Raw genomic sequence first — 60,465 nt, 5'->3', positions numbered from 1 at the left:
TTCTTTAAGAGCTGTTATATAAGTATAGTTGATTGTTCTAGTACCCTCCATAGTCTTGATATTGGGACAGTGTCGTACGCTTTCCATAAGTCAACAAATGTTATATGTGTGTCCAAGTTTCTTGCCGATCTTTTTTCTATAACTTGTTTTAAACAGAACACGTTATCTGTACACGACCTTCCTGCTCTAAAACCATTCTGTTCTTCTTCCTCCTTTTCTATATAATCTTCTTCTATGAGATCACGTATAATTCTACCATATAACCTGCTCATTGTGCTCGTCACTGATATACCACGGTAGTTATTGCAGTCCAGCTTATTGCCTTTTTTATGGATCGCAGATATATAAGCTAGCTTCCAGTCTTCTGGAACGGGATGTCCGTTTAAGAAAATATTGGAAATTAATGCCAAGCTTATAAATAGTTTCTGCGTACCATTTTTCAACATTTCGGAGTATATTCCTTCTGGGCCGCTTGCTTTGCCTGATTTTAAGTTCTTGGCAGCCATTCTTATTGTTTCTTCCGATATTTCAACTACTTCTCCCTGTACGTCGATGTTTCTTGGTGAATCAATTAAGTACTCTTGTCTAGATTCCTGAAGGAGGCCTATATAATGTTCGTACCATTGTTCAGGTTTAATTAAGTGTATATTAGCCTTGTTTTTTCTTGGGTTCTTAACATTTGAAATAAATTTCCATATTTCTGAGCATTTTCTTCCACCTATGTAGTTATTAATTTGCTCACACTTTATATCCCATGCTTTGTTCTTAGCTCTGTTAACATGTCTCCTTAGTTGCCTTTTTGAATTCTTGTATTCTTCAAGATCGCGTTTTGTTTTAGTAGATAGCCATTTCAGATATTTTTGTTTTTTTTCTTGGAGTACATCATTGTAGGAACGATGAGAGTCCATCTCATCGTTCCACCAGTATTTCTTGTTGGTAGAGTATTCTTTTGTTCCTATTGCCTCTTTGGTAGGGGCAATTAGACTACTTTTAATGTTCCTTCTTTGATTTTAGAACATAATATAAATAAACATAACATACGTAAAAATTAAAAACAAATTAAAAATAATCATACAAAAATTTTAAAGCTTTTGGCTTTTACCTTATTAAGTAATTGTTATTAGGTAGTAATTGTTAATTTTGAAGTTTAACTTGATATAATGTCATTTTAACAGAACGTCAACGGTTTTTGTAGACGTATCTGTTTTAAAAAAAATTAAAGTTTTCTTGAATAGTTGCATTTAAATATTTTAAATAGTTTTTTTCTTTGTTCTTTGTATTTTTTTTGCTTCCGATATAATACTTTCCGAAACGTTACACGTATTCGAATTCGTAAAAAATAACCAAGACAGAAGCATCAGCCGGACGCCGGACCAGAATCAGCTGTTAAAAATCGAAAATCCCTGCCAATATGCTTTAATGTGCAAGTCAACCAAACAGTTCTCAATTTGGACCATGTACCGAAATTACCGTTCTGAAATCGTAACTCCCAAGGTAGGTTGGTACGCAAATAGGATCGTCCGATAACCGTCAAATCTCGGTTGGAACACATTTGAATTACTGCGCACGAGCGTGATCGTTCGGTGACGGTTCTGCTGCGGGTTGGAACTAACCTTATTTCAATCATTCTTGATCGCTCCGTATATGGATAACATTTTTTTAAGATCCCAATTAAACATTCAGTTACATATTAAAAAAAATTATATCTCAACCTGTATACAGCAATCATTGTATGGTTGTAAAAAAATCAAATTTTTGTTAGTCCAAATAATAAAAATATAATATTTTTATCTTAAATATAACACACTGTATATAATTAAATATATTTAATATAGAGGTAACCTAGAAAAATATTTCTGGCAATGTATAGAAAATTGCACTAGTTTTGTTAAGTATTTACATTATAATTGCGAGTTATTTAATTTTTTGTCCAGGTTATAAAAAGGCGGAAATTTTAGTTCTCAATTTTGTCTAAAAATTTTAATATTTAATTTGATTGTTATTTTGATTTTGTACGAATTTATTTCTATTTTAGATATACGGTTAGAGTTGGTTTTCCTAAAATTATATTTTGATTGCATAAATACTTCTTTTAAACATTACAAGTTTTTGGTTAAAATACATGTTATTTGATATAATAAAACTGTTAAGACCTATCTAGCATCTAATCTTATTGCTGAAATGGACGCTATAAAAATACTTTTATTATATTTATAGATTTTAATATACTTTATTTTGTATTTAGCATGATGAATAAGGTACTATTTTCTGCCAAAAAAGGGCTAAATTTTAGTAGGGTTTCATAAAAAAAAACAAGTTAAAATATGTACATAATAACTATGCCATCTTTTAAAGACATCACTGATGTTTATTTTCGTTATTTTTGATTACTCGTTACTAATCGTTACTCGACTACTAAGTAATCATTTCAAATATTCGTTACTTTGATTAATATGATTACTTTGTACTGATTTTGGTACTGCTGTCAATTTTGTCAACTGCTGTCAACCTTACTTCGGGTATCAATAAAGTAACGAGTAGTCGAGTAACGAATAGTTACTTTCTACTTTTTCAACACCTCTAATAATAATAGATTTGTTGGGGTCAAAATAAATTAATGTTAATCTACTATTAGCTATGTACTTCTTTTGTGTGTATTTGCAGAAGAAAAATAAATAATTTTTAATATAGTACTGTCTTTTTTAAGAACTAGCACAGCTATTATAGAAAATAAATAATTTAGCAATGCCATTCTGATACAATAAAACGTAGTTTTTGAAATTAGGTATGCTGCAGCCCAAAGAAATACCCTGTACGTAATGAAATTATTCACTGAATAAAATAAAAACTCGTATATAATATTTCTTGGTTATGAAAGAAAAATGTAGAGTATATAGTGTGCCTGAGTCAACATACCTTATTCCACTAATTTGGAACACAGGGAATATTAAAAAACTCTAGTAACTACTCCGATTCTAGTTATTCTAATAGCTACTACCTAGCGCTACGACTGATATCTTCCTCTACGCTACAACTATCGCTAATTTCACTGTCGTCCTCTTCGGCAATGTCTTCTAGCGCCCTCTTGCTACAATCTTCTATAACCACTACTGTTTCTTGTCTAAAAAAATCGTTCGCCTAAAATTAGGGGATGAAAGAAGACACCTAGTAACACACACAGAGGATAGAGTACATATATATTTTACCTGTACAATACTACAACATGATCTACAAAGAAGAAGTAATGCAGGCGCAAGAATTGATTTTATATGTAATTCTTAAAACACAGGGTGTCCCAATATTCCATGGACATAGAACTACTACGTATTTTTGGAATTAAATAATGTTGCGGACCCGTGTAAACCCGGTCTAAGCTGACTAATACACCTGACACCATTTGTTACGTTTTTCGTCGGTTCCGCGTGGATAGAAAGTCACAATTCATTTAAACACAATTTATTTACACTAAGTAACAAACAATAACGATTAAAATACTTAAAGAACTATATACAAACTATTTATAACTATTTATCTAGAAATAATTTATTTTAAATTTAGCGCGGTAACAGTATTCGTCTATTTATCTTTTTCCTCATACAGGCCCGACCTACGGTTCATCCGTCCAAGAATCCACATGGCAAACTCCAGCCAGCATCGTTATGGGACGGGAAGTGCGCCTACCTTGTGATCTAAAGTTTGGTTGCCGACCGGGAGAAGATGTCGCTGGATAAGATTATATCCATGGACTACGTAAAAGAATGGATGACATCCATCAGCGAGTCCGTCTAAATATTCAAAGCGCTAGTGACCGAATGAAGGAGCACTACGACATTCAAGCTGAGCCTGGAGGATACCAACCAGGGAATTTGGCGTGGCTATACAACTCGCAGACGACGTGGATTATCTCCGAAGCTACAATCCTCGTGGGAAGAGTCATACGAAGTCATGGATAGGATTAATGACGTCGTATACCGTATCAGGAAATTGCCAAAAGGAAAACCAAGGATCGTCCATTTCAATCGTTTGAGCCCCTACCAAGGCGAAATAGAAGATCGTGCTGGGACCGTGAGAATCTGTAGCTTTGATCCCCCTAATTCGGAGATGTCTTTTGACGACTTCATGGCCCGTTATAACAGCAGTGAGAAGGCTCGCTATGGCGTGACTGAAGAAGAACAACGGGACCTCTTTTCCGTGCCTCCTGATTATTCGCTTGCTCACTGTGTGGTCCGAGATTTGCGAATGTCCAGAGAAATAGCTGCGACGTTCAATGAAAAGTTTGGGCGTGTCGGAGAACTACGCCGACAGGATTCAGAGGTTGGAAGCGTCTTGAGGCTAACCGACGATGCGCATGGTCAAGCAAGACACATCTTCTACCTGGTCACCAAGAAATGGTCACCGAATAAGCCGACTTATCTCAACCTATGGAAGGCCCTAACTGAACTGAGAGAAGCCCTCCTAAACAACAACATTACACGATTAGCCATTCCGAAGCTGGACTCGATGTTTTGAGTTGGCGTACAATCCGGAACATGATTGAAGTCATGTTTAGATTTACGAGTATCGAGATCCTCGTTTGCTGCTACAACCCAAAGCTGAGATTGGGAGAGAAAACTGTAGACTGCCTATTTCTACCAGACTTCTCAATGTACCAGGGGCCAGCTTTGCAAATACCTTCATTCACCGTATACATCTCGGGACGAGCATGAATCTAAGAAGGGGGCAGTGCTGAGGGCCCGTGTGAACCCGGTCTAAGCTGACTAATAATACGCCTGGTGCCGTTCAAGAATGAATGGAAAAATCTCGGCGGCTACGGATTATTCGAGAACTCTTTAGCTGTGGGTATATAAGCCGACGGCTGGAGCCTGAGGAAAAATAAATAAATAGAAGAGTACAGTTGCTGTGCTAAATTTAAAATAAATTTCTTCTAGATAAATAGTTATAAATAGTTTGTATATAGTTCTTTAAGTCTTTTAATCGTTATTGTTTGTTAGTGTAAATAAATTGTGTTTAAATAAATTGTGGCTTTCTATCCACAGGGAACCGACGAAAAACGTAACAATAAGTTAAATTAGATACACTTGACTTATTGACAAAAGTGCTTTCTTTGTCCGCTATGTTTCAAATTTATTTTATTTTATTGTTGTATATTTATTTGTTATTACAAATTATTTTTTTTGTATGTTTAGTTATTTGGCACTAAAATAAATGAACCGGTGATATTAAAAATTATATATATAAAATTGTTTAAAAAAATAGTGAAACATATTTTTCTTCAAATTAAAAAAATTACAAAATGAGAATCGTAACACTCTATGTTATGATTATATATTTCAATATATGTTTATTTCTTGGATATGTTTAATATGGATCTATTAGAACACTGTCATTTAAAACATTTTGTCAATATTAAATAATAATGGTAGGTAAGCTATAATAGGTAATAAATAAACAAATTGAAATATAAAATCATACAATACGCCTGCATCACTTAAATTTTAATAGAGTATTTGATTCAGAGGAATCACTATTCACTACACGATATATTACTAGATTATCTAAAAAATATAAAGAAAACAAATTGTAACAGTATAATTATCAGCAAATTATTTTTAAGCATATTTTAGCTTTACTTTTTTAGTGTTTTTACTACATTACCAGTTTGTTTTCACCATGCATTTATATCTTCAGAATAACGTCGACTTGAACTAAATAGAACAAAATTATATCTTTTTGTATTAAAAAAATCAAAATAAATATAAATTACTCAAAGGAAATATTTTTATAATTAATAATTCTATGTAAAAATCTATTTATATGAATTAATCTAAAATAAATTTTAGCAAAGATACAAAAGAAAAGAAAAACAGAAATTATAAAAATAGAAAAAAAATAAGAGGAATAATAAAGAATAATTAAAAAAATATATTATTATATTTTTATTCTCCTAAACAAATATGCAAATTCATTAATAAAAGGCGGAGTAAAAAAGTGATCTATATAAGAATGCGTTTAAAATTAATTAATTTAATTAATATTTTAATATCAAAAAATAGTTGCTCTATGCACTGATCGGTACGAAAACAATTATTTAAAAATTTTCGTGTGTTTTAAAAATTCAATATATTTTGTTTTAATTGGCCGATTTTCATTATTTTTTAAGGAATATATTAGCAAAATTGCTTGACTTTTTATTCTCTTTTTAAATTAAAAATAAGTACTTATCTGTTTATTATACAAAAAGGGTACAGAGTGTCGCAGGTAAAAAAATATCAAAATTGTATTTTTTAAATAGAACACCCTGTATATTATCACATTTTTAGTTTCTAAGATTAAAATAAAGGTAAATTTGATTAAGGTTTACTGCAAGTTAATCTTACCTTTTTGAAATATTTACGATTTTGTAAAAATACAACAAAAAAAATTTAATACTTCAATTTTCTAGGCGTATTAAGTTTTTAAAACCAAATATTGAACTTAAATTTTTCTATTTAGTAAATTTTGTGTTGCAATATAAAAAATAATACTACCTTATTCAGAGTGTCTGTAAATTTTATATTAAAAAATTATTAGCTTTAAACAACAATAACTTGTTTAATTTAAATGGAACGCCTTGTATATTTTAGTGAATCAGATCCACAATTTAATTGTTTATCAATTAGTATTATACCATTTTTTACCTATCTCTCCAAGTTTTTGTATAATGTAGACCTCATTTATCATCATATACCCATGGAATATTGACATTTTAGATATTCATTAGAATTAAATATATTGAACTTTAAAATATATGAAAATTTTAAGATATCCGTTTTTTGTGCCGCTCCGTGTAGATATAATTATAAAAAAATCTGTATATTTATCTGTATATCAACTTAATTATTAAAATTATTATTAGTTTATTAAAGACTAAGAAAAAAAAATATTAGAGATTAAGAAGTAAAAAGTGAAAAAAGAAATGAAACAAAATGATCATGCAGGTATACATATACTCTACAAACATTCTACAGATAACACTTACATAAAACTTAAAAAATATATAATAGATATGTAACTCACCGCCTTAGAAGTGGACTTGGTAAAGAGGGGCTTCTTACGACATCCAAAAGTTGCAAAACTTCGGGCGAAGACACTGTTTGAACTATAGTGGCCCCTCTCAGTTCCCTTAATTCTACGCCTCTGAATAAATCGCATCTCACCAGTTCTTCCAATGTAGGTATTCTAAAATAATCAGTTCCTAAATTGTTATAGAGGGTGAGTCTTAAATAAGTGTAAATATTTTCAGGTCTGGTAGCTTTCGCGAAAAAAACAGATATTTTCTCTTTACCTTTTTTAAATAAGTCCAAAATAACCGAGATATTTTACTTTGAAAATTATAAAAAAAATGTTTTAAAGTTACTAAAAGTTAAAAAAAAAAATTCGAATAATTTTGATTTTTTTTTCGAGAAAAAAAATCTCATAAACTTAATGCATCATCAATATACATAATTCTGGGGTCGAAATATAGTACCCCTAAAAATATTTGCAATTATTTAAGACTTACCCTGTATAGTAATTTGTTATTTGAAACATGTATCAATTTTTAAAGTACATTACTGTGTACTTATTATAAAAAAAATAAACAGTAAAAAGTAAACGAAAAAGTAGAAGATGGTGCTCAACTTTTCTATTTTAAATCTTATATTAATCTCAACCTAAAGTTTATACAAATCTGTTTTGTAAGACATTTTGCATAAACTGCTTTTTTAATAATCAAACAAAGAGTTTAAGTTGCCCTTATGAGGATTTCAAATGTCTGGCACAATGACAAAAATAAAAGTTAGTGCTGTCACATGCTTTTGACAAGTAGTAAGACGAAAGTAAACAAGAAAGGAAAGAAGATTATAATAATTCAAGTGCTTCACTAAAAACAATGTTCTATTTTTAGTATTTTTGACCTTTATTTCTACTCTTTCTATTTATTTATTAATCGAAATATACTTTATAAAGATTTATGTTTCGAATTTATTTTATTGAATTGTTTAGATATTTGATATTAAAATAAATTAACCAATAATATTAAAATTATATAAGGGCATTCCTTAATAACTTTATAATATTTCTAAGAAAAAACTTTATGTGAATGCATGTCCTAAATATCTTAACTTTTATGATACAGGGTGCTAAAATTAAAATAAAGTTTTTACGTAATAAATCTGATATAAAAAAGTAAAAGTTTCAAACCAAATCTCATCTGAAAATGATTTAATTTTTTTCAGCAATAACCATGCGTTGGACAAAAAAAAAAGAAAATGAACATTGTTTAGAAATGAATGAAGGTTTTGTAAATAATGTTTATTTCAAGAGAAGTCAGTATCGTACCGTTTATTCTTTAAAATATTCATTATAAAACCCACCACGCACTCCACTGGCTGAAATAAATAAAATTGTTTGTACATCAAAAATGCTAAAAATGTTTGCTACATAGATGATGTGTCACGATTCATAAAGATATCTGTAATAACACCAGATATATTTTTAAAAAACGTTTTTTTTTAGAAAATTTAACCGCCCTGTATTCTGAAAAATTATGATGTTTAGGACATACATTTATATGAAGTTTTTTCTAAGAATAAGGAAAGAATGTCATTCAGGAAGAACCTGTATAATAATATTATTTAAAAAACAATTATATTTTTTTCAAGGTAAAATGAGCATCATAGCTCCTTATGTTATGATTATGTATTTTAACGTATCTTTGTTATTTGTAGATATTTACAAATAAAGTACCTTGTGATTATATTAAAACCTCTATAATTATGTAAAATAGTTTTTTTTTTTGTAACTATATAAAGTTGTTTGTTTCCATTACATTAAAAAATATTTCCTGTATAGAAAAAGTCACTGCGATATAATAGATTGCAGTGTGCTATTATGGTAACATAACAAAAGTCGATAGAGTACAATAATGACTTAATAAATTAGTCATTTTGCAATCTCATTCTGCACGCTGTTGTAGATGGTATTTAGACTGGTAATGTCAAACTTTATTTTTTATGGTAGCTTGATGTAGCGTCTCTGTTATGCTTTAATGCATAACAAATTTGTTTCGCTACTGCAAATTGTATTTTTTGAGAATGTTTTTTTTTTCTTGATATCTTCTCACAAATTGTAAATTACATATGCCAAATATAATAGAAATAAAAATCCCACCAATAATTTTTAGCTGACCATACCAATAGGTATGGTAGGCTATTAGGATCGGCAAAAAAAAGTTTTTTTAATTTCACTCAAAATGAGTTACTTGGGTCATAAATGACCCAAATACAAAATATTTTCATGGTGTCTGCCTGTTTGTCCGTCTGTCTGTCCATTAAGAATCTGGCCATTCATTTTTGGTAGGGGTGGGGGGTTGGTAAGGGGGTATGGGAGGGGGTTAAAATTTTTAAAAAATCGTAACTCCAAAATTACAGTAGCTAGCGAAACGCGGTTTTCAAATTAAGATTAGGAATAATATTTGCAACAAAATTGGTAATAACATCAAAATCAGTCAAAGTCGCAGTTTTCGAGATATTAACATATTTTAGTATGGGCGGTTATACGTGCCTCCCGGCGTCAATTTTTATAATTAGTCTTAATATTTGACAACTTATATGTCAATTTTTAGTAAATGAAATTTGGAGATTGATCTCGCCAAAAGCATCATTGAATGTCATTCCCCAGCCATTTTGACGTCGTTTTTTTCTCGGCCATACAGTTTCATATCATTTTTCATATGGTTTCTTTCTAATACACCTACTGACGAATAGGAACTTTGAAATGATACGATAATTCTCAAAAGTATACAGACATATCCAGCTGTAATTTAATAAGGTATGTTTTTGGTTTTTACCTTGGACTTTGAAATATAAACTGCAATGCGTCAGCCACTTTAGGAGCCCGTTCCAGTTCCAGCTGCAGATGTGCCTGACTGGGTGGCGAAGGCAGTTCATAGCCAGCGGACATCTCGAAGAGCAAATAGCCAAAAGCTAGAGTCTCCGGTGCGTAGGGCGCTTTTGGTAAGAGGCCTAAGAGGGAGTTTTCCAGGCCAGCCAGACGAGCTACGCCGTTCTGGATTATTACGTTTCCTAAAAATCACAGAAATATGGTTAATATTAACATTAACGATAAAATATAAAAAAATTAGTGTCAAAAGATGTTTTTGAAACACGTTGTGATATTTTTTCTACTTACCAGAATGAAGATGATACAAAGGTGGTAAATGTCTATTTCTTAAAAATAATAATGCTTCGATGATTTGTCTTCCTAGGCATTGAACCTAAAAATGAAATATATTATTACCTTTGAACAACGTTATTAAAAACAAAATAAAAATATAGATTGCATAAATATATATGTTACAGTGAAAGTAGGGAATCCAGTAAATATTAACCATCACTAGAAAATGCTCACAATTATGCATTGGAAAAATTTGTGGATTTTTATTAGTAATTGTTAACATTTACTAAAATTTATCAGTAAAAGTCATTCTGTTGTACAATAGCGACCAAGTTGGTGGAGTTTCGAATAAATACGTTATACGAGGGGTTGTTTTTTTACCTTAACTTTAAAACACCCTGTGCAATAATTTCGTGTGTAAGTTTTTCTAAAATATAATTTTACGATCAGAACCATGAGTATTTTGTTTTTTGGATCATGTCAATACATGCCTTGGTTAATTTTTCAGAGCGAAATGAACTTGCCACCAAAAATTTGCATTTTTTTCAATTACCTATCATTTTTTAAAGTTATTTTTCAATGTGATAGGGCGGCCTTGGTGATTATTGTGAACTATATACTACTATGAACTGTCCATCATGTTCGACGTTTGGCAAATGCTTGGCAGGAGGGTAAGAGGTCGCGAAGCAGTACCAGCTTTATTAAATGGACTTCGCTTGGTCCTTAAAGAAGAATGGGAAAATATAACGCAATATGATATATGCAGCCTCAATGACAGTATGAACGGACGTATACAGGCAGTTATAACAGCGAAGGACGGCAATACAAAGTATTAGGGTATTTTTGACAAATTTTTTTCTATTTGTATACTTGAGTATTACAGATGTTTTCTTTAATATCGTTAGTTCTGTTGTCGTTATTAATGTTTATTAAAACCCGGACTGTATCGTTAACGTCTTTTTTAAATTTAGTATAGAGTATCCAATGCAGTGTAATATGACGTTACGACAATAGTCACCAAAACCATCTCGTCATATTAAAAATTGCAAATTGATCGTTATCAGTTAATTTTGCTCTTAAAAATTAACCAGAGCATGTATTGACATGAATCAAAAAACAAAATGCGCAGGAGTCATGGCTCTGACCGTAAAATTATATTTTAGGAAAATTTACATACAAAATTATTACACAGGGTGTTTTGAAAGTTAGGGTAAAAAAAACAACTTCTCGATTAGCGAAGAATTATCCTCGAAATTATCTAATCCGAAGGGATTTACTAGACACTTGTTAACCGACAGCACTAAATCTACTCTAGAACCTAGTAACTTAATTTGAGGATTAAAAAAATTGAGTTAAAGCGAGAATAAGTTCGCGTGAGGAACTAAAAGTCTTGTATTTTACAACTAAAAACGCAATTTGAGTGAAAATCGATTCCGACTAATTGGTAGCTTGGAAATTGAGATTAGGTTTAAAAGTTTATTTTTAATTAACGGTTGATTGATATAGAGTTAAGCGTTCCTATAATTATAGCTGTCGTGAAGAAAATAATTGTGTAAGCACAAATATTGTCAGATAATCACACTAAAGCCAGATGATTAAACAATAAATGTATAGCAATCGCTTCTTTGAGTTTAAAGAACATAACATAAGTAAAAATTAAAAATAATTATAAAAGAAACTTTGAAGCTTTTTGGTTTTACCTTATTAAGTAATTGTTATCAGGTAGTAATTTTTAATTTTGAAGTTTCACTTGATAAATATAATGTCATTTTAACAGAACGTCAAAGGTTTTTGTAGATGTATATGTTTTAACAAAAACTAAAGTGTTCTCGAATTGTTGCATTTATATAGATATTTTAAATAGTTTTTTCTTTGTAATTTGTGTATTTTCCGAAACGTTAAGCATTTTTTTGTCCATTAGGCAAATTTGTTTATTAGTAAACCACTGCTGACAATTAGTTTTCGTTGGATTAACGCAGCAGTGTTTATAAAAAAAAATAATAATAGCTCCCGTATACAGGGTGTTCCCTTCAAAAAAACATGTGCCATCTCTCGTAGGGAGATTCCTCAAGTAAAATAAGATTTTTCATATCAACATAGGTCCGATTCTGCTTTGGTTCGTAGCTACAGGGTGTTAAAATCTTAATAATCTTTCGATTTATTATAATTTTCTTCTAAGTACTTTTAGTGATTCAAATGAAACTTTGAGGGTAAAAGTTACTATAAGTGCTACATATTTTAATGCCTAAAAGTATCGATAATCCATCAGGGACGTGCATATGGGTTTTCTCTGGAATATTTAAAAAAAAACATGTGCGCCACTGACTTTTTTTATATCAAAATTGGGTAGGCCGTTTAATGCCAGTTAAAAATTATCTCTGGATATTTTGTCGAATTCGGCCTCCTTGATGAGATAAACGTAATTTTATTAATCACAATTATTAATAAAATTTAAATAAAAAATATCTCATCAATGAGGCCGAAATCGACAAAATATGAAGATACAACTTTTAATCGACATTAAACTGCTTACACTATTTCGCTAACAAGAGAAAAAACGGTCAGTGGGGTACATGTTTTTTTTTAGAAAAATATTCCAGTGATAACCCATATGCACATATGCAAATTTTAACTCTTGGTGAATATGTCGACACTTTATTAGCTTTAAAATATGTCGCATTTATAGTAACTTTTACCCTCAAAATTTCATTCGAAACGCTAATAGTACCTACTTGGAAGAAAATTATATTAAATCGAAAAAATATTAAGATTTTAACACCCTGCAGCTACGAAACAAAGCAGAATCGGATCTACGTTGATATGAAAAATAAATATTATTTTTACGGGAGAAATCTCCCCACGAGAGAAGGCACATGTTTTATGAAACACCCTGTATAGATTATATTTACATTTATCACAGACAGATCAATTCGTCTATCCGACCCAGAATATAGAGATGCTGCAATAAAAAAAGCAAAAAATGCATTAAAAGAAAACCATCCACAAAAACTAATAAACAAAATATTCAAAGATAGACTCCAAAAATTCTTAAACACAAAAAACAATCAAAATCAAATAGAAAATAAGAAGATTAAAAAAGATACACGATATATTGCGCTCCCCTTCGTAAATGGGTTGTCTCAACAATTACAATGGTTACACAAAAAGTATAATATAACGATTTGTCATAAAGCACATAACTTGTTAGCTAATAATTTCTCTAAACTAAAATCTGTAACACCGTTAAACAAACGAAGCAATGTTATATATGAAATTCCATGTTCGAACTGCGCCCAAGTTTACATAGGACAAACTTCTCAATGGTTAGAAAATAGACTGCAGAGACTTTTCTGTAATATCTGTTGTATCGTCTTCTTGCACCGAATAAAATAACGCGGTTTTTATTTCGGATTCTTTTATTTCTGTGGCGTGTTCTGAAATACAACCGGTTATATCAGTTTTAATAATCTCGGACAAGCCCGAAAAATGTTTCCAATTTGCTTTAAACGTTTTTTGAATTTTCATATAAAAGTTTTAAATGCTCCGTATAATGAATCATATGAAATATCCCCTTAACGAAATGTGATATATCTCCTTATGAAATATCGGGACTATCCCCTTAACTTTTAAGCCTACCGAGCCTCCACGACTTCATGCGAAGGCAACCGGAGATTTCGCCTAAGCTCCGCCTTAATACGATACAACTTCGTCTTACGTCGCGTCGCTACCGCACAATGAGTTAGATAGAGACAGAAGACTGCCGTACGTCGTGCATCGACTCTGATAGTAGGCGATGTATAAATCGCCGAACAAAGGCACTCCAACGGTCAAAGTTATTTTGTTTTCTAACGCAGCGGCACAGTCAGCGATCGGTGTACGCCAGCGGCAGTGAATATGTTAATATACAAGACCACAAATATTAAAATAATATTGATTATTAAATCACACTTCCGTGTATTAACAGTATTTTTATAATAATGTAATGTAATAAATCGCTTAAATTCTGCAAAATCTTAGGTTAGGCGCCGCCTACCTTGCCTACCCTGACGAGCCGCCACTGCATTAAACTGCGTACACTATTTCGCTAACAAGAGAAAAAACGATCAGTGGCGTACATGCTTTTTTTTTTAGAAAAAATATTCCAGTGATAACCCATGTGCACGTCCAGTGAATATGTGGACACTTTTCTAGCTTTAAAATATGTCGTATTTATAGTAACTTTTACCCTCAAAATTTCATTCGAAACGCTAATAGCACCTAATAGTACCTACTTGGAAGAAAATTATAATAAATCGAAAAAATATTAAGATTTTAACACCCTGCAGCTACGAAAGAAAGCAGAATCGGATCTACGTTGATATGAAAAATAAATATTATTTTTCATATCAGTGAGAAATCTGCTCTGAGTGAGAAATCTGCCCTGAGTGAGAAAACTGCCCACGAGAGAAGGCACATGTTTTATGAAACACCCTGTATAGCGTTTAACGGGCCTTGGGAGTAGCAAGGTACAGCTTGCCATGCTAGAGCTGTTCGGTATACAACGAAGGTAATGTGGTTAGCACACACTATTCTTCAATTGTGAGTCAATAATATACAGGGTGTTCCATTTAAAAAAAAAATCATCCCGATCCACTCACACTTTTTTGAGCTACCCTATAGAAGTTAAAATATTTTTCTGAAATACATCCTAGTATATACTTTAAGTTTGCAGAACAAAATTCCCAATTTATTCTAGGAGCTACTACAGATGCCCGACGCACAACTGCCAGACATATATTACATTATATATATGTATACCATATATATTATACATATGCTGATTATTTTTACTGTTTTTGTAGCTATTATGTTTTATGACAAGACTATTGACTTTTCTCTATGAAATTCCTCAGTGCTTTTAGCTTTTATTTATTTGTATTTTTTTTTTGTTTCTATGAATTCTGAAACTACGCCTGTGCTGTTGACAAATTTTGAAAAAAAAAGAATTATATTGTTTGTGGTCAAATCAAACTGTATATGAACAAACGCTTTGTTTTTTCTTCCCCTAGGAGATGCAAGACCTTGTCGTTGGTGGGGAAGCTCCTGGTCAGGTGCTGGGGGGAATCCCCCCTAGCACTTGGCTTGGTCTAAGAATCTTGTCCCCATCACTCGCATTGGGGACGTCTACGGTCACTCATCGTCTTGTCCCTGACTGTCGTGGCCAGGGAATTGCACCAAGACATATAACGATACCGGGCGGGGCTACGGACAGCCTCAACCTTGGGGCATCGGGGGGCACCCCATTGTATTTTACCCCTTACTTCTACATGCGGGGCTCTGTAGAAGTGGACCGACTGTCCCTAGCGACTCATGGGAACACTATGAGATCTGGTAATAATAATAATAAAAACATCACCGGTGAAGCTGTGGGGAAACCCCCTAGCGACACTGGGAACAGTAACAATGAAAGTTCCAAGGGGTCAAACCCAAAGAGAACTACAGGAGAGGTGGCTGACACTTGCGTGAGACCATCCTCCGCAAGTGGCATACAAGCTACCACCTCCTCCAAGGGTCGGGAGCCTACCTCCTACATCTAAACCCAACAGGCGACACAAGCTACCGTTTCGTCTACCCGGCCTGGGTCGTAGCTCCTCGACTGTGAAGGACACGGGTCTCCGTAGGAAGTACTGGGACTGTATGATCAGTTATAACTCAAGAAAGGGGGACACAATAGATCTCTAAGGTCGCAGAGATTAACCCCCCTCCCACTTATTCTAAATTCTAAAACGCTTTGTTTATATTTTACTTGTACATATTAAGTTAAAACAAATCAATGTATTTGGTTAGTGTATCTTTTATGCATTTCTGTAGGACAACTTTTCAACATAATATTTTTTTTATTACTTTAGTAGCACACGAACAAGAAATACTCACCATTCTCAAGGGCAATCCTTCACCCCTGTTTACGTATTTTTCTCTGTAGTCGTCTTGCCACGTAGTGCCGTAAATGAAATCCTTCAAACTGCCCGTGGGATTTAAGGGACAGACGAGGGCAGCTCCTTCGTTCCAGAAATGGATGTCAAGGACGGGATGAATATATGGATGTTGTAAACCTCTGAAATAAAATGTTTTTAGTCTTAAGAAACTGACTCTCTGTTATTTAAATTACACAAACCTGTGTCAAAAATTAAAGATTTTATAAATTTGTGAACAAATTCAATGAATCGTGTTTTATACAGGGTTGTTCACCACATACGACACGCAGTATTGTAGCTAAACGATTAGATTTTTATAAATTGTAAGTTTTGGGTTCGTTGAAGGACTATTAGAGCTACAATTTAAAAATAGTTTTACAAGATACATAGTGTACCAAATAAGTAAAAAATATTATAGTTGTATTTTTTTAAATGGAACACCCTGTATATTATTCTATTTTTGGATTCTACGATTGAAATAAAGGTAAATTTGATTAAGGTTTATCGCACTTAAACCTTACCGTTTTTTAAATATTTTCAATTTTATGAAATTGCAGTAAAAATTTTAAGGCTTCTTCTCCAAGGGTATCAAAGTTTTTAATATTAAATATTTACTGACGATTATTTATTGATCAGATATTGTGTTGCAATAATAAAAAATTTACTACCTTATACAGAGTGTCCAAAAATGGATATTAAATAATTACTAGCTTTAAACGGCAATAACTTGTTTAATTTAAATAGAACACCCTATATATTTTAGGTGAATCAGATGCACAATATAATTGTCTATCAAATTGTATTATACCATTTTTACCCATCTCTTCAAGTTTTCGTAGAAAATGCATTTTCTTATAATTTAGACCTCATTTATCACTATACCCATTAGTGATGGGCAAAACTGTTATTTTTAGATAACAGTTGAAACTGTTATAGTTATTTATAAAAAACAGCTTAAAATAACAGCTTAAAAATAACAGGTTTCTTTATTTTATTGCTAAATATCTGAAAGAGTATGAAGCGGTCGCCGCCAGGCGTATTAACGCAGTTGCAAGTTGCTACAATGACATGCTCGGTGGTAGTATTTCCAGGGTGTCTAAAAATTTCTAAATATCGATTGTTATCTAAAATACCTCTCTAAAAACGGTCGTTGTTTACAAATAAGCGCTGTTTACAAATTGCGATATAAAAAAGCCAAAATTCCGCCACTCGTCTATACGTATACATTCCGATCTACCTACGCCTTGCCCCTCGATCGGCGTAGATCCTGAATTGCGTAGCAGTGTACAGGGTGCATCTCACTCGACGGGCAAGAAGCTCTTAGTTATAATTTTACCATTTGTGGTCAAAAAATAGCAATATAAGAAAATGTGTAGTATATTCTTCATAAGTAAACCAACTATACACTAGAGTTCGAATTAATTTTACACTTAAACTAGCGTGTACCCGCGACTTCGTTCGCGTCGAATTAATAATTTGTAATGGTGATGATAAAGCAAAGCAAGAATTTCTATTGACATACAAACTGGATAAAATTTTCTCACATTTGCCAAAAATAAGCTTTAAACGTCGAGCAGTTTAAGCAGAATCGTGGTTAATCAATTACTCAACTTTTTGGAACACCCTGTATTATTTTTTAAAAAATTTCAAAATATGTAAAAAAACAAAATAAATTATGCGTGTCCAAGCGTTTTCCCGAAAGACTAACCGTTTTTTAAATAACAAATATTGTAATATTTGAGGGGCGTTTTCACCCTCTTGGAATTTAAGATTCGAGAAACCCCTCCTTATCGAACCTCAACCCCACAGTCAATCCGTTTGCCAAAAATCAGCTTTAAACGTCAAGCAGTTTAAGCAGAATCGTGATTACTCAATGGTCACATTTTATGAAACACCCTGTATATATTTTTAAAAAATCTTAAAATATGTAAAACAACGAAATAAAATATACGTGTTTAAGAGTTTTTCCGGAAAACTCACCGGTTTTTAAATAAAAAATATTCTAATATTTGAGGGTGGTTTCACCCCCTTTGAATTCGAGTTTCGAAAAATCCCTTCTTATCGAACCTCTACACCCTAAAGTCAATCCGTTTTCCAAAAATCAGCTTTTTACGTCAAGGGCTTTAAGCAGGATCGTGATTAATCAATGACCAGATTTTTCAAAACACCCTGTATACATTTTTAAAAAATCTTAAAATATTATTCTGAAAATTTTTCAGAATAAATAAATACCTAAATATTGAAACTTAATAACGTACTGAAACATACAGCGCCATAATATCTCGACCTCCGCCCGTTATGCTCGTAACAGGTTGAAAAACAATATATCTAAAACAACTGATGCGTTATTCTCCAACCTGTTTCGAACTTCCATCGACAATCGACCGATGCAGCAGCCTTCCTTTCCCACTCCTGTTATCTCGACCGCCAGGCGTTATGCCCGCAACTGTTTCAAAAAACCTGCTTCTTTTATATCCTATTATTTTTAAGCTGTTATAAGCGCAATACGACCGTCGACGGGATCGACCGAAGCAGCTACGTTCGCCGTAGCGCATTCCCCACTCCGTTGTCCGTTGTCTCGCCGCCTGTATCGATGGTTGACGAAATAACAGGTTTTCCATCCATACTAGTTGTTTTTTGGAATTGCTTCGAGCAGCATAGAATTTCGGGGCGGTGCAGAGCGCCGACTTCGTTTTTCGTTTCACGAGCGGCCGATCTCTACGTGTCGTTATTTTATATCTGTTATTTTTTAGAAGTAGTAACGGTTGCGTTATGTTATTTCTAAATAATTGTTATAAAATAACAGATAGTTAAATAACAACCCATCACTAATACCCATGGAATATTGACATTTCAGATTTTTTTAAAGCAACATATATGTACAAAATGTATTGCAAGCCCATTGGTATACAAAAAAAAATATTTAAATCTTTTTGAAAGAGTATACCAATTAAATATACATATCCATTATTTCCGACCAAAAATTAGTTTTAGTTTAATTAATAGAATAAGGTATATTGATAAATGAGGTCTAAATTATAAGAAAATGCATTTTCTACAAAAACTTGAAGAGATAGGTAAAAAATGCTATAATACAATTTGATAGACAATTACATTGTGCATGTGATTCATGTAAAATATATAGGGTGTTCCATTTAAATTAAACAAGTTACTGCCGTTTAAAGCTAGTAATTATTTAATATAAATTTTTGAACACTCTGTATAAGGTATTAAATTTTTTATTATAGCAACACAATATCTGATCAATATATAATCTTCAGTAAATATTTAGTATTAAAAACTTTGATACCCTTGGAGAAATAAAGCCTTAAAATTTTTAGTGCAATTTCATAAAATTGAAAATATTTCAAAAACGGTAAGGTTAAAGTGTGATAAACCTTAGTCAAATTTACCTTTATTTCAATCGTAGAATCTAAAAATAGAATAATATACAGGGTGTTCCATTTAAAAAAATACAACTATAATATTTTTAACTTATTTGGGACACTTTGTATCTTGTAAAAATATTTTTAAATTGTAGCTCTAATAGTCCTTCAACGAACCCAGAACTTACAATTTGTAAAAATCTAATCGTTTAGCTACCATACTCCGTGTCGTATGTGGTGAACAACCCTGTATACAGGGTGGTCCGAACTGTATTTCGGAAACTTCAGCAGCATATTCTGCAGATAAAAATAATTTAAAAAAGTTCGTATAAATGTATGTCCTATAATGTCTAGTTTCGGAGATACAGGGTGTAAAAGTTTCATTTTTATTTCGATTTTTTCCAAATAATTTCTGAACTATTATGACATGTTGCTCGTAGCGATTTTTACCAAGAGACATTTTTACGTAAAAGATCACGGAAATGTACATTTTTTACTCAGTAGTTTTTTTATGCAGGTACGGACGAAAAATTATTACTCTTCAAAACACAAATTTCCGATGTCAAAAAACTCCCAGACATCAATTTTCATCCAAATATTGACGTTACTTCAGAAATTATTTGAAAAAAATCGAAATAAAAATGAAACTTCTACACCCTGTATCTCCGAAACTAAGCATTTTAAGACATGCATTTATACGAACTGTTTTACTTATTGTTATCTGCAGAATATGCTGCCGAAGTTTCCGGATACAGTTACGCAGTTTTTGATATACAGTTCGGAGCACCCTGTATATTTTTATATATTTTTTTATTACTTAGAAGTTGATACCAGGGATAATTTCATCGATTTTTAGTAATTCGTTGTTTGTAGTGAACTTGCAGCGAGAAGAAAGAGCCAAAAATTACGTTTCTAGATAAACACACACAATTAATTTTCTGCACTCCAGCATTTTAATTTTTTTGAATTTGATAATTATTTTTCTGATATTATATATGTGCGACATTTTGGGCTTAATAATCCATACTAGTTTTGAACTTTTTCTAGACGTTTTATTATTTTTTCCTTTAAAAGGAATATAATAAAGAAAAAATATTTAGAATTAAATAAGTTTAATATAATTTGTAACAGAAAGCACTAAAACTAGTAGTGGGAACTATCGAATGAATACTATCGAAACATTCGATAGTTGCAATTCATTCGAATAATTCGATAGCTAGTAAAAAAACATTCGTTGAAAACTATTCGAATAAAAATTATCGAATAGATGCGTCATCTGCCTTGAAATATTGTATTCTAGTAATTCGGCAGCAAAAACCATTCATTTATAAAATTCATTCATTTATGAAATTCATTTATTCGTCAGGATCGATTATAATAAAATATTAACTGGATTTTAGTTGTCGCCCGGCGACATAGGTTTCTTTCCGAGAAACCCGACAGCGGTCGGTGGCAATGCTATGAAAAAAGCCGGCATCTTTGATTTTTTGCGGAGTCATATAAAGATAAGGACACATTATTTTTTTATTGAGGTGCTAGTATTTACACAGAAAATACATTATGAAGGGCGCTGTTGCCATATATTGGTATTAGTTGATATTAAAGGATATTAGCAAAGAATATTATTGTTTGGCTTTAGTTAGTTAGGGATAGTATGTCATATATTTTGCATTTTTTTTATTAACATTCTGTTGTTACACTGCAATAATACTTGTTATTTTGGATGTAGGAAAATGATGTTTAATGTTTTTAAGCAAAGACTGGTTTAATAAAAAAAATAATAACAGTAATAATTTGTTATACCTATTAACAACAAAATTTAAAATAATTTAATATAAACATTTTTTTTACGTAGTAGCAAAATATAAACATCAAATTAGATGTCAAAATTATTTATATTAGATTCTATTTAAAAATAATATAGTCTTTAAATTTTTTGGCAACGTTGGTTTATTAAATAATAATAATTACAGAACTAATTTGTTATATTAACAACAAACTTTCAAATCATGAAATATAAACATTTATTAATTTTCTAAGCATGCAGTGTAATGGAAGGAAAATATAAATAAAAAATTAGAAATCAAAATTATTAATATTAGGTACTTTATATTACTATTTAAAAATAATATTTATTTTTACTGGCATTTACTTTAAAAATAAATGAAATATTTCTTCGCAAAAACTACATGTAAGAGAATTAGCATAAACAAAATACAAACATCGTTAACTTTTTTTTTTTAATTGGCACGTGTAAAACTTTCGTCTTTTCTTTCCAACTTTCGTAAAAGCGTCAATTTAATTTTCACACCCCATAGTTTGAGTTCGATAACCCCATTTACTTAACCACATTACTTAAATATGATTATTAAGTTCAACTAATTCATATTATTAAAACATCTAAAATACAAATATGTATTTTTAAAATTAATTCTAAGTTCATCTCATCTCTCTTAAAATTGCTACTTCTCAAAATTTCCCATTAAAAAATAGACCAGATAGGTATACCATATAAAATAAAATAATTGAAAGATCGGGCTACGGAAAATCACACAAATTTTCGGAAAAATTTTGACACCTGCACACGCACACAATCGTCAATTAAAAAAAAACTACTATTTTAGTATTTTAAATATTTTATAGCACAGTATTTATAAGGTGAAGTTATAAAAATTTGGAAGAACTAGTAATGCACTGACGTACACAAAAATCAAACGAATAGTAAATTTCATTTATCAAAAGCATTCGATAGTCGTGGCTCAACGATAACCATTTAGTTGCACGGCGAGGTTGTCACATATGCTTTAGTATACAAATGAATGAATGATTTTATTCGAATAAAACCATTCGATAGTTGAAATCATTCATTCAGTAACCATTCGATAGTCTAATTCATTCGATAGTTCCCATAGCTAACTAAAACTTAAAAAAGATTTCATTATTCCTAAAGAGACCTAATTTATAAATCCACAAGAAGAAAAAAGACTCAAAGTCTCGGTCTCTTCGGTTGATTTTGTTAACGTTTAAACATATCGGATCTAATTTGAACTGCAAAAAAATACATAAAAAAGCGATATTTAACCTTTTCCTGGAGATGATTGATATGAACATAATATGATGTACTAACGAAAAGGTAAAGAACTTAAAAGAATGTTCGTCTAAAGACTTCATATGGCGTGCCGTGATAAGAAATATTTTAATAAGAAATTTATGATCTAACAAAAAAAAACTTCAAAGTTTTTATATTTTTGGAATAAAAAGAATCACGGAATTACTTTAATATTTTCTTGGTAATGCATTTAAAATATATTATTTTATAAAATATATTTATTCATATTAATTTTATATGTTCTCAATATATGTACCAAATATTTAAACCAAAATGTAGGAAACATCTTAATTGTATTTGAAGGGTCCAGGGGAAAACATGATAAGCGCCATTTCACTAATTTTATAGGAGAGCACACGGCTGGTGGTTATCAAGTTCTTTCCGTATATTCTATATTTTTACTAGGCATATATCATAGGATTTAACAACTTATTGCCCTGCAGAGGTTATATATTTGTAAGCACCGGTGAAACCTACTATAATATTATAAAATCCTTAAATTAAGAAATTAACGCCTATCAAGTTATTCCCCTGGACCTTTCACTTATACATGTGAGATTTAGCCCTTTATAATTTAGGGAATGACTCTAGATATCATGTAACGGGAGATTGATAGGTTCAGAGAAATACTACGCTCGGTATAGTTAGTTGGTACGCAAATCTAGAACAGGCAATTGAGAATGTCGGGTCGCCTCTTAACAATCTTGAGTTCTACAAGGGTATAAAGGAGTTATTATTATAAAGAAAGAGATTTCATTATTACTAAAGAGACCTAATTTATAAATCCACAAGAAGAAAAAAGACTCAAAGTCTCGGTCTCATCATTAATTGAATTGTTTCGAACAATTGAATGTTGAAACCGAGACTATGAGTCTTTTTTCTTCTCTTGGAGGAAGTACTAAATCAAATTTTGTAAACTCCCCAATTTAGTCGATAACTGGTCCCATTTAAAAATTTATTTAGTGAGATAAAATATTGAATAATCAATTTTATTATAGAGAAACATGTAAAGCCATTAAATTACAAGCCATATAATAATATTTTTAAAAAAATTAATTTAAAACTAAAATAGCAAAATTTTTTATTTAACCCTCTGGCACGGCACTGGCCAAAAAGTTTTGGTGTCAACTGGTAATAATTTGGTTCCTGGTGTTATTGGTTCTTCTATTCTTTAGTCATTGTTACCGATGGATAGATTGTTATTGAAGTGAAAGTTCTTTACGCGCCATGAAAGTAAAAATTGAAGGCCATGACACACGAGCTCGCGAGAGGAAAAAAAGTGCTAACGCTCTAGGAGCATTGTAACTCGGGCCCTATGTGAGCTAAAGGACTGAAACTCGGAATGTAGGCATCTTCTCATGATATTTTTGACGATATTTCGTGCACTACGAAACCACATCATCAATGAGTCAAATCAAAAAATCGTCCAATTTAAATGGAATTTGGTACGTCTATAGATTGGACCAAAGCCAACTTGACCGTGTACGACACGTGTCACTGTGACAGTTAGTTTTGACATAAGAAACGTCAAATGTTGATGTCGTCCGATCGCGACCAAATTTGGTGGGTAGACTATGTGAGCGACGGTGCATACGGTCCCACCCTGCAAAGTTGGATACGAAGTTTCGTTTACATCTTCATCAGGGTGGGATTAAGGATTTGATATTGAAGAAAAATGTGGGTCGATTTCGGCATAATTGGGGACGGGCTACAGGATGACGTACTCGACGATTCGAACCGATGCCTCTAAATAGACGAAATAATCAGGTTTTTTTCTTAATTATGGGTTGATTGGAACCAAACTCGGCACGTGGATAGAGGTACCCGAATGGCACACGGACAGACAGACAGACGGAAGTATGTAGAAGTTTCACTTCAAATATGCGCACAAAGTGCACACACAATTTATTTCAATAATTATTCTTTTATTTGTATGAGAAGTGGTAGCTTTTATTAAGTGTTACCTAAAAAGTTCTAGGAAAACTTCTCTAATTTGCGGAGATGGAGTAATTGGACAGGTGGACGGCAATGGTAACAACGTAAGCAGTCTTTCAGCGCCAATGTTCAAATCGTGGACGGTAAACCTGAAAATGAACATTAATTTAGTGTTATATTCCGTGATGCTGCACTATGATTTCTAGAAGCTAATTTTTTGGCCAAAATACATATTTTAGACTCACTGTATATGGACTTTTTTTGTAAGTGGAATGCAAGCAGATATACAAATGAAGAAGACCACAAGCATATATTTTTGACTAGTTTTCATTTTTATTCCTTATCAGCATTTATATTCAGACGTTTTAGTGAAGTATTTGTGCCTATTCAGTTGTTTATTTTCGGAAGAGTTTTGGTGAATATTAAATGATATATTTCAGTGGGATATAAAAACGGATTCCCAAGTAGCATCTATCTGACTTCGAACTAAATCTGCCCTGAAGCGACGTTAGACTTTGTGCAAACTTAGGTCGGGTGCTGGTGATACGACCGGTGACTTCGCTTTCCTATTAAAAGCGACGTCGTTGGATCCGAGTCGGTAAATCCAACGATCTGTCGACGTACAAAATAACAACGTACCATTTTTATTAATTTCCCAAAGTCGTTCCCACATTGGCTTGCACGACGTACATATACTTGAACTATTTGTTGTCAATGTATGTACATGTTGTCAATGTATGCACATAATATGTTCAAGTATACATATACTTGAACTATATGTTGTCCGAATAGGATACGTCTCACTGACAATCCCTAAAGTAACGTCAAATTATATTTTGTTGTATTTTATGTTCATATTTATAACCTAATTTACGTATCTCTATTTACGTCCGTAAATACAACCCATTAAGTAGCATTTGCGGCCTAATGAACATCATGAACATAACCTAATAAAAAGTTTTTGTAAACAAACTTAATTTTTTTTATTATGCCTAAAAAAACACTAAAAAGGCATTTAGACATTCATCTACATTTTACAGAAAGAGGTCAGGGCTTTTGCAAAATAATAATAGTAGTATCTTGTACTAGTAATATCTTGCCTCCACCCACGAATATTTTTTATCCGGAAGAGATGCTGCATTACACTGGTGCATCTTAATTTCATTTTTAAGCTTAAGAAACCAGCAGACCCCATCCTCCTCCCACATGTGAGGTACTGGTTCCAATTCTTTTAAATTTTGTATATATACTATCTTAAAAAAGTGGCTGCCCATTTTTTTAAGGAGAAAACAAAAACTAAAATATAGTTGCACAAATCCACAAATCACTGATACGCAAAGTGAGGTTACGTGGCGTACGTTGTAATTATATACGTCATAATACGATTGCCGGTCGTCCGGTTTGATGACTTCGGTCGTGTGAGACGACTAATGTTGGAGACCCGGTCGGAATTGGTATATTAGTAGTTCATATTAAGTCGGACACAGAAATCCGCCATTCTTAACAAGTATCCGATTGTCAGCCATTTTAAAATCGTTTTTTGTTTTTAAAATTTATATTCACATTCCGATTTCTAGTAGAATAATATTGATAAGGTTGATTTTGGGGGGAACCACAGTACAGTTTTATGATTAAACCAGGTAGAAAATAAAAAAAAATATTTTGCGAGTTACTTTTTATAGATATTTTTATTTCATAAATCTACCTAATTTTGAAGGCGCTCGTTGTTTTCCGGCGTATTTTAATCAGATATATCAAAAAAGTGACTTCCGTTGACAAAACCTATGTCTGGATTAATGATTCAGAATTATTATAATATGAAATTAGGTAGGCACTTATAGTTATATTCAAGGAGTTATTATGAATCCATTTGTAATTAGGTAGTTTGGTTAGGTTTTTATGTATTCTTGGTAGCGAATATGAAACCAAAAGTAACGTAAGTACTTAGCGACGAATTTTAAGTAACTAAAATCCAACGTAATATGACGTTGGTAATTGGTAGAATTACATTCCCTGTTAGGTCAGATACCGACGTCGAGGCAACCCGAATCTGTATTCCCCATTTAGGCGCAAATAAAGGTCGTCAGGCGGTCGAACCGACGTTGGTACCCGACGTCGGGTTTATTGAACGCGACGTATACCCGACGTTAGATAACGTCCAAATGCTACTTGGGTTACTGTTATTTTTACACTTTATGGTACGTATTTTTAAGAAATCACTAACAATTGCACATAAGAATCAGCGTCTATTATTATTTAATTAATTAAAAATAATGAGTTTAAGACAGAACATAAACAAAAAGCTAAAAGTTTAGTTTGACTTATAAAAAATTCTCCATGTTTCTCCATGCTAGATGTTATTGTAAAATTTGAAACAATCCTTTCTGAACATATCAAAGAAAAAATTGGCTGCTACTAGCTGCAACTTTTTTTAAAATAATTTTTTTTCAGCTATGTATCGATTGAAAAAAATAGATCTTTTGGAAAAATGGCTACAAGCGGCCGATAAAGTTGAGAAAAACGGGTATGTTTCAAATTTTGTAAGACAGAAATTTCAGAATAATTGACAAGAACTATCAGGCACAATGGAAAAAAAGATAAATCGCCTTTGTATAAACTTTGAAAGAAGATGGCAGGCGGCTTCGCGGCTTAAATTTTTTTTTAAAACAAAATGAAGACTGGTTAAAGGAGGATTTTATCCTTGAGTTAAATGAACCCCTTCCATCCACATCATCTGCCGGCCGCCCACGATTACCTTTTTCAGAGCAATCTTCCATAACCCAGAAAAGAACGACTTCAAAAGTTTCCGAGGAACATAAGCAGGATGGGGCTTTACTAGTGCATGCTGCAAAATACTTTACTTCTTGTGCAGGCTGCTTTGTAAATTTAGTTATCCTGCCGATGTACTTAGCCTAATTCGTGTACCTGACCTTATCGAAAAGAAGTTAAATGAAGAATTCGTTTGAAGTAAAGCATGGAAAAGAAGAGGAATACGAAGAGGAAGAGCAAGGAGAAGAAGAAATGCAAAAAGAAGAAGAGCAAGAAGATATTTCTAAAGAAGATTGTTTTTTGGACAGCAGTAATTCGATTGATCAACTTTCTTTTTTGGAACTAGATACAGAAGATGCTTCATAGATAAAAGTTAATCACACGTTGAATGAGAAAAATAATAATTAAAAATAACTTCATTTTATTAGCCTTTTATTATTTTATCAAAAACACAAATTTACAGTCAATATTTTCTATTAAATGTAAGTTGTTTAATTTTGGCCAAAAAAGTAGCTTCTATAAACCATAGTGTGCTGCAGTGCTGTAAGTAGTTTCTTTTGAATTTTTGTTTTTAAAACTGCGAAAGATGCTATCGATTAAAGTCAGCTTACCAGTTCTTCTCAGCTCTATGACCAATTTCGCCCAGTTGAGCTCTGAGTTCGTATCGTTCGCTATCCTCCAGGTTTCTTTTTGACAGCAACAAAACGCCATTTCGTATGGTCGATTCAGGCCTGTATTTGTCATTGCCGGCGTCGGTTTTTACGGCACTGTACTCGAATTTTGGTTGGGTTGATTGTCTGAAACATAAAAATTACTCTTTTAAATACGTCTATTGGAACAGATATATCTAGTTAAAAATATTTTAACGAATTAAAAGCATTGATATTAATGATCTAAGGTTGAATATTATATTGATCCAGAGATTGGGAATACCAAAATGTATGACCTGCAGTACAGTAAAACTACAGTAAGCACAGGCCGAGGTACAGGCATAGAAATAGCCGGGGAGCTGGCGACATATTTAGAGAACATATTTTAGGCAAGTTAGAACAACAAATAAAATAAAGTTTAATAACTTGTGAACCCAGAATCCTAAGTCTGGCTGGGGGGTTGGGGGTATTTCGCTACTGCGCAACCCATAACATTTGCAAAAAAATAAATCCAAAAAACATTCTTTAGGCAACTTGACATTTGTTTATGTTTAAATTTTAGCATCTATTTAACCTAGAAATAAGTGTGCCAGACTTTTTTTTCGGGTTTAAAGTGTAACCAGACCATTCCAAATATGTTTAATTATTATACCTGGAAAACATACTTTAGGCATTCTAAAATTTTTACAGCGTGTTTATTAGATGATATTAAAAAATATGTGTTAATTGCCAGACGAATTCAATGGGATTTAATACTCGCCAGACGCGAATAAAGATTTTAAATGAGCGCGTCAAAAAAGTCTTATGAGTATCTATAAGCGCCAGAAAGATAGTTTATTGAGACCCGTCGGCAACCGATGTGGCTGACGTAACAGTATTTTGGAGTATGTAGGTACTTCAAATTTTCATAAAAACAATTTTTTTTCGGTTTCATTTTAATTATTTGCAGGCTTTTAATTCAGAGATTATTTTGTTGGAATTAAGTTACCATGTACAAATATGTATTTATAAATTAAATATTGACGTGCATAGTGTAAATAGTTTAGAATAATTACTGCAAATAAATATTGTAGTAACTACTAATTTCGCTACTGACTACTAAATCACAATGGATAAAAAAAAAAGTTGTTAGTTTGTAAAAAAGTTATTAGTGACAAAGTTATTGTTTTTGATGAAGGCAGACTACAAAAATGCAAAGAATTTTTAAAAGTGCGCCAACAACATGGTTTAAAATTTAAAGAAGTGATTTTACCGTGATAACGTAGTCCCGATAAAAGGGTACCATGTACAGTGCTAAAAAAATAAGTATTCTGGAATTTTATTAAAGTACCTACCATTGTTAATCTTTCTAAAAAGTAAGTAAAAGTGCTTTACTTTTATGTTTAGGCGTTAAAATGACTTTTTTATATTGTCAATCAGGTCGCAAAAATTAATAATAATATAATATGTCACAAAAGTATAATAATAATTATACTTTTGTGACGTTTGAAAAAAATATATATTTTATATTATGCTAATTTTTAAAGAATTATTCGTCTTTTTATTCTTTCAGATACAAAATACTTAAATTAAAAAGTCTTCTTATTGAAAGGATTTCAATCATACATTTTCATTAAAAAATGTTTCTTATTATTTATTCAATATTAGTTAGTTTTTTTTAAGTTTTTACGACTCCAAAATGCTGTTACGTCAGCCGCATCGGCTGCCGACCGGGTCTCAATAAACTATCTTTCTCGCACTTATAGATACTCATAAGACCTTCTTATCGCGCTCATTTAAAATCTTTATTCGCGTCTGGCAAGTATTAAATCCCATTGAATTTGTCTGGCAATTAACACATATTTTTTAATATCATCTAATAAACACGCTGTAAAAATTTTAGAGTGCCTAAAGTATGTTTTCCAGGTATAATATTTATTCATATTTGGAATGGTCGGGTTAGACTTTAAACCCGAAAAAAAGTCTGGCATACTTATTTCTAGGTTAAATAGATGCTAAAATTTAAGAGTAAACAAATTTCAAGTTGCCTGAAGAATGTTTTTTGGATTTATTTTTTTGCAAATGTTATGGGTTGCGCAGTAGCGAAATACCCCCAACCCCCCAGCCAGACTTAGGATTCTGGTTTCACTAGTTAATAAACTATACATTTTTAATTATCCTAGCTTGCCCAAAATATGTTCTCTAAATATGTCGTCAGCTCTTAGGCTAAAAGGTCTTCATCCAAAGACCTAATTCTAAAACCACAAAGGAACTGCTAATGCTCAGAAGGAATAAAATAAGGATTACAACAGTTCTCTTGACAGGATATATGGCTGTCAAGTGCTACCTGAGCAAGCTCAACCTATATCAAGGAAGTCTTTTCTGTAGACTCTGCGATAAAGATCCTGAAACAGCAGAGCACATAATTTGTCACTGCGAGGCTCTAGATCGCAAGCGACATTTTCTATTTGGGAAAACAATGCTAGAACCGGAGGAACTATGTTCCCATCTTATCAAAAGGTCCTGTACAAGCTAGTGTGGGGTACTAGTATAGGAGACTGGGTGCAGATATAGAAAGGAACCAAGCACAATGGGCCTTACAGGTCGGAGTTTTTCCGGCATAGAACGGCCGTTTAATAATAGAAAAAAGGTCATTGATGAAGACTGGTTTCTCTTCAAGCACATATGCGATCATTTATGTCAACAAAGCTCTAATTCGATCTAAACAAAGTAATCTACTTAGAGATACTTAGAAATTAAATAAATTTTATCGATTCTTAAATTTAAACCAGCTAAAATGTCCAAAAAATGCTGGGAAAATAAACACGTACTCTTCACATATTTCGCCAATCTAATAATACTTTATCTCTATCCGTTGTTATAACACCCCAGAGCCAAGTTTGAGCCATGTAGTTGCAATAAAACGTAAAGATTTAAAAAGTCACGTACGTACATAGACGTCCCACGGGTTTAAACAAACGTAGGTATTTTGGATATAAAATTGTAAAATAAATTATAGAGGTAATGTAATACATCTGTAGCGTTTCTTAGAGATTGTCCTTTTTCTAAATATCTTAACAAAATCTGCAAGTTTCTTTAAAGATAATTCTTGGTTTTGTTATACAGGGTGGTCCGAACTGTATTCCGGAAACTTTGGCAGTATATTCTGCAGTTAATAAGTTCGTATAAATATACGTCCTAAAATGCTTAGTTTTGGAGATACAGGGTGTAGAAGTTTTATTTTTATTTCGATTTTTTTTCAAATAATTTCTGTAGTAACGTCAATATTTGGATGAAAATTGGCGTCTGGGAGTTTTTTGACATGAGAAATTTGATTTTGATATCATAGGACATTTTCCATAGGACCCGAGTTAAGACGCTCCAAGATCGTTACCACTTTTCCTCTAGTGTATCATGGCCGTGTCACGGTTTTCAATTTTTACACCCATCGTCCGTAAAGAAATTTCAAAATAATTAATAATAATAGATAAATAAAAAAAAATAAAAATAGTAATTACCATTAATAAATAAGTCCTGGAATGTGAGGGGATAACAGTTAGCCAATCGAAGTGCCACTCAGTTAGCCTTCAATGGGTACTAGGTCCTGCCTACTGCCAAAAATTGTACCAGCATAAGCAAAGCCATTTTAAAGCCAGTTATCGTTGGGTATCTCTTAACGTTCGGATATACACTTGCGTGCATAGAAATCGCCCCAAGGCAAAATTTTAAAGTTAACTATATATTTTTTACAATCTATTTGTCAGATTAAGAAAAAATACATGCTGTTAGAAAGACAATTTCATATTCTTTGAAAAAATATTAGAGATATTAATTTGTATTTTGGTTTCTTTGAATTAAAATTATTAAATTAATGCATGAAACAAATTATCGTTTTTTATTACTAAGAGGTATGTTATTATTTATTCATTTATTTACGGACAATTAACTAAACTAAATTTTCAACAATGGGTATGACCCCCTCTTGCTCTGACAACATCTCTCATACGATTTGGCATAGATTCGATCAAATTTGATATTGTTTCTTGCGGGATGTTAAGCCCTCTTCCTCTACTGCAACAATGAGCTCTGGGATAGAAGTTGGGGCTCTTCGTCTAGTACGAATTCTTCGTTTTAGCTCATCCCATAAATGTTCTATCGGGTTTAAGTCTGGACTGCATGCTGGCCATTCCATAACCCGAAATCCGACTTCCCCGAAATGTAATCGTGTACGATTCTTGATGTGTGTGCCTTCGCATTGTCATGCATAAAAGTGAATTCGTTTCGAATGTAGTCGACGTAAGGTACCACATGAACTGCTAAAATCTCCTCAATATACCTAGCACCACTTAAACCTCCTCTCCCGTGCCGACGGTCGCCCCAACAGATGAAAACTGGGTCGGTTCGCGCAGTCATAGAAATTGCATCCCAGATCATGCAGGAACCACCTTCATTAAGCAATCCGCTCCTCAATGCAGCATTCTGCGAATCGCTCACCTGGCCTCCGGTACACTTTTCTTCTTTGGTCGCTACCATAGAGGCATATTCTGATCTCATCTGAGAATAAAACAGATTCCCATTGTTCTAGTGTCCAATTCAGATGTTCCAGTGCAAAGCGCAGGCGTGCTTGACGATGAGCTGGGGTAAGTTTTGGACCAATTGCGGGTGTTTTGGGGGTCATGTTACTTTCCTTCAATCTTGGCCTTACTGTCCACTGACTAATAGTCACTCCTCGTGTTTCACGGAGCTGTTGTTGCACCTGAATAGCATTTAGACGCCGATTTCTTAACATTGTTGACACAATAAAGCGGTCATCACGATCCGTTGTATATCTCTTTCCACCAGTTCCAGGTCGACTACGAAAGGATCTATCTCCTCATATCGTTCACACACTCTTCGAACCGCTCCGCATGTCATATGCAGTTGCCGAGCTACAGCTCTCTGTTTAAGTCCATTTTCGATTAAAGCGATTACTTGGGCGGCTTTTTCCGGTGATGTATGCATTAAATTGTAACACTAATCAAACAATGAATCACAACTAATCAAAGAATAAAAGAACAATGTGAAAAATTCGATTACAAAGTAAGTAATTGCAATATTTGACAAGTTTTTTATTCTTATTGTCACCACAACACAAATACCTTTTATTTGTTTACCCGTTGGTACGCATATAAACTATAAGTACCCTGAATAATTATAAATTATTACCTTATATTAAAGCGTGTTAAATTGTCTTTGAAACAGCTCATATTTTTTACTTGCCATGATAAATAGATTCTAAAAGACACAGTTAAAACCAAAAGTTCACAGTGGGCCGATTTCTATGCACGTAAGTTTATTTTCAGTTCCCGGTTGATTTTGTTAACGTTTAAACATATCGGATCTAATTTGAAAAAAAATACATAAAAAAGCGATATTTAATCTTTTCCTGGAGATGATTGATATGAATATAATATGATGTACGAACGAAAAGGTAAAGAACTTAAAAGAATGTTCGTCTAAAGACTTCATATGGCGTGCCGTGATAAGAAATATTTTAATTAGAAATTTATGATCTAACAAAAAAAAAACTTCAAAGTTTTTATATTTTTGGAATAAAAAGAATCAAGGAATTACTTTAATACTTTTTTGGTAACGTATTTAAAATATATTATTTTATAAAATATATTTGTTCACATTAATTTTATATGTTCTCAATATACGTACCAAATATTTAAATCAAAATGTAAGGAAACATCTTAATTGTATTTGAAGGGTCCAGGGGAAAACATGATAAGCGCCATTTCACTAATTTTATAGGAGAGCAAATGGCTGGTGGTTATCAACTTCTTTTCGTGTATTCTATATTTCTACTAGGCATATATCATAGGATTTAACAACTTATTGCCCTGCAGAGGTTATATATTTGTAAGCACCGGTGAAACCTACTATAATATTATAAAATCCTTAAATTAAGAAATTAACGCCTATCAAGTTATTCCCCTGGACCTTTCACTTATACATGTGAGATTTAGCCCTTTATACTTTAGGGAATGACTCTAGATATCATGTAACGGGAGATTGATAGGTTCAGAGAAATACTACGCTCGATATAGCTAGTTGGTACGCAAATCTAGAACAGGCAATTGAGAATGTCGGGTCGCTCTTAAGCAATCCTGAGTTCTACAAGGGTATAAAGGAGTTATTTATTATTATAAAGAAAATCCAGTATTTTATTTGAAAAATACGTACTACATTCTGATATCAGAAGTAGGATCGGTCTACTAACAAACTACCACAAAGTACCAACAATCTTTTGCATAATCTCACATTAAGAAAGCATACGATTTAATAAAAATGATTAAATGTTTTATTTTACTTTTTAACAAGTTTCTTTAATTCTAATATTTTAATATTTCTCAATATATTTTTTTTAGTTTTTCTGACAACAATATAAAGTTACTTTATAAAATTAAAGAATGTTTTATGGCCTTTATCTAAAAACTAATTTGTAGTTTGCATGAAGCTGATTACAAGCAAAAATATATTAATGCTATAACTTATAACAGATAGTCACGGATCAAATAGCTGAGTCATGTCTAAGAGAAATAAAAAAATAGTTAATAAATGCATGTTATCCAATAATCAAACGAGTAATATTTATTTAAAAAAAAATTATAGGTCTAAAATAAGCTTAAATATATTTTTTAAAATTAATTCTATTTATAATGTCACTAAGTTCATTGTTTTCTCTGATTCTCTTTTATTGAACACGCTTTGGAGTAACATACTCTGAAATAAAACACGCGAAATACTCATTAGATGTTCTTTTATTTAATTTTAAATTATTTGCTTTTACTAGTTTAATCGTTATGAATGAAAAACTACAGTGTATTAAATTTCTGGATGTATCACACACGCGGTAATTCTCGATTAGTATGCATTAGAAAAAAAAACTAGAATAACTATGTTGAAAATTTTATGCACATCATTGTGTTATGTTTATGCACATCATTGTCGTAGATTACGAGTACAATATTTGGCTTAAATTATCGAGAAAAATATTATCTAAACTATAAAAAAGTTGTTTTTTTTGTAAAATACGGTTTTCAAGAAATAGACCTGCCAAAGAGGTATAGATATTATAAAAAACATTTTTATTTTAAATACATTCCTTAATTTTCGCAGATTTAGGTTCCCTGAATAATTGACAATTTTTTTATTAATTATTATCACTGTTTTGAAAATAAAAATTGGGGGAAAAATGTGTCTGCCAAAAAAAAATAATGAACGATATACACGGTTGTCTGAACTGTACTCTGAATCAGAATTCAGATTATAAAAACAAGTAAAAAAAGTTCGTCTAAATGTCGTAAAAAAAGTTCGTATAAAGTATGTCCTAAAGGTGCGTACACACCGGCTCGACTGCGCCGCCCCGCGCTGCGTAAATCATTTTTTTAACATATACTTTTGTGCGCGCTAAAAAAATACACTTCAAAAGTACATGTTAAAAAAATGTTTCGCGCGGTGGGGCGCAGAGCAGAGCAGCCGGTGTGAACGCACCTTAACATGCTGCGTTTCGAAGATACAGGGTGTAAAAGTTTCATTTTTATTTCGATTTTCTCCATATAATTTCTGAAGTAACGTCAATATTTGGATAAAAATTGGTGTCTGGGAGTTTTTTGATACGAAAAATTTGTATGAACTTTTCGTCCGTACCTCTATAAAACTACTGACTAAAAAATATTATACATTTACGACGTTTTCTGCGTAAAAGGGTGTTTTCCAACATGTTTATTTTTTGTCAATAATGACGAGTATTGACTATTTCCATTCCAAATATCTTGAGAAAAGTTGCTCGTAGCGATTTTTATCAAGAGACATTTTTTACGTAAAATATCATGGAAATGTATATTTTTTCACTCAGTAGTTTTATACGGGTACGGACAAAAAAGTATTACTCTTCAGAACAATTAAACACATGCAGGTAGCGCCCCCTACAAAAAAGAGTCATATTGACATAAAAATCAAATTTCTTATGCCACAAAACTCGCAGACACCAATTTTCATCCAAATATATCGCCGTTACTTCAGAAGTTATTTGGAAAATATCGAAATAAAAATGATATTTCTACACCCTGTATCTCCGAAATGAAAAAAATCATTTTAGGACATACATTTATATGAACTTTTTTGCTTATAAAAATTACTTTGTAATTATATCTACAGAATATGTTGCCGAAGTTTCCGGAATACAGTTCGGACCACCCTGTACATTTTACCAATTCAACTGAATAAAATAGCAAAATAAAAACACTAAATCACCACAATACACCAAAACACTTTTACTTTTACACTGGACGCGCGTTTCGCTAACCATGTTAGCATCATCAGCAGATGATTATAAACTAAAGTACAATCTAAAAGTTGAGCGTTTATATACTCGCTCAGTGGGCACCGAGTGGGCGTGGCAAAATCTAGCCAACCGAGTCAGAGCCCACTGAGCGTAACAGTTAGATTTCCGCCACTAGAGTAGTAGGAACAAAAAACTTGAAGGAATTGACTCTTTCTAATTAATTTATCAACTCTGAAGGAGAATATCCATTACACTCAGCTACATTCCTAATGTAATCTCTTTCTATTTCATATCTTTCGTAAGATATGATACGAAAGATATGAAATAGAAAGAGATTACATTAGGAATGTAGCTGAGTGTAATGGATATTCTCCTTCACAGTTGATAAATTAATTAGAAAACGTAGGTATAGGTTAATGATTTCTGAAAATTCGACTTTTCAAGTGGAGAAAGATACGTCAAAATATTTTTCAATACCGTTTGATAGAGAGTTATCCCGTGGTCTAAAAGGAATTTTTAAGAATGTCAATTATAAACTTGTGTATAGTGCTAATAATAAATTAGAACAATTATTAGGTAATCCAAAAGATAAAACAGCTCCACTGGAAAGGTCGGTATTTATGAAATTTCTTGTAAAGATTGTAATCAGAAATATGTTGGGCAAACTAGAAGATCAATATTAACTAGATTTAAAGAACATTTAGCACAGATAAGATATGGTAGACCGGATAAATCTTGCGTTGCCGAACATATTGTTGATAAAGAACATTGTATAGATCTTAATAATTTGAAATTAATTAAACAAGTCTGAAATTACAGGCAATTAGATGCATATGAAAGCATCAGAATTAATAAATGTAAAGATAGTATGAACAGAGACAACGGTCCAATTCCTTCGAGTTCTTTGTTCCTACTAGTCTAGTAGCTGAAATCTAACTGTTACGCTCAGTGGGCTCTGACTCGGTTGGATAGATTTTGCCACGCCCAATCGGTGCCCACTGAGTGAGTATATTAACGCTCAACTTGTAGATCGTACTTTAGTTTATAATCATCTGCTGATGATGCTAACATGGTTAGAGAAACGCGCGTCCAGTGTAAAAGTAAACGTGTTTTGGTGTATTGTGGTGATTTAGTGTTTTTATTTTGCTGTGTAACACCAAAGGTTCCAACCCTCAACTGTAATGAATAAAATAGACCAAATAATACAGAATATTATTGCACTGGTATTTACTTAAGGATTTAATCAAGTAAATTGATTCTCGTTATCTCCATTCCCAACACCTAACTGGAAATAAAAACTCTCTCTCTCTCTCTCTCTCTCTCTAAATTGTTTTAGTTTTTTTTCTACTTTAATTTTACAATAAATTTAGGCCTTTGAACTTTTTTCTGAATGAACACTTTAATTGCTAAAAAGAATACAACAGCTGATGAATTAGTGTCATTATCAGTGAGAACTCAAACACCGAGGAGATTATATTGTTACGTTTTTCGTCGGTTCCGTGTGGATGGGTAGTAAGTCTAATTTATTTAAACACAATTTATTTTACACTAAGTAACAAAACAATAACGATAAAACTACTTAAATAACTATTTAACACTTATTTACTATTTATCTAAAAGGAATTTATTTTGAATTTAGCGCCGTAAAACTGTACGCGTAGACCGGTTGTTACCGTCCTCCTTTGCACAGGCCTCGGGTTATATACCCACAGCTAAACAGTTCTCGAATAGTCCATTAGATCATTAGGTGCATAGAGAAGGTTTAGAATGCTCTCGTATGTACGACTCTATTCCAGTGGAACTCGATTGTTCTCGAACGTTCTATGAATCATTACGGCGTCTATTCTTTAATGCGATATTAAGGTCATATGGGGGCGGGACATATTAGTCAGGTTAGGCTGAGTCCATACGGGTCCGCAACAATATGGAGATCATTATATGTTAACATGGGAGCAAAATCTCGAAAGGTTTGTTAGAGACGATATACCTCGAGATATTAAAGACAATTGTCATAAAAGTCACCACAGAAGTTTTTAAATCTATTTTAGATTGCTCACTCATGTCACACTATACACACACTGTTCCTTCATGGTTGTAGGTTGGATGATACGATGAGGATATCTCGTGAGTAAGAGTCGATTTAGATACTCGTTAATAAGTTTTGCTGGTGGATCACTTTTGTGGTTGTCTTGTCCAGCCCAGTACAGGTCATACAAAAGTTGCGGCGGCACTCCCCACTACAACGAAGTCTATATTTGTCCTTTTCCGAGATGGTTTTTTGGCACAAATCACACTTAAAATCTGCCATTTGGAAGTGTAAAGGAACAGCAAAATCGGAAAATATTAAATTAAACAAGACAGTATAGTTCAATAATAAAAACAGTGTCAATGTCAACGAAGCTAGGTCACGTTTAAAAAAAATATCTATATAAAAATAATTATATAAAATAAAGCAGAAACGCACGTTCAGCGAAAACTAGCGAACTGAATCGGGTCGGGTCAAGACCGAATAACTACACACGACAAATCCAAACAAAACAAAACAAAACAAACGTTCAATACCGGCGGTCCACAAACGAAACGAAAGCACGACCGTCTCGTATGACTGTTCGATCTGAACTGAGTTGGGGGTGAAAACTGGGTCGGTTCGCGCAGTCATAGAAATTGCATCCCAGATCATGCAGGAACCGTCCATAAGCAATCCGCTCCTCAATGCAGCATTCTGCGAATCGCTCACCTGGCCTCCGGTACACTTTTCTTCTTTGGTCGCTACCATAGAGGCCGAACATATTGTTGATAAAGAACATTATATAGATCTTAATAATTTAAAATTAATTAAACAAGTCTCAAATTACAGGCAATTAGATGCATATGAAAGCATCAGAATTAATAAATGTAAAGATAGTATAAACAGAGTCAACGGTCCAATTCCTTCAAGTTCTTTGTTCCTACTACTCTAGTGGTGGAAATCTAACTGTTACGCTCAGTGGGCTCTGACTCGGTTGGCTAGATTTTGCCACGCCCACTCGGTGCCCACTGAGCGAGTATATAAACGCTCAACTTTTAGATTGTACCTTAGTTTATAATCATCTGCTGATGATGCTAACATGGTTAGCGAAACGCGCGTCCAGTGTAAAAGTAAAAGTGTTTTGGTGTATTGTGGTACTGTAAGTTTGGTCATAGTTCTAGCAAAAAAGAGATTTTTATTCTAAATTCTTTATATTTTTAATTATACTTGGCTATAGTTAGAATCCTTACAGCTTAAAGTTGCAACCAAAAACATCTAAATAAATTAATAATTTATCAATGTTCTGTCTCTCCTTTAGTTAGATATCTTTCATTCAGTTGAAACTTTAATATAAAAGGTATAAATAAAGTAATATTCATAAATAGAGAAGAATTTTAACAAAAAGATAATGCACGCCAAACATGCATGTACTTCATACTAAGCGTGTACAGTTTTTTAATTTATAACATGTTAATTTGTATTCAAAAATAGAATGATCTATATATATCTAATGGCCGGAGGTTATTCCCTTTATATATTATCTAGCATATTAAATATTTCATGAATGCTATTTATAGACTAAACTGTAGAGCCACTAGCATATATGGGTTAAAAACATATATCAATTCAAAAATTTACTTCCTTTATTGAAATAACAAGAAAAGTTTTCACGTAATAAATCAATTTTTTGATATGTTGAAATAATTGAAAATTATTAAAAGTTTTTAGGGTTCCGTATCTGAAAGACAAAAAAAGGAAACACTTATAAGATAACTTTATTGTCCGTCAGTCTGTCTGTCAAGACCCTTTATCTTGGAAATGCGTGGAGCTATGGAATTGAAATTAAAGCCATACCGTACTGGCAACTCTTACTTTTGGGTTGGTATTTACATGTGTGGGAAGTAAATCGCATAGGAATCTTATTAAGACGGAGTGGGAGAAATGCAACGGTGTGCCGTTGCGGCGTTGCCACATTTCTCTGGTACGCCTTTCCCTATCAAATAAAGTAAAATCACTATCGTAAACCGCTTATTTTTAACAGATTTTTTTTTCAAACAGATAATTAGATAAAATTAGATATGCTTCTGAGCATCTGAAATGGAATTATAAGGATATCGTTAAGGTGTCTATTTTTTTATAACAAGAAAACATCAGTAATCGCGATAATTTAAAAACTCAACTTTTTAACACATAACACGCCATAACTCAAGAACCACTTTAGATATTGAAACTATTTTTATTTTGAAGTTCAGGATCTTTTACAAGATGTTTAAATAAGAATAATTGGACAGGCTTGTTTTTTTTTCAAAAACACATTTACTTTTAGTGCATAGCAATTTTCAGCAATCGTGTAACTTTTTAGAATAGATAGAAATATATATACTCAATTATTTCTAATGGATTTCGAGACATCGATTTTTGACTTCAGAGTTCTAATAGCGCGACCACTGTCAAACACCAACTCATTTCCACTTATTTTTACCAAACGTACAAGTGTTTCTAATCTGCACTTAAAAATTTACAAGCTATAGGGAAAATTACAATGACTCGTTAACAAATTAAGTACCACAAGACGTAATTAAATCGTGAAGCTGAACGCATGATATACACCCACCTTTACCTAGAATTTTAAGTACTGATTGGGTCGACCGGTCGACCGTGACGAATCTGCTATATCCCCTTCCATGTATCTTAGCAATCTTCACAGTCTCTCGATTTATTTCATATGTTTGGCAACGTTATTACTGTTCTCTCTTTGTTCAGTACATTATAAACGCATTCTAATTTTCTTACATACGGAAATCTCAACCCAAAACTAACCTTTACCAGCCCTTAGTATACTCAAGTCTACAGTCCTTTGAAGCTGTGAAAAAATAAAACTTCTAAGTTAACGGAAAAAAAGATACAGTGGTTTATGCCGCAAAAAAACGTATATTTCGACGCTCTCAAGGGAATCAAAATTTATAGGGTATTTTCCGATGACCTCGAACTATGAAATATGGCCAAGTAATACCTTCTTATACTACCAAGTATAGGAAAAAAATCTAAAAACTATACATTTGTACTTAAATCATAAAAATATAGTCTTTTTTAAAGTACGTAATCAATCATCGAGGTTAACCAACGGTATGAGGGGTGAATTTAGATTTTTTTATCAATCTTGTCATAGGGATGACTGATTGACCAGATAATCTGAAATGATTGAGACCAATCGATTTGACAGTTGCAGTCATTTGTTCTTTACATTTTTGTTTACATTTTGATTGAAGCATTTTCTATACAGTTAACATAGTTACATACGACACGGAGTATTGTAGCTAAACGATTAGATTTTTACAAATTGTAAGTTTTGGGTTCGTTGAAGGACTATTAGAGCTACAATTTAAAAATATTTTTACAAGATACAGACTGTCCCAAATAAATAAAAAATATCAAAGTTGTATTTTTTTAAATGGAACATCCTGTATATTATTACATTGTTAGTTTCTACGATTAAAATAAAGGTAAATTTAATAAAGGTTTATTATATTTAAACCTTACCGTTTTTGAAATATTTTCAATTTTGTGAAATTGCAGTCAAAATTTTAAGGCTTCATTTCTCCAAGGGTATCAAAGTTTTTAATACTAAATATTTACTGAAGTTTATTTATTGATCAGTTATTGTGTTGCAATAATAAATATTATACTACCTTATACAGAGTGTCTAAAATTTATATTATGATATGGAACACCCTGTATATTTTATGAGAATCAGATGCACAATTTAATTGTCTATCAAATTGTATTATACCATTTTTTACCTATCGCTTCAAGTTTCCGTAGAAAATGCATTTTATTGTAATTTTAAATTTATTTATCAATATACCCATGGAATACTGACATTTTAGATTATTTTTAAAGCAGTACCAAATTTTTAAAGAGTACAGATACTAATATTGTCGATATAGTTTGTTTATTTCATTAAAAAATAAAAAAACTGTTTAAATATTTGTTAAAGAGGACCAATTAATATAATTCCAGTATTTAAATTACATTAATTGACTGTTTGCCTTTATTAATAATAATTGCTCCAAATACTAAAAAACTGAATTTTTTATATGTTTTAGACATTGTGGTAAAAAGTAACACCTCAAAAATGATATTTCATTTTTTAACAAATGTTTATTTATAACAACAGAGACATTCATTTTTATAACTTATTATTATATTGATTTTTGATTCAAATCCACATTTATTTATTAGAATAATTTATTAAGGAGCATAATTAAGTATGTAATTAATTAGTATTTCCATAACTAGTAATTAACTAGTATTTCCATATTAACGATATGGTGAAGTGGGATACCACCTGACACAAATGCTGTCTGGACACGGGTGCTTCCGAAAATACCTCTATAAGATGCGGCGGGCAAGCTCTGAATCATGTTTATTTTGTGGTCAAATAGACGACGTTGAACATGTGTTCTCCTGTCCAAGATGGAAGGATGAGAGAGATCATTTTAAGAAGGAGAGTGGACTGGATTTCACTGAAACGAACTTAATGAGAAGCCTTGAGGGAGGTGAATTATTATGGGAAACAGTAAATAAATGTATAAATAATATACTAAGTAAAAAAGAGGAACAACGCCACATGGCGTAGGCAGCCCCCACGTCGAAGTAATGCGTAAGCGGTTCCGGCGTGGTGTGCTTACTTGAACGAGGAGGGTTTTTTTAGCTGGTAGGAATCCGGCACTACCCAGTTATGGGTGTCTTATGGAAGATTTTTTCCCTCCTCATCGCAAAAAAAAAATAATTAGTATTTGGGCGGAAATAATGGTGGTATATTTAATTAATAATATACTCTTTTATAAAGATTTAAATAGTTTTCTTTTTGCATACAAATGGGCTAGTAATATTATCATTTTGCTAAAAACGATAATATTACTAGCCTGTACATTTTGTACATTTGTTGCTTAATCTAAAATGTCAATATTCCATGGGTATATATGAGGTCTAAATTATAAGAAAATGCATTTTCTACGAAAACTTGAAGGGATAGGTAAAAAATAGGTAAAAAATACAATTTGATAGACAATTAAATTATGCATCTGATTCTCCTAAAATATACAGGGCGTTCCATTTAAATTAAACAAGTTATTGCCGTTTAAAGCTAGTAATTATTTAAAATAAAATTTTAGACACTATGTATGAGGTAGTATTATTTTTATTATTGCAACACAATACTGATCAATAAATAAACTTCAGTAAATATTTAGTATTTAAAACTTTGATATCCTTGGAGAAATGAAGCCTTAAAACTTACTGCAATTTCACAAAATTGAAAATATTTCAAAAACGGTAAGGTTTAAGTGTAATAAACTATAATCAAATTTGCCTTTATTTTAATCGTAGAAACTAAAAATGTAATAATATACAGGGTGTTCCATTTAAAAAAATACAACTTTGATATTTTTTATTTATTTGGGACATTCTGTATCTTGTAAAAATATTTTTAAATTGTAGCTCTAATAGTCCTTCAACGAACCCAAAACTTATAATTTGTAAAAATCTAATCATGTAGCTACAATACTTCCTGTCGTATGTGGTGAATAACTCTGTATATTGCAATATCTTTCTATATTTGAATATGCTTTTTCAAATTAAGTTTCAAATCAGTATTTTATAACAATCATTACCTCCGAAAACTAAAAAGTACTTTCGATATAGAATCAGCTCTCTGCGAAGTACCCTTGCTTTCATCCCCATCACTTTTCTTCTCAGTACTGTGACTGCGATTCTTGAAAGCAGCCCTTTGGCAGCTGCGGTCAGTACTGTGTCCGAAAATTCTGCAGCGCTATGTGCTCTTCTACGAATCTTTTGCGTTTGTTGCTCGATCTGGAGGTGCGTTCTTGGTACCATCTTCGTGGCCAATCACTGGAGATTCTTTTTCGTCCTGTTCTTTCTTGTTTATCGATTGGTACAAGTTAAACATGGTGTATTTCCGGAATGGAGATTTTATGAGAAAGTTGGTAATTATTGACTCAAAGTTAAATGTTTTTTTAAGCATAAATTTACACTGAAAGTGCCACTCGCTTAAAAACCTTTGATATAGGTATAAAATTAATTTTATATTTTTTGTGTTGATCTATACAGGGTGCTACAAATTCGAGGTACGAGCATTGGTAACTCGGTAACCGTATTAGATACGAACATGGTTAAATTGGGGCAAAGTTGCCGCTTTGGGATGTTCACCAAAATGCCATCAAAAAAGTTTTAAAAATATCAAGGATTGCTGAGTTTTTTGGAAAAAACGGATATTTTTGAAAATCAATTTTATTTTTTCCTGTCGTTACTATTTAGAAAACCGTTTGATGACGTCAAGTAATTCGACAGGTCCAAATTTTACAAAAAAGTGAAATCAACACATCTCGACGGTTGCAATAAAGAGTACAAAATGCATTCGAAAGTATAAGAAGTTCTATTCAAAAGCTATAAATAAAATTGAACAAAAAATAAATTTGTGCAATAGAGAGGGTGGTAACCCTTCCGAACATGTAGACTATGTAAAGCTTTAGAAACTAATTTGTAGAAGTTAATTTATTCATAATAACTACGATAAATATTATGTAAATTATTAGATCGCACACTGAGAATTTCAAATTCACAATAAGAAAAATTAAAAATAATATCTTTAAATTGCTGATCTGGATATTATTTATTTGAATCTTTCAATTGGCTCAATTTTCCTTATTCAATTTTAATTAGCACTGATCAAAATTGTTGCGATGAATATAATCAGATTAAACAGTTTAAAAAACACAGTCGAGGTTGAAATTTTTTAAATAATAATTAAATAGTTTTGTTGTTGTTCCCGGTACCCAAAACAAAAAAAGTATTAAGTGTGGCATATCATTGTACTCAGGAGACTGAGTTCTTTCAAAATCTGAAATAAAAAATGCAGGTCCGTATTTAAAAAAATTAAGTTGGCCTCTGTATCTCACAAATTATCAGCTGATTTGAAAATCTAAAAATACTATTAGATAGTCCTAATAAAGTGGCAGAATGTTCAATTAGTTTTTTGATTTTCTAAAAAGTAACGACAGGAAAAAATAAAATTAGTTTTCAAAAAAATCCCTTTTTTCCAAAAAACTCAGCAATCCTTGAAATTTTTAAAACTTTTTTGATGGCATCTTGGTGAAAAGCCCAAGGCGCAACTTTGCCCCAATTTAATCATCTTCGTATCTATTACGGTTTCCGAGATACCAATGCTCGTACCTCGAATTTGTAGCACCCTGTATACACTCAGATGCAGAAAAAACGCAATGGAGAAATGTTTCGTCAAATTTAAAATGTTTTTTGTAAATGTACTCAAAAAAGCTTTAGTTTTTGGCTTATTGTACAGGGTTAATCGAGGGGTTGTTTTTTCCCTTAAATTTAAAACACTCTGTGCAATAATTTTGTAAAATTACATATATATTCTAATACAGGGTCGCTTTTATGTATGTCAATGTACCACATACCAACAACCGTTTCCGACGCGACGGTTTCCGAGTTATATTGACTTTTAAAAATATCACTTAAACAATTTGATTTAATTAATTTCGATATGTTCAGTTTCATTTAACGATGCCATTCTGCCGAAACTGTTATACTTAATAATATTTGACATTAGTTCTCAAGTTAGCATTTATAGATGTATAAAATGAGAGTATAGTAAGTCTGGAAATGTCAAAATTTTCGTTTAACATTTTAATTCTTCAATTTATGTACAGGGTGTCGCACTAAGAATAGCTCTCGGCTGTATCTCGGAAAGTATTAGCCGTAGGGGCTGCGGAAAAAAAAATTATAACTAAAAAGGCTATGGGAAATTGCTGGAAATTATTTTAAAGTTTGTAGAGCAACCGCTAGGGGGCGTAACTGTAACAAAAATAAGAAAATGGATTTTTTACACAATTTTGCCTAGATAAGGTATACTATAAGTAATAGCTTCATAATCTTCAGTAAATTTTGAATATTTTTTGATCAAGCCATTTTCCCCTATCTACCAAAATAAAGTGGTGGGGGAAGGTTAGATCTGTTTTTATTTAAATATTAATAACTCAGGACTGGGTGATCGGAATCCAACAAGCTAGGGCTCGTTTAAAAGAGCGTTTCTTACTCTATATTGTACCATATAAAAATAATATTAAGCTTTTGAACGTAGACGCTAGGGGGCGTTGTCTTACAATTTAACAAATATTGCGCGTTTTTTCAAAAAAATGAAATGCAATAGTATATGTAATTTTAGCTGATAGTAAAGAGTAGTAAAAGCTTAAAAAGTCAGCAAAAACCGCTTCTTGATATCTTCTTTCAAACCGAAGATATTAGCAAAATTATAATAAATACCAAAAATAAGCCCTTAATTACCTTATTTTTACAACACGGAATCAGTAGCCCTCTTAATTATGCCCATTCTAACAAAAAAATAAGATAGAAACAGTTAGTTTATTTTAAATTCGACGAAATACCAGAATACCATAATACCAGAGGTATTAATATCTAATAAGTAAGATAACAGTGAACAAGAAACGATGATTCAGTCATGGTAGGCTTTAGAAAAAGTTGCTTTTGACGTAATAGTATAAACGTCAAATTGTTATTAGATCAACATTTTGATAGTCTTATCAGCGTTTTTTTTATCTTTTAATTGCTTTTTCAAAATGCCTTTATTATTTGAAATAGTTGAAGTTGTTGGCATTTTGAAAAAGCAATTAAAAAATAAAAAACGCTGATAAGACTATCAAAATGTTGATCTAATAACAATTTGACATTTATACTATTACGTCAAAAGCAACTTTTTTCCAAAGCCTACCATGACTTCACCGGATCATCGTTTCTTGTTCACTGTTATTAATATCTTAATTATTAGATATTAATACCTCTGGTATTATGGTATTTCGTCGATTTTAAAATAAACTAACTGTTTCTATCTTATTTTTTTGTTAGAATGGGCATAATTAAGAGGGCTACGGATACCGTGTTGTAAAAATAAGGTAATTAAGGGCTTATTTTTTGGTAGTTATTATAATTTTGCTAATATCTTTGTTTGAAAGAAGATATCAAGATGCGGTTTTCGCTGACTTTTTAAGCTTTTACTACTCTTTACAATCAGCTAAAATTGCATATACTATTGCACTTAATTTTTTTGAAAAAACGCGCAATGTTTGTTAAATTGTAAGACAACGCTCCCTAACGTCTACGTTCAAAAGCATATTATTATTGTTTATATGGTACAATATAGAGTAAGAAACACTCTTTTAAACGAGCCCTTGCTTGTTGGATTCCGATCATCCAGTCCAGTGTTATTAATATTCAAATAAAAACAGATCTAACCTTCCCCCACCACTTTATTTTGGTAGATAGGGGAAAATGGATCTAACAAAAAATATTCAAAATTTACTGAAAATTATGAAGCTGTTATTTATAGTACAGCTTATCTAGTCAAAATTGTGTAAAAACTCCATTTTCTTATTTTTTGTTGCAGTTGCGCCCCCTAGCGGTCGTTCTACAAACTTGAAAATAATTTCCACCAATTTCTCATAACCTCTTTAGTTACAAATATATTTTCCGCAGCCGCTACGGCTAATACTTTCCGAGATACAGCCGAGAGCTATTCTTAGTGGGACACCCTGTACATTGTGTATTAAGGTTATTATTTAAAATTGAAGGAAGAATTGAAATATGCAATAATATACAGGGAGTTTCTTTTAAAAAAAAGTTTGATGTGACACAACTTTATGACCGACCCTGTATACTTAAATTTACTAGTAGCTAATAGGAATTTAAAAAGCCATTACAACAGTATCACAGTTTCGGCAGAAAGGCATCATTAAATCATACTAAACAGATCGAAATTAATTAAATCGAATTGTTTAAGTGATATTTTCAAAAGTCAATAACTCGGAAACGGTTGCTTTGAGGTACATTGTGTGTACTTCGATTTTTGTTTAGAATTGAACGAAGAATTGAAATTTGTAATAATATACAGGGAGATCTATTTAAAAAAATGAAACTTTGATGTGCCACGACTTTATGAACGACCCTGTATACTTAAATTTATTACTCGCTGATAGATATTTACAAATCCTATAACTTTTGTATTTAACTTTTTGCGGTACTTCCTATATTTTACCTAATAGTCGACCGTGTCTATACATAAAAGCGACCCTGTATATACAGTGTGACCCACTCAAGACCGGGCACCCTCCATAAAATCTGTGTTTATAGTCCGATTTTGATGATTTTTTTTTCAAATATAAAGTTTCAAAAAATGTACTTTAGGGCTCAATGTCATGTTATTTCACAAAAAACAAGGCCTACTTAATAAAGTTTTTGTGGTGAAAAATTTGCAAAATCATATTAGCGATTTTTTTTCAAAAAATTTGAGTACACCCTACATTCGGCATCCCCAAAACAGTTCTATACCAAATTTCGTTTAAAAAATATTAATTATTAATAATTCTGCAGTTAAATTAAATAATTCCCTATTTTTGCCAATTTAACGATGAGTTATCACGTAACCCTTGAAAAAAACAATCCACAACAATGGGTTTTATTAGCTGTCAATTCTTGCAGCGTAGAATTGAATATTAATTTAATAGCACGCAGAAAAGTGTTGTATCAAGAAATATTATTTGCATTATGGAACAATTAAATATTAGGGATAAAATTGAAATTATTCGTTTAGTGGGTGATAACTATCTTCAAGCAGGAGAAGCTGCCAGAGAATTTAACAACAGACATCCCGACAGACCTGCAGTAAGTAGAAGCACGGTTCAACGAATAAATAGAGTTTTTAATGAAACTGGTTGTGTGTCAAAATACTTACTAAAAAACAGAAGGCCGGAACATCGAATAAATAGGCGGAATGAGGAAATATTAGAATATTTTCGTAACAATCCTCGTGCAAGCATTAGAGGCGCCAGTGTTGATTTGGATATACCAAGGGAAAATATTAGGAGATGTTTGCGAACTAATAAAGTTAAACCCTTTAAACCAAAGATTTTACACACTTTGGAAAACGGAGATGATGTTAGACGATTAGAATTCTGCTTATGGGCTCAAGCAGAGTATTTAAATAATAGAAATTTCTTAAAAGAAATTTTATTTAGTGATGAGGCAACATTTAGTACAAACGGAGTAGTATCCTCTCAAAATTCGCGATTCTGGGCAGTCGAAAACCCTGAATGGGTGATCAATACAAGAAGACAGTATTCTCAGAAATTAAATGTGTGGTGTGGCATACTTGATGATAGAATCATTGGTCCATATTTTTTTGAGAGAAATTTGAATAGTCCAACGTTTTTGAATTTTCTGATTAATGACTTTTGGGATGCAATACATAATTTACCATGCCAAACCCGTTTGAATTTAAAATTTCAATTGGACGGATCACCTGTGCATAACGCGGCAGTTGTCAGGGAATGGTTAAATGAAAATTTTGAAAATAAGTGGATAGGTCGAAATAGCCCGCTAATTGAGTGGCCACCGAGATCCCCGGACCTAACACCCCTTGATTTCGTTCTTTGGGGTTTCTTAAAGCAACAAGTTTACAAGTCTAGACCTCAATTTGTAGATGAATTACGTATTAGAATTACAGAGGCTTCTGCAAATATTACACCACAGCGGCTTAGGAATGTAACTGTTAATCTAAGAAAAAGATGCGACAAATGTATTGAACTGAATGGATGGCTGGTAGAAGCAACTAGAATTATTTGAATATGTTTAACTTATTATTCGGTTATTGTGTTGCTTGTAGTATTTTTATCATTGTTTGTAATAAAACTCGTTGTCGTGGATTGTTTTTTTCAAGGGTTACTTGATAACTCATCGTTAAATTGGCAAAAATAGGGAATTATTTAATTTAACTGCAGAATTATTAATAATTAATATTTTTAAACGAAATTTGGTACAGAACTGTTTTGGGGGATGCCGAATGTAGGGGTGTACTCAAATTTTTTGAAAAAAAATCGCTAATTTTTAAGATTAAGATTTTATGGAGGGTGCCCGGTCTTGAGTGGGTCACACTGTTATGTTACTGTTTGTTGATATTTAAATTAGTAGAGATTTTAATATTGTACAATGGTATTTATAATTGTAAAAATATTTCTAAATATGTAGTTTATTATATTATTTCAAGTAAAATATTTTGTTTTTATAGTTATTTCGCTTGAATAGTTAGAGTTGAAAATTCAAAAAAATATAAAAATATTCAAAAAAATCAACGTTCTTAAATATAGTAATACACCTCCAACTTTTTAGACACAGGTTAGCAAAATTATTTCACACACGAGAAACAATTCTTTTAGGGTCTTTAACTCAACATTACTATTCCGAACACCGAACAACGACTGAAACAAGTTATTGTTTTCTAGGGCTTTATTTAATCTTGTTTGCGGTGAAATGATTTAATTTGTGTCAATTTGGTTTCTCTGAACAAAGGGAAAAGGTGAAACCCCTCTGTGGCTTCTTTATATAGGGCGTATAAAAAATTATTTACAATAGTAACAACATAGAGTAATAATGCAAGTAATAATATTGTTAAGTTTTTCGTCGGTTCCGTGTGGATAGAAAGTCACAATTTATTTAAACACAATTTATTTAACACTAATTAACAAAAACAATAATGATAAAAGACTTAAAGAACTATTTACAAACAATTTATAACTATTTATCTAGAAAGAATTTATTTTGAATGTAGCGCGGCGATTGTAACTGTACGCGTCGACCGGTTGTTTTTCTCTCTCATCCTCAGGCTTCAGGCGCCGGCTTATATATGAGCGAAACAGACAATCCAGATTTGTCTCGAAAATTCTTAGCGGTATTCTTCGTCTCACCAGCTTCTTATTCGTTCTCGAACATCGCCGGGCGTATGAGTCATAGCCGAGTGGCCAGGCCTAAGGCCGAGTTCACACGGGTCCGCAACAATATATTTTTCTAAATTAATATTTACCGAGCGTCCTACGAAGAATGGCTCTCGACTGTATCTCGGAAATTATTAGCCGTAGGGCCTGCAGAATAAAAAATATTATCAAAGATGGCATTAGAATTTGCTGAAAATTATTTACAAGTTCCTAGAACGGCCGCTACTAAGATCAACTGCAATGGCTAATAATAATATAGAATTTTTAGAAAATTTTGCATAGAAAATTTCAGATTTTTTTTTGTTTGAAACATTTTTACATATACCTTCTAAAATAAAATGGTCGGAGAAGGTTAGATCTGTTTATATTTAAATGGCAATAACTCGGAACTAAGTAATCAGAATCCTACAAACTATAACATAGTTTCCTATTAACTAACAACATCTTACTAACAAATAAATAAGAAAAAATACTATGTACGTCTAGGTCTTCAAATTTTTAAATAATAATTAATATATTCTAATTATAATTAAAATAACAAACGCCACAAAAGGATAGAATTATGCGATTCCAATGAAAAAAATATATTATTCATTTTACTAAGGATTTTTGAAAAAATATATAAAATGTTGATCGTAAACTGTTAAGTTGTGAGAAAATAAATTATTGCATCAAGTCTTATAAAGTATTGTGCTTTTCCACATATAGTTCTTTTGCAATTAATTTAAGAGTTTCATTTTAAAAATCTTCTTTATTTTAAAGAGAAATCATCTAATTCTTTTTCCAGTTCAAGAAGAGAAAAATTAATACTCAAAATAAACGAAATAGAAAATAATAAAATAAAGAGAATCCAATTTATCTTTATAAAGACTTAAAATACTAAATTATACATTAGTCTATGATGACAGAAAGACAAAGTGTATTTCCCCAATGAAAGCAATATACCGGGTGCGTCTCAAAAGTGGCTCACCCCTATAACTGTTCTGTTTTTAGTTAAAAAACGAGATTTGGTATGTTAGTATATGACATAAATATGATTGATTGGATTGATTGACGCATTCAATTGTTTTCGGTCACTTCCGGTTTAACCGGAAATGAAAACAACTTTTGATTTTTAAATGGCACCCCCAGGATTTTTTTACTTTATTCGATAGAAGATTTCACTCTGAATAGAATGACATATCATATGTTTACTTTTGACATTTTTGCATATACAGTTTATTCGAAATTATAACTTGCGGTTCGTAACAAAAATTTGACTTGAAATACCAAGTGTGTGGTATCAAATTATTCGTAAAAAAATGCTTTTTCTAAATACGATTTGAGCATTTTCTAACTGGCCAAAAAAAAGGCACTAAAAACATTAGACCATCAAATCTATTTTTCCAAAGCTCCTTGAGGTTGAAGAAATTTGGTTTTTCGGGTTATTCGGCCGTCGTCGCGCGTCCGTTAGAATTGCTTCCTAACGTTTCGCTAGCACGAGTGGCTAGCATCTTCAAAGGTGTGCTTGCTCCTACTACTCACACTAGACTGATGCGGCTTCGTAGCTCCGCGTCGGCGTAGCGCATATTTATGCGTCGGCGGAGGGGGCGTGGATTGTTCCGGTGGTGGTTCTTCCGGAACTTGTCTACTTCCCTGTGCTGCTACCTTGGTCCTAGATATAGCTGGATGCCAAATTCTGTTTAGGTAGAAAGTTTCTTCCTTCCTGTTGAAATTATTTGGATGTTTGTGAATTTCAACAGCTTCCCTGACCAGACGAGGATGCTATCCAGATGTCGCACAGTGCTTCGAACATATGGCTCTAGAGGACAAAAATCCAAAACTTCTCTTTTATTGTAAGCAATTTATTCAAACTCGGTTTATTTGACACAAATGATGAGTACTCTCATTGTACTAAATGATGATGTTCTGAGTCCCACGTTTATGAAAAAAAAATCTTATAAATAATAATAATGTTGGAGCTGTGTTCCATCTAAGCAAATAATAAGTTATAGTATGAAAACGGTGTAAGTATTAAATAAATTCCTGTGATAAAAAAAATTGAAATAACATCAGAACATGATTCCTACAATATAAGCCTAATATAAGATAAAAAGGTTTTTCTTTAATGAAAAAAGAAACATTAATGCTATATTTAATTAAAAAAAACTTAAGATACTATAAATTTACTTTAGGACAACAAATGCATAGATCGTAACTACTCTGATTCAGGAGAATCACTGCTGACAGAATCTTCCAAATTTATAGTATCCAAATCACAGGTAGATGAAGTATCCTCACATATAAGATATTTCTGTACATCATTTTCTAATATGTTACTTTTTCGCGTTGTTACTGTTCATTTTGTCGGTATGAGGGGTTCGGATGTTAATAGTTACCTCTTTAATAGACCATATTCATATATTATTTTTTCCTTTTCTTGGGCATGAGATTTTATAATAAATTGAAAGATGGACACTTTTTTATGCGACGTTTCGCTCCAACATAGTGGACTTTTTCAGGCACAAGTGGTGTCTCATTTGACTGGAAGGTTCATCAATATCTAATAAGAACATGAGTTCTTGTCCTTATGATCAAGCCAAGTATTAGCCAGATCGGCATTGCTTATCAATTTTACTCCATCTGAAAAGTATTATAAAATAAAGTTCGTCGCAAGCAGACGCAAGTGAACTATACAAAAATTAAAAGTGTATGAATATGGCAACAAAAATATTCAATAAATACGATATGTTTTGATATGTTTTTTTAAATGCCTTTTTGAAGTTTGAAAACGTAAAATTTTTATACCCATTTAAGAATCATCTTAAAAAATAAATAAAAACTAAACAATCACGAACTTGTTTAGAAATAAATTTAAAGTACATACCTTGTTTAACAATATCCATAGTGGCTTTCAATTAAGTACGTACCCGTTTAAGTCCGTAATATACAGAATTACTATGAATGTTATTCTTTTCACTGATGAGATAATGATCGCAAAATTTATTTTTAGTGAAAATATTTGCTAACAAAAACGCTGTTTATGAAAAATAATATACAGGATGGTTGAACATTGCTATAAGTATAAAATTATATATTCAGATATTAGTAAATTTTAACTTATTTTTTGATTTTTGTCCATGGGACGAAGCACTGTGTGTCGTGGCAATGACTTGGGTGTCTTCGAACTGGATTTTGTGGTCACCATCTCTTACAGCATGTTCTGCTACGGCCGACTTGTCTGTTTGCCCTAACCTGCAGCTTCTCTTGTGTTCCGTAAGTCTCATTTCAACTGAGCGTTTGGTAGTTCCAATATATACGCTACCGCAGTAACAAGGTATACGGTAGATCCCTGCAGAGGATAATGGTTCCCTTTAGTCTTTGGCTGGTCTCAAGCACTCCTTTATTTTCCGGGTAGGTTTGTATATTGTTTTGATGTTAAGTTTCTTGAGAACTTTACCAATCCTATCGGTGACCTGGGAAACATATGGAAGAAAGGCCTTATTAACGGTGTTTTTCTGTTCATTGACATCAAGTGTCCTCTGCCTAGGTGCCAGGGCCGCCTTTATTTCTCTCTCTAATGGATATAATTATTCATTAGCACGAAAGGCTTTATTTAAGTGGCTTAGATCTTCTTGGACGTGATCCTTAGCACAAATTCGCCTTGCCCTATTTGCTAATGTTCCGATAATCCCTTGTTTTTAGCATGGATGGTGATTTGACATTTCGTGCAAGTACAGGTCTGTATGAGTGGGTTTTCGATACACCGTGTGATTCAAATAGTCTCCATTTCTCTTGACAAGCACATAGAGGAAGGCCAGTTGGTTGTTTTCTTCGGTTTCCATGGTAAATTTTATGCTCGGGCTCTGTGTATTCAGGTGATGAAGGAAGTCATCTAGGCTGTCTCGTCCATGTTTCCAAACAACAAATGTATCCTCCACCCGGCCGCAGAAGGAAACTCTAGCGCTTTTTCTTCAAATCTCTCCATAAAGAAATTAGCAATTATTGGGCTGATTGGGCTGCCCATTGCGACACCCTCTGTTTGTTCGTAATAATTGCGGTTCCATAAGAAATAATAGTCAGGCACACTCGGAAGAGCTCCGCGATGTCAGGTGGGAATGATTCCTTAGTGAGATCCATTGACTCGCCTAGGGGTATTCTCGTGAATAGGGATACCAACAGGGATAACCTCCGTGAGGTTATCTGTTTTTTAACATAGCCATGGCACTCTAGATTTACTTACTCACATTGCTTAGATCTCGGGTAAATAAGCAAATCAAGATAATTCAACAAATACAACAAATATCTTAATTCAACAAATACAACAAATAAGTCCTTAAATAAATTATGACACTTACCTCCAAATTTTAGGATAAAAAAATATATAGGTAATTTAATTATTTTAAGTTACGTTATCTTTAACAAAAAAGTGAAGCTGTTTTATCAGCTGATTAATATTTTTATCTTGCTTTATAGCATTTAATTACTTCAGTTTAATTCAACAATAATTCATACATTTGCAAAAATATTTGTTTTTATTTGGCATTTTTTTCAAGAATTCGAGATAACATACACCAAATTATGTTTTTAATATAATAACAAATATAAATCTTACACGTTTATCTGTAGATTTTTAAAAAGAAAAAAATATAAGGAAGTTGTTATCATAAATTGTTAAGTTATGAGAAGATTTTTTTTACTATCAACCTTAATAAAATATTCTTTTCCATAGTTTTAAATAATATTGCATGCATAATTTAATAAACTTGCTCTAAGAAAAGTCTGATACTTTTTACATCTCAGAAAATGACACATTAATCTTCGAAATAAAGACGTAAAAAGTAATACAATATCGACCATGTTTTATTTTTAAAGATTTATCTTACTAAATGATATATTTGTTTTTGTTGACAGAAAGATAAATACTTTCTAGTAGTTTCTAGTTTATTTTCTTAGATAAACAATATATTCATATTTTCTTGATTTAATTTTATTTTTATCTATAAACGAATTCACCATCAAAATATATACCAAAATACTTTACTTTTAACACAGAACGCGCATTTTACCATCGTCAGCAGATTATTAAAACTAGTTTAAAAACTAGCGTCCAGTGTTTCAAGTAAAATGTTTTGGTGTACTGTGGTGAACTGTAATATGAACCTAATCAATAAAATATGAGAGTGTTATCTCAACATGAGACTGTTATGTCTTATACTAGTGAGTCAAAGAAATAATTTATATATTTTCATTTATTTTAAATCTCGTTAAAAGCTGATTAGTATAAAATAGTATTCATCCAATATTTAAAAAAAATATAAATATTTAGTAATAATAATTATAAAAAAATCCTTTGTAATACTCCTCTTTAACGCTCTAATTTTACAGCTATTATAGTTCTAAATTTAGTTTATAAAATAGTTCCTTAAACTTGATTTGCTTAGTTAATTAATGAGATTCCTTAAAAACCGCGCTAGCATACCAAAAAGACGACAAAAAGTTAGAGCTTGAATAGGAATTTCCTTTGCTACAAGTGGATTTCAAGGAATTTTGCATTCGTGTCAAGAAAACAATTTTGGTTTAATGTATATTCAGCTAAATGAGAAGAACATTATTAGATTTTGAATTACAGATTAAAAAAACTGTTGATATTGAATATTTTTGTTTAAAAGTAAAAAATATTTGAGATAAATTATTGAACGTTTTTAATTTGTTAATTATTAATAAATTTTAAATGAATACGGTTATATTATTTGTATATACAGGGTGGTCCGAACTGTATTCCGGAAACTTCGGCAGTATATTCTGCAGATAAAAATAAGTAAAAAAGTTCGTATAAATGTATGTCCTAAAATGCTTAGTTTCGGAGATACAGGGTGTAGAAATTTAATTTTTATTTCGACTTTTTCCAAATAATTTCTGAAGTAACGTCAATATTTAGATGAAAATTGGTGTTTTCATGTCAGTATGATTCCGATTTGTAGGGGGCGCCACCTACATATGGTTTAACTGTTTTGAAGAGTAATAACTTTTCTCTCGTCCGTACCTATATAAAACTACTGAGTGAAAAAATATACATCTTCGTGACTTTTACGTAAAAAATATCTCTTGATATCGCTACGAGCAACCGTTCTCAAGATATTTAGAATGGAAATTATTATACAGGGTGGCCCACCGAAAACGTTCCGCAAGGCATAACGGCCAAGGTAATATTTTTTTCAGAAAATTCAAAAACACGTCAATTTTGTTTGTGAGGGGGACAACTTTTGCCCCAAAAATGATTGTAAAATCTTCAACCCTCTAAGCGGGGGTGTCATCCCCCAATTTTTTTCAAATGGAAAGGGGGGTCAAGTGGTACCGCAATAAAAAGGGCTTTCTATTCTCTATACTTTCCCGCTTCGTTTTTGAAAATCGGTCGAGTCATTGAGAAAATATGAGGGATTGAAATTTGAAAAGTTTATTTAAACATTTATCAGAGTAATTGATAAGGATAAATTCCTTCGACCAATTTGCTGTTGTTTTTTATTATTTCTAGATGTTTATATTATTTCTAGATGTTTATATTTTTATTATTCCCGCTTCTGTTTTGAAAATCGGTCGAGTCATTGAGAAAATATGAGGGATTGAAATTTGAAAAGTTTATTTAAACATTTATCAGAGTAATTGATAAGGATAAATTCCTTCGACCAATTTGCTGTTGTTTTTTATTATTTCTAGATGTTTATATTATTTCTAGATGTTTATATTTTTATTATTCTGCTTCGTTTTTGAAAATCGGTCGAGTCATTGAGAAAATATGAGGGATTGAAATTTGAAAAGTTTATTTAAACATTTATCAGAGTAATTGATAAGGATAAATTCCTTCGACCAATTTGCTGTTGTTTTTATTATTTCTAGATGTTTATATTATTTCTAGATGTTTATATTTTTTATTATTCCCGCTTCGTTTTTGAAAATCGGTCGAGTCATTGAGAAAATATGAGGGATTGAAATTTGAAAAGTTTATTTAAACATTTATCAGAGTAATTGATAAGGATAAATTCCTTCGACCAATTTGCTGTTGTTTTTTATTATTTCTAGATGTTTATATTATTTCTAGATGTTTATATTTTTATTATTCCCGCTTCGTTTTTGAAAATCGGTCGAGTCATTGAGAAAATATGAGGGATTGAAATTTGAAAAGTTTATTTAAACATTTATCAGAGTAATTGATAAGGATAAATTCCTTCGACCAATTTGCTGTTGTTTTTATTATTTCTAGATGTTTATATTATTTCTAGATGTTTATATTTTTATTATTCCCGCTTCTGTTTTTGAAAATCGGTCGAGTCATTGAGAAAATTGAGGGATTGAAATTTGAAAAGTTTATTTAAACATTTATCAGAGTAATTGATAAGGATAAATTCCTTCGACCAATTTGCTGTTGTTTTTTATTATTTCTAGATGTTTATATTATTTCTAGATGTTTATATTTTTATTATTCCCGCTTCGTTTTTGAAAATCGGTCGAGTCATTGAGAAAATATGAGGGATTGAAATTTGAAAAGTTTATTTAAACATTTATCAGAGTAATTGATAAGGATAAATTCCTTCGACCAATTTGCTGTTGTTTTTTATTATTTCTAGATGTTTATATTATTTCTAGATGTTTATATTTTTATTATTCCCGCTTCGTTTTTGAAAATCGGTCGAGTCATTGAGAAAATATGAGGGATTGAAATTTGAAAAGTTTATTTAAACATTTATCAGAGTAATTGATAAGGATAAATTCCTTCGACCAATTTGCTGTTGTTTTTTATTATTTCTAGATGTTTATATTATTTCTAGATGTTTATATTTTTATTATTCCCGCTTCGTTTTTGAAAATCGGTCGAGTCATTGAGAAAATATGAGGGATTGAAATTTGAAAAGTTTATTTAAACATTTATCAGAGTAATTGATAAGGATAAATTCCTTCGACCAATTTGCTGTTGTTTTTTATTATTTCTAGATGTTTATATTATTTCTAGATGTTTATATTTTTATTATTCCCGCTTCGTTTTTGAAAATCGGTCGAGTCATTGAGAAAATATGAGGGATTGAAATTTGAAAAGTTTATTTAAACATTTATCAGAGTAATTGATAAGGATAAATTCCTTCGACCAATTTGTTGTTGTTTTTTATTATTTCTAGATGTTTATATTATTTCTAGATGTTTATATTTTTATTATTCCCGCTTCGTTTTTGAAAATCGGTCGAGTCATTGAGAAAATATGAGGGATTGAAATTTGAAAAGTTTATTTAAACATTTATCAGAGTAATTGATAAGGATAAATTCCTTCGACCAATTTGCTGTTGTTTTTTATTATTTCTAGATGTTTACGCATTTTTTCACTTGCCACAAGGTTGAACGATCAGGTGCGGTAGGTGCTAGATAGCTGTTCTTTGACTTGTGCGTTGAAGTTCTTCTCAATATCGTTAAACTTTCTAACAATTATGGTGTACTCATTTGCAGAAAAAGTGGAAATAATCGAATTTTATTTTAAAAATAATGAATGTGGCAATCGGTTTGCGCAGATATTCAATGAACGCCATCCTGACAAACACCTTTATGGCAAAATTGTTCGCGAGTTAGTAGCAAAATTTTGCGAAACTGGTTCCGTTATGAATAAAAAGAGGCAGAGGGAAAATCCTGTAGTAAATGAAGCTACGGAGGTATTCGTATTGGGTTAAGTTGTCATAGATAGTACGCTGAGTACAAGAAAATTAGCCAATGAGACTGGCGTGAATCGTACAAGCGTCCAAAGGATATTAAAAAAACACAAGTTCCGCCCGTACAAAATTCAGTTGATACAAGTACTCAAGGAAGACGTTTTAAAATAAAGTAAAATAAAGTTTGATTATTTCCACTTTTTCTGCAAGTTGAGAAGAACTTCAACGCAAAAGTCACAGAACAGCTATCTAGCAACTACCGCACCTGATCGTTCAACCTTGTGGCAAGTGAAAAAATGCGTCTAAAAATAATAAGAAAAACAGCAAATTGGCCGAATAAATTTATCCTTATCATTTACTCTGATAAATGTTTAAATAAACTTTTCAAATTTCAATCCTTCATATTTTCTCAATGACTCGACCGATTTTCAAAAACAAAGCGGGAAAGTATAGAGAATAGAATTTAAAAAAAAAATACCCTAGCCGTTATGCCGTGCGGAACGTTTTCGATGGGCCACCCTGTATATGTCATTACTGACAAAAAATAAACACGTTGAGTAGATAGTTATTTGACTGAAAAAATAAATTTGAGATTTTTT

The 60,465-nt window shown here is 31.9% G+C and overlaps 1 pseudogene; it reads right to left on the bottom strand.

Annotated features, from left to right (window-relative positions):
• Positions 1-1,480: 1,480 nt before the first annotated feature.
• Positions 1,481-50,669, bottom strand: LOC115888675 (annotated as a pseudogene).
• Between the last annotated feature and the right edge of the window lie 9,796 nt (positions 50,670-60,465).

The sequence above is a fragment of the Sitophilus oryzae genome, unplaced genomic scaffold, assembly GCF_002938485.1.
Source record: "Sitophilus oryzae breed Bouriz unplaced genomic scaffold, Soryzae_2.0 scaffold_1167_pilon_pilon, whole genome shotgun sequence".
Taxonomy (NCBI): Eukaryota; Metazoa; Arthropoda; class Insecta; order Coleoptera; family Curculionidae; genus Sitophilus; species Sitophilus oryzae.
Note: the sequence above shows the minus strand (reverse complement) of the source record. Positions and strands in the feature narration are given on the sequence as shown.